This window comes from Pinus tabuliformis, chromosome 4_2, assembly GCF_031772625.1.
Source record: "Pinus tabuliformis cultivar Carrire ecotype Pingquan chromosome 4_2, CPIR1, whole genome shotgun sequence".
NCBI classification, from domain to species: domain Eukaryota; kingdom Viridiplantae; phylum Streptophyta; class Pinopsida; order Pinales; family Pinaceae; genus Pinus; species Pinus tabuliformis.
In genome coordinates, this window is record NC_142304.1 from 28,007,690 (window position 1) to 28,079,778 (window position 72,089).

General features: G+C 37.9%; 2 protein-coding genes and 1 pseudogene across 2 annotated transcripts; all 3 read right to left on the bottom strand.

The window, feature by feature from the left end:
• Positions 1-24,021: 24,021 nt before the first annotated feature.
• LOC149168179 (uncharacterized) lies at positions 24,022-28,043 on the bottom strand. Its single transcript, XM_089428152.1, has 7 exons — positions 27,766-28,043; positions 26,256-26,637; positions 25,727-25,954; positions 25,216-25,570; positions 24,976-25,106; positions 24,674-24,809; positions 24,022-24,561 (listed from the first exon to the last, which is right to left on the bottom strand). Exons 2-7 carry the CDS (start codon positions 26,600-26,602, stop codon positions 24,322-24,324), a joined length of 1,437 nt encoding a protein of 478 aa, XP_089284278.1. The 5' UTR covers positions 26,603-26,637; positions 27,766-28,043; the 3' UTR covers positions 24,022-24,321.
• Positions 28,044-48,621: 20,578 nt separating this feature from the next.
• LOC149168180 (uncharacterized) lies at positions 48,622-49,356 on the bottom strand. Its single transcript, XM_089424845.1, has one exon. The coding sequence runs from the start codon at positions 49,354-49,356 to the stop codon at positions 48,622-48,624; it is 735 nt and encodes a 244-aa protein (XP_089280971.1).
• Positions 49,357-70,076: 20,720 nt separating this feature from the next.
• Positions 70,077-70,522, bottom strand: LOC149168181 (uncharacterized; annotated as a pseudogene).
• Positions 70,523-72,089: the final 1,567 nt, after the last annotated feature.

A 72,089-nucleotide genomic window follows, 5' to 3' on the forward strand; every position in this document is an offset into this window, starting at 1 on the left:
TATGCCTTTCTTTCCTAAAGGCTCAAGCTTGTTCCTCTTATCCTTAGGAACATGGATATAGACAGGACAACCAAAGATTCTAATATGACTAACCTTTGGCTTCCTTCTAGAAAATGCTTCTTCAGGAGTCGTACCTTCCTAAACTTTATGAGGACTTCTATTTTGAATGTACACAGTTGTTCGTGACGCTTCACCCCATAAAAACAATGGCAAGTCTAAATCATGCATCGTGGCCTTGACAAAATCTTCAATGGACTTGTTCTTTTGTTCTGCTACACCATTATGTTGTGGATTATAGGGGAAAATCAGCGCCCTCTTAATCTCAACTTGCTTGCAAAAAGCAACCAATTCCTTCAAGGTGTATTCTCCTCTATTGTGAGATCTCAATATCTTGATTTTCTTACCTGTCATGTTTTCCACTTCAGCTTTGAATTCCTAGAACTTGTCAAAAACTTCATCCTTAGTCTTCAAGAGATATATCCAAGTCTTACGGGAGAAGTCATCAATAAACGTCACATAGTACAACAAACCACCAAGTGATTTTACCAGCATTGGGCCACATACATCAGAATGAATTAAATCCACGATTTTACTTAGATCTATTTTCATTATTTGGAAATAGTTTCTTAATGTTCTTCACAAGAGCACACTCTTTACACACACAATCATTCTTTACCTGTGTTTAGGAACCTGTGATACTATTTGGTTCAATTTAGGCAATGCTCTGTAATGAAGATGTCCATACCTTCTATGCCATAGCTCACTTGGATTGATCTCATCATGCACTAATGCTTGAGCTAGTCGACTCACAAGTCTATACAATCTTCCATCGTGAATCCCAATAACCCTAGCATCATCTATACTAGACACCCTTGGACCAAGCAAGTACTTTTCCATCCACAAAAGCTACTCTATCTCCTTTATCTTACAAACAAGAAATAGAAACAAGATTCTTTTTCAAACCTGGTACATAGAGAACATTGTTGACATGTACATTGTTACTAGATTCCAGCTCTATGGATGCTTTTCCAACTCCTTTTGACTGCATAGCTATGATTGTCTCCAAGCTCTACCCTTTGGGATAGTCTCTTTCCTGTCACGCTTGAAATATTTCCACCTTCTCTGGTCATATGTCTTGATGCTCCACTGTCTTCATCATCTGCAACGGACCCTGTTAGAGCATAGAAATAGAAGAAATCTTTATCTCCTTTGGTCGTCTTTGGTTTTTCATCTTCAACATCTGTTGCAGAAGCATGTTGTTTTCCTTTCTTTTCTTGTTGTTAGCCATCTTAGGACAATCTTTCTTGAAGTGTCTAAATTCCTGACAACCATAACACTGAATTTTAGATAAATCCCTCTTCCTTTGAGAGGAGGAACAAGATCACTTTCCTACTTTCATGTGTTGAGAACCAAACTTCTTCTTTCCCTTCTTCTTGAAATGAGCTACAAAAGCTTGGGCTTCCTCTTCTTGACAATCTCTTGTCATCAACCTTGATTCTTCTTGAGTACAAGATGTCCATAGTTCTTCAAAAGGAGGATCTTCTTTCCAACTACTTATACTTGCTGCAAATGCATCCCATGATCTAGGGAACCCATTGAGTGTTGTGGTCACAAGCTCTTGATCATAAATGGATTCTCCAATTGCTTGGATTTGATCTCTTATTTAGGAGATTTTTACGAAGTAACAAGCCACACTATCGTCATTAGTCATTCTTGTATTTTGAAGTTCATTCTTCAAGCTTATGGATTGACCCACATTCTTGATAGTGTATAGATTTATTAGGGCATCATACATCTTGTCGGAAGTGTCATGTTTTGCAATGTAGGAAATTAGTCGATCTCTAACGGAGTCTACTAATAGACTCATCGCAGTAATGTCATCCTCTTTAAACTTCTACTTTCTTGTTGTGTATGTTGGTTCTGTGACCTTTCCTGTAATGATGTCCAAAGCCTTGTTCTTGGCAAGAATAATATCAATTCTAACTTCCCAGGCTCTAAAGTTTGATGTTCCCTCTAACTTGTTCTAAGATTTCATAGAAGAAGCCATAGATGCCAATCTACAAGGACTTCAATAAAATGCTTCCTAGGATTTCTGCAAGGGTGATCTCAAAGTTCCTTCCTTTCTTCAACAAAGCTCTGATACCATGTTGATTTTTATATGTGCAATAGAAATTAGCACAGTGTTTTTGAAATTCTGATAATTACTTTTGATGTAGATCTTCTTTTAACTTATTCAATATATTATTCAGCAACTATACTTCAAAAATTCAACCATAAAGTACAGTAGAGATCACAATGCACAAAAGAAGACAAGATTTACCGTGGGAAAACCTAGCAACCTTTTTCAATAGAGAAATTCTTCTTGTTCAACGAGAGACACACCTACACCTATGGTCAAACCTGGTCTTCTCCTCCAAGTCAAACCACCCAATCTAATCTAGCAACTCCTGTCTGTCTGACCCAAAATTTCGGCCCTCCTACAATTACTAGTTGCCCTAGAATTTCCGACCCTGCAACAGTTGCCTAGTCACCTAGGAATTTCAGCCCCCTGCAACAAAATGCCCAAAAAAATGCAAACCACAAAGAGATGAACCAATCCACACGTGCAAGTTGCAACAGAGAGAGAAGAGAGAGATTTTGTCCTCCTTTTCGTCCTATTTCGTCCTTCTTGTCCTTCGCTAGCTTCCTAGAAATTGTTTTGTGTAAGTGAGATCGAATGCCCAAGTGGAGGAGGTCAAATTGCTTTTATATAGTGATTTATCTAGGCTGAATGGGTGTGTCCTTAGCCAGAGCCGACTTGACTTGGAGGGAGGCCGACTTCACAACTTTTGGAGCCAAAAATTACATTTCAAAAATTCAAATTTTCATCTTTAAAAAGTTGCAATGTGAATTTGACTCAATAAATTTTCCTTTGACTATAAATTTATAAATATGTTTTACAATGATAAATACAAATACATCAAGTGACCAAATATACATTATGAAGACCGACCATAGTTACAAATTCAACATTTTATAGGTAGAAATTATGGTTTTTTAAATCATTTTATGATTTTTTGGGGGAAATGTCATGACATTGGCTCCAAAACAGTAAGAATATTAGACTTTGAAAACCCAGCAATGAATTTAATAAAATTTTTGAAAATGAAAGAGCTGAAACTGAACTTCAAAATTCATTCATCAAATATACCAAGTTTCCTAACTAAACTATTAGCAACAGAAAAACAAATTGAAGACACAAGCACATTCACAAATTTAACACCAAAAATTTTTACCCAAGAAACCCCAACTGGGGAAAACCTGCAAACTTGTGTGTTCTTATTATGCTGAACAAAATCTTCAGAAATTGATTACAAGTATGAGGGAAAACTTCCCTTCACTCTGCTAACCCACAACACAACTAGATTGCACACTTCTCTCCTACTCAACCTCCCTGCGTGCGCACTATACGGACACATATAGGCCTATACAGCTCTTCTACATAGTTAAATGCATCCCTGACTGAAGTGTGCGTTGGCTGGAAAATACTTTGAGCTTGTTCGGCATCTCTTTCTACCCTAGTGCACTGATCTAAAAAACCTAGGCACTGAACTGAACACCCTTCACTTTGTTGAGCTGAACACACAAGTTGTTTAGTGCATAATGAGACAAGTTTGTGCCCTTTTCCCTCCTTTGAAGTCAACCTGGGCCTACCATCTCCACGAATAACTGAGATTAAATCTTAAAGGATGGTTGAGATTATTTCACTTTTTTACTATAGGAAAGTTTAAAAAAAAAATCCTGTGTCAAAATAAAGAAAAAAAGCAAATTTGCACATTTGGCCCACCAGTGGTTCCCTCTGCCAAATTTAGTGCACCTACTAAATTTAGTTGACCCCTTCCTCTTCTAACTCCATTTAACACTCCCTCTTAGAAAGGAAGGTGTTATGTACTACACCCAGTTTATCTTTGAAATAGACAAATCCTTCCCTTGCCAATGCCTTGGTCAAAATATCAACTATCTGCTCGTTTGTTGGCACATTCTGGAGTCTGACTTTACCCCTTTGAACACAATCTTTGATGTGGTGGTACCAGATCTCGATGTGCTTGGCACGGTCATCAAAAATTGGAGTTTCAAAGAGCTTGATGCAGCTCTAATTATCACAGTGAATGATTGTGGGCTCCAACTTCTGACTGAACAACCCAACAAGTAGCTTCCTCAACCATATGGCCTCGCAAGCTACCAAGTTGGCAACCATGTACTTGGCCTCCGCTGAGCTCAACACCACTGATCTCTACTTCCTATTAAACCAGGAAATAGTTGTTGATCCAACAATGAAGGTACAACCTAAAGTGCTCTTCCTATCCCTTGAACCCCTTGCCCAATCTACATTTATGAAGCCCTGAAGCCTCACACCATCAACTCGCTTATACAACATCCCATAATTTGTTGTGCCCTTATGATACTTCAACCAAGGCTACTTGGGAGCAGGAGCGCAAGTGACATTTTCAAAAGCTCCCGAGTCAAGAGCAATTTTGGGAGCATTTTATATAATATATATTTTTATATATTTTGATGCATATGTCAACAAAAGCACGTAGACTAATGAATTAGTGATAAAAAAAAACATAAAAACGTAGATTAAACCATGTAACATCATTCATCTAGTAGTTAATAAGTTATACTTCATCAACCACAGGTCCACAAGTTGCATCATCTCATCTCTCATCAACCTTAAAGTTTCAAAGTTTCAAAATTCAATATATAACATTAGTCAGCACTAAAGTTGTACTTGTAACCATTACCAAAACCAAACTATAACAAAGAATATCAAAGTTTCAAACATGAAATGAAACATTTCATGAAGAATCAAATTCATAATTCATTACCAATGAGTTATAATGCCAACTTCAAACTTCAAACTTAAATTGTCATATATTGTTTACAAAAAATACCATAATAAATATGAAAGAGTCAATAGTTATAAAAAGTACTACAAAGTACAAACTAGAAAAGACATGTAAATCTATACTCTAAAATTTCTTCTTTCTAGTTCCAAAAGAAACTTCTATTTTCTTTGAGGATCCATGAGCAATGGGAGTCTCCTCCCACACAATGGGACGACCACATCCAGAACAAGAAGGCACATGACCTCCACGGAAATGCTATAGATGGGGGCAACGGCAACCGTGCAACTTGAGCACTGCTAGTGGATGATGGGGGTGCCATGGTTGTTGTTGTTGTTGTTGTTTCATCATCATCTTTCAAAAGCTCTATTTCCAATTCTTCTAAATGTATAGCTCCATCCTCCAAATTATCCTCGTCTGGGTTGTTGTCCCAAGTCATATATGATATATCAACATGAGCCCACTCACAATAATGTGCCAACAACCTCAAATTGTAGTGCACAAAAACCAAGCTTTCTACCAGGTTTTCATTGAGGAAATTTCTTCTCACATTATGGATGAAGCTATAGGTGCTCCAACACCTCTTTGCAGAAGAAGTACTAATGAACTGTGAAAGCACTTTTATTGCCAATTTTGCTGAAGGTCCCCTACAGCCATACATGTTCCACAATTCAACATGTTTCATTTTGTCCCTATCTTCGATTGCATGCAAAGAACCAAACAATCCAGTTTGACGGAAGTAATTGCTTAATTCTCCACACAATCTGGCGCACTCCTCCCTGTCAGGGACAAGCTTGTCATTTGCTGCCATATACCCAACTTGTACCTCTGGATTTGTATGGCATTTGATCCTAACCCCATCTAGGTGCAGGTTTTCCCAACCAAGATGGAGAGTAGTATTTTAGCATAAGGATATACGCCAAGGCATGTAGTGGAACATTAAGTTTATCTCACCGTGCACACACATATTTCTAAATATGATTATACAAGATGGGATCTTTCGACTGAACAATATCTTTTATTTGCCCCAACTTGTTATCCATCTGCTCATACACCTCCCCAATCATCAGTGCATTTGTATCCGCAAAACGAATCATGTTATAAATGGGCTTGGTGTATTGCAAAACATCCCTCACACTTTCCCAAAACTGACCATCAAGAGCAGTTTCCCACACCTCTTCAAAATCTTCCCTGTTAGTTGCAGTTGCAACCTTGTCCTTAAATACCTACCAACGTGGACTTGATACCATGCTAGCCAATGGCTCTCTTACCTTCAAAAGGCGCTTGAAGGTGAGGTAATAGCTAGCAAATCTAGTCTTCGCAAGCTTCAATAGCTCCAACCTTGAGTGACTAATGCGAAAAAATCCATAAGTATTGCTATGATTGGTAATAAATTTTACCATTTTCTTGCCTCCATTATACAATTCACCAATCCATCTATATTGAGTTTCCTTCATCTTTATAATGTCATGCATCAAAAGGTTCATTGTGTGAACCAAACACCCAAACCAAAATATGTTGGGGTATTTATCCTCAATGATTGCTCACGCTACCTTACAAGTAGAAGCATTATCAGTGATGACTTGGATGACATTATATGGCCCAATACTTTCAATTGTTTGAATTAATGGTTGTGCAATGTTAACAACAGCATTGAACTTTTTTGAGTAATCATGTGATGAAAGGAAGACTGCACCAGTAGCAGACACACCAAGAATATTTATCAATGGCTTGCCTTTTCCATTTGTCTAGCCATTAAATACAATGGCATAATTTTTAAAACCGGCCTAGCTAACCGATTACCAGTCTAATCAGCCGGTCAGCAGGGCCACCGGTTGAAAAACTCAGTTAAGAGGCGCTATGGTGAGAAATTGGCCCTAACTGTTCCTAACCGGCCGGTTTAGGACGAAACCGGCCAGTTTTTAGCAAACCGGCCAATTCCGTCCTAAACCAGTCGGTTACCTGCCATGCCCACCGAGGACCCATAGTGCGGCTTTTCCAAGGTAGTTTAAGGGTTTTGGAGGGAAATTAAGTGTGCTTTCCCTCCAAAAACACCCTCTCCAAGCCTTTAAGAGGCGCCTCTCCCTCTCATTTGTCTGACACATCTGATTTGGAGTGTTTATGAGTGTTTGTGAGTTTGCTTGGGAGCTTGGAGAGTGTTGAGTTTTTGCTAGAGTAGTCATCTTGGAGTTGGAGTTGGAGCTATTTTGGAGATAGTTTGTAGCTGTCAGTGGAGTTGGCATCTTCAAGAGGAGGCTAAGGAAGCTAGTTTGCATTTCCAGGTAAGGATTTTCACTTGAAAATTCCTCATTTGACTGATGTCCATGAATTAAATTTTTTTGCGTTATAAATTTATAAACTTCTCACTTCTATCATCTATCCTATCAAATCTCTAGCTCTATCCTATCAAATTTCGTAGCCTACATGTTCATTTGTTTCCTAAATTTAGCTTTGGTTTTCCATGTTGGTTAGCTGCAATTTTTTTTTAAATGGTAGATTTCTTTGCAAATTGTAATTATTTCAAGCAAACATGGCTCCAAAAGGAAAGAACAATGCATGGGCTCATTGTGATGTAATTGATGGAAAAATGGTATGCAAATTATGCCATAAATCTATTGGAGGTGGGGGTATTCTTAGATTGAAACAACACTTGGCTGGGATAAGAGGCCAAGTAATGCCATGTGGTGCACCAAATGCAATGTTAGGTCCTATTAGGGCAGAATACATTTCCAAGCTTGAAAAGTTTTATGAGGATAGGGCTAGGGAGAAGGCCATCCAAGATGGCATTGCAAGGAAGAGGGAATTATTAGAAGCCATGAAAGAGAGTGTGTATGATGATTATGAGATTCAAGACTCAACTTCTATCCCTTCCACCAATGACCCCTTTCACTATGTTCATCCTTCTTGTCGTCAACCATCAAAAGGAACAAAGGGAACAAACATCCAAAGGTTTTTCTCATCTTCTGCCAACATTGCCTCTTCTAATCCCACTTCCTCCCAGCCAAATCGTCAACCCACTTTGGATCAACATTGGAAAAAACAATGCAAAGAAACTTCTCATCAATACATCGTTAGATGGTGGTATGATTCAGATATCCCATTTAATGTTGCTCGCTCACCTTATTACCAAGCTATGTGGGACTCTGTTATAGCTGCAGGAAAGGGCTTCAAAGGCCTTAGTATGCATGACTTGAGGGGAGATCTTTTGCAAAAAGAGATATCTTCCATTGATGAGTATTTGGTTGAATTTAAAGATTCATTGCTCAAAACAGGTTGTTCCATCATGTCAGATGGATGGACTAATGGAAAGAACCGCACTATCATTAATTTCCTTGTTTCTTGCCCTCAAGCAACCATGTTTTTGAGATCATTTGATGCATCTGATAAGGTGAAGGATGCAGCGCTTCTATTCGAGCTTTTGGATGACATTATTCAGGAAGTTGGGGAGCAGAATGTTGTGCAGGTCATCACCGATAATGCCTCAAACTATGTTCTTGCTGGAAAGATGCTTGAGTCCAAATATAAGACCATATTTTGGACTCCATGTGCTGCACATTGCATAGACCTCATGCCTGAGGACATAGGCAAAGTGGAGTGGGAAAAAAACATTGTAGAGCATGCCAAGTGCATTACAAAATACATTTACAACCACTCATGGATATTGCGCCTAATGAGGAAAAACACTAGGGGCGAAGAGCTTGTTAGGCCTGCAATTAGGAGATTTGCAACTCACTTCTTCACATTGCAATGTCTCAATGGTCAACATAAAAACTTGCAGAAAATGTTTTCTTCTGAAGAATGGTCTGAATCTCGGTGGACTCGTAGACAAGATGTTAAAGACACCAAAAAGAAAGTGTTTGACAATTATTTTTGGAAAAGGTTTGTAGAGCTTGTGAAAATTACCGAGCCCCTTGTTAAGGTGCTAAGGATGGTGGATGGGGAAAAATTGACCATGGGCTACATTTATGAGGCTATGGATCAGGCAAAGGAGCAGATACGAGCAGCTTACAAGGAAAGGTTAGCTAAATATGGCCAAATATGGGAGATCATTGATAACAGATGGAACAATCAACTCCATCGTCCTATACATGCAGCTGGTTATTTTTTGAACCCAAAGTATCATTATAAAAATCGGCTAGGAGATCTGCATGATGGGGAGATCAGAGCTGGAATGATTGATTACTTGGACTGCATGGTCCCTATCCATGTTGTTAAATTTAGGTATGTTCTATGCTTAGAGCAATTTATTTCAATTTTCATAGTTAGCTCAATATCTTTTCCAGATTAGCAATCACATCATCATTAAAGTAAACTGCAGATAGAACATAAACATAAATCGCAGAAGACAAGAGGACACAAGATGTGGCACTAGCCAGGGACAAACCCCAATGTGGGGAAACCCTTGATCAATTCATCTTATATGTTCTTCAATAGTTCAGCACAGAGAGAAAGAGATAGTGTTTACAACAAAAGTCAACACTTTGACTTATCTAGATAAGAGCAAAGATCATCTCTAAGAAGATGATACATGAGATCAGTGGAATACTTGTTGCTTCAACTGATTCTCCAAGGTGACTCCTTCACCTATCGTTGTGCTACATTCTGTCATCATGCTGCACCTCACCGCGTTGCACCATGTTGCACCCATCATCACTATGCTGCATCTCATCACGCTTCATTAATCATGACTGTACCCATCACTGTACTGCATTATGTACCATTGCTACACCATGTTACCGTACTGACCTATGCTCTAGCTACACCTTGCTTGCTTGTTGTCCCTATCATGCTTGTTGTCCTTAGCATGCTTGTCGTTGCATGCTAGTTGTCCCTTGCATGCTATCTGTTGCATGCTAGCTGTCCCTTGCATGCTAGCTGTAACATTGCATGCTTGGTGTATTTGTTTCTAAGTACCATACAACAATCCCAATGTTAGTTACTTGTCCCTTGCATGCTGCTCTCCTTCGGAGACAGATGCTCTGGTTGTTTCAGCAATTTCGGCTGTTCCCGGCAGTTCCGGCAATTCCAGCTATTCCTGGCAGTTCCAGCTTTTCTGGGCAGTTCCGACTTTTGCCCTCTATGTCAGCGTTCCCCGCTGTTCCCGCAGTTCCGGCTATTCCCGGCAGTTCCAACTATTCCCGGCAGTTCCGACAATTCCAGCTATTCCCGATAGTTCCGGCAATTCCGAAAGTTCCGGCTATTCTCGACAGTTCCGGCTATTCCCAGCAGTTCCGGCAATTCCGACTATTCCGACTATTCCCGACAATTCCAGCGATTCCCGACAGTCCCGGTAGTTCCCAGCAGTTCCGGCTTTTCCCGGCAGTTCCGGTTTTTCCCGACAGTTCCAGCAATTCCCAGTAGTTCCGACTTCTGCCCTCTATGTCAGCTTTCTCGGTTGTTCCGACAGTTCCCGGCAGTTCCCAGCAATTCCGGCTATTCCCTACAGTTCCAGCTTCTGCCTTCTGGATTAGGGCAGCATTATCCCTTAGGATCTCTCCTCCTAATAAAACCCAAAGACAAGTAGAGAGGAAGAGATCCCAAGTGTGTTGAAAATGACTTGAAGTCCACCTCTATTTATACTAAAACATTGAGCACAAGTGGGGTTTATTTGGTTGCTGGCTGACCTTAACGAATTGTCCCATAACACAAATAAATTCATATCTCCATGAATACTTATCGGAATCGGATGATCTTTAGATCAATCCTACACCTCTCGATGAGAGGGAACCAAGAAAAATATCAGCTTCCATTAATAAGATGACCCACATGGATTTTGGCCCTAGTTGCCAGTTTTAACACTCCCTCTCAACTAGGGAGAACTCCACCCGCTAATCCATATGTCTGACTATACTATCTCTGCCATCAGTGCCCTGCACTGCTCTACTCTGCTTTGCTCTGCTCGACTGAACCATGAAGAAGAAGAATTGATTGAGAATGTCTCATACCATTCTCTACTGACCCGAACTCAGTTTTATTGATCCCAAATCAATATCACAAGAGAGTGTCTCAAACCACCCATACTGATCCCAGAGCAATGGAGGTCATCCTAGCATAGGGAGTACAGTAGATACAACGATGCGTCCATCGATAGTACTACTATGGTCCCTAACCCCATTTCCCTGCTCATTGATCAGATGAGAGGTACTTCCCATGAGTCCCAGACTGCATGGGTAAGATGCTTCGACAGGAGAACTAATCATCCCGTCTACAGGAGAACGAACCATCCTGTCCCACAGTTGCCACGGGAGAACTAATCATCCTGTTCCATAGTTGCCACAGGAGAACTAATCATCCCGGCTCACAGGAGAACTAATCATCCTGTTCAACAGTCGCCACGAGAGAACTAATCATCCCGACCCACAGGAGAACTAATCATCCTGTTCAACAGTCGCCACGGAGAACTAATCATCCTGGCCCACAAGACAACTAATAATCATGTTGTTCATAACGCACCACGAGGGGAGGGTGAGTCGCCCTGTGGTCGTATGTCGCTCCAATAAGTACCCCAAGCCCCCCAGAGCTCCCAAAGCTCAATGCATGCAACATGCAGGACCCTTATACGAAGTTCTCTCGAAGACTTCAAGTCGTTCGAGAAAATCACAAATTTGACCTTTCCCCGGGGCTTCGACAAAATGTCTGCGACCTGTACATCAATCTCAATTGATGGAGCCTCCTTGCTCATTGGAGCCTCCTGGTAGTATCTGATATCTATATGTTGGAGCAATCATCGAATACGGGATTCTTCAATAATCGAATCCCCCCTGGTTGTTACAAAGAATCACCGTGGTATTCATCATGTGGACAAACAGTTCACTGATGAGTTTCCACAACCAGGCAGCTTCACACGAGATCATACTCGTAGCTATGTTTTTGGTCTCGGCGGTGCTTATAGCAACCGACTTCTACTTCCTGTTCATCCATGATATCGAAGCAAAATCCAAAGAGAACCAACACTGGGAAGTGCTCTAGTGATCCTCCACACTGCCTGCCCAGTCAACATTCGAATAATCATGCAATTTCATATTTCCGACAGTTTATCTCAATCCATGAGAGATTGTGTCCCGAAGATATCTCAAAAGATTCTTGGCGCCAATCCAGTGAGGCTCAACCAAATATGAGCTCACCATGCTAACTGCAAAACATATGTCCAGACAGAAGTTCACCAAGAACATCAATGCAAATGAGTTTATGAAACTCAGAGGCATTTCCTAAATTAGTCCGACATCACCACCATATAACTTCTGAAGGTTAAGATCCTCGACGTAGTCACGGGCTTACAGTTTACCATTCCACATTCGGAATCTCCCTCTTACTTCTGCAAGTGAGAGGGTCTGCACCTATCAGAAATAGGTCGTCCTCAGAAGGTGCCGGTATGAGAGGTCTATCATCCACAACCTTTGAGAAATGGTTTGGATCGATTTCACTGCTAGTGAATCTCAGTTTCATCAGACAGCTATCAATCCTCTCATACTATGCCCCAGGTGTTTGCTTCAAGCCATAGAGGGCTTTCTTCTACCTGCACATATGAGATTCCCTATCATGAATCTCAAACCTTCTGGGTTGTTCCAAACCTGTGAACCTGTTACATGAGGGGGAATGGTCCCCTTGTAAGATTTTCCTTCGGTGCATCTTAGACATGTACCTTCATGCTCCTTTTGAATTCAGGCATCCGAGTCACCATCTGACTCACATCGGTTAGGGCCCCATAAGTAGACCTCCGGTGCTATAGATGAGATGTGTCAACTGATATGGTCCCCAATGGACCATCCTGCAACTTGATACAAATTGCCAACCGTGAACCCACAAGTAAAAGCATCTTAGAAAATTCTATTTTCAAACACATACCTTTTCATCGATGAATGCCACCCTAAAACCTTTGACTTCCATTGCCGAAATGGACACCAGGTCCTTCTTGCGATCAAGTACATAAAAGAGATTCTATAAGTGAATCGAGTTACTCTCATTCAATTGAGGGGTAACATTCCCTACACCCTTTCCAAAATAGATGGTATCGGCTCCATGTATAATCCCACGATTGTTTCCATCTCTACCAAATTAGAGAGTGCACCCTTCTATCCGATAAAGTGCCTTGAAGCACTACGATCAATAAGTCAGATTTCCAAAGAATCTGAAGGAGAGGGCCAATACAAGATAACGCTTTTTTATCTTATCAGAAACAACATTTGATTCTTCATACCTGGGGTTCCTTGCTTTCTTTTTTTTAAAGCATCGGCCATTTCCTTGATGACCTACATTACCTATCATTCCTTTGATCATTGAAGATGTCCCTGGAATGATTGTTATCTTCATCAAGAGATGTGTCTTTGCCATTCGGACACTCCTTTGCATAATGGCCAAACTTATTGCAACCAAGGCATCTGCCTTTCCTTCCACCCTTAGATCCCAAAAACTTCTGCTACGCCATTCTGATACTATTCTCTGCTTCGACTTCACCCTTGGCGAATTTGAAGACAGATGAGGAATCCATTGATCCTTTTTTTTCTTTCCCAACTGTCTTTGGTGATTGCTCTTTCACTCTTGCTGGGGCACTATCTTCACCTCAGCTCTGATACCATGTTAAATTTAGGTATGTTCTATGCTTAGAGCAATTTATTTCAATTTTCATAGTTAAATCAATATCTTTTCCAGATTAGCAATCACATCATCATTAAAGTAAACTGCAGATAGAACATAAACATAAATCACAGAAGACAAGCCAAGACAAGAAGACACAAGATGTGGCACTAGCCAGGGACAAACCCCAATGTGGGGAAACCCTTGATCAATTCTTCTTATATATTCTTCAATAGTTCAGCACAGAGAGACAGATAGTACGTTTACAACAAAAGTCAACACTTTGACTTATCTAGATACGAGCAAAGATCATCTCTAAGAAGATGATACATGAGATCAGTTGAAGACATGTTGCTTCAATTGATTCTCCAAGGTGACTCCTTCACCTATCGTTGTGCTACATTTCGTCATCATGCTGCACCTCACCGCGCTGCACCATGTTGCACCCATCATCACTATGTTGCATCTCATCACGCTTCATTAATCATGATTGTACCCATCATTGTACTGCATTATGTGCCATTGCTACACCATGTTACCGTACTGACCTATGCTCTGGCTGCACCTTGCTTGCTTGTTGTCCCTAGCATGATTGTTGTCCTTAGCATGCTTGTTGTCCTTAGCATGCTTGTTGTTGCATGCTAGTTGTCCCTTGCATGTTAGCTGTTGCATGCTAGCCGTCCCTTGCATGTTAGTTGTAACATTGCATGCTTGGTGTATTTGCTGCTAAGTACCATACGACTGTTCCAATGTTAGTTAGTTGTCCCTTGCATGCCGCTCTCCTTCGGAGACAGATGCTCTGGTTGTTCCGGCAGTTTCGGCAATTTCGATTGTTCTCGGTAGTTCCGGCAATTTCGGCTATTCCCGGCAATTCCGGCGTTTCCCGGCAGTTCCGGATTCTGCCCTCTACGTCAGCTTTCCCGGCTGTTTTGGCATTTCCGATTGTTTCCGGTTGTTCCGGTTATTCCCGGCAATTCCGACAATTCCGGCTATTCCCGACAGTTCCGGCTATTCCCGGCAGTTCCAGCTATTCCCGACAGTTCCGGGAATTCCAACTATTCCCGATAGTCCCAGCAGTTCCGACATTTCCTGACAATTCCCGGCAGTTCCGGCTTCTACCCTCTGTGTTAGCTTTCCCGGTTGTTCCGGCAACTCCAGCTATTCCCGGCAGCTCCGGCTTTTGCCTTCTAGATTAGGGCAGCATTATCCCTTAGGATCTCTCCTCCTACTAAAACCCAAAGACAAGTAGAGAGGAAGAGATCCCAAGTGTGTTGAAAATGACTTGAAGTCCACCTCTATTTATACCAAAACGTTGAGCACAAGTGGGGTTTATTTGGTTGCTGGCCGACCTTGACGAATTGTCCCATAACACAAATAAATTCATATCTCCATGAATACTTATCGGAATCGGATGATCTTTAGATCAATCCTACACCTATTGATGAGAGGGAACCAAGAAAAATATCAGATTCCATTAATAAGATGACCCACATGGAGTTTGGCCCTAATTGCCAATTTTAACACATGCAGAACAGTTGGAAATACATAGACAACTTACTGTTTTCACTATGGCAGGTGGTACCTTTGGCAAAAATTTGGCAAAGATGGCAAGAGATGTGGATCAACCAGGAAAGCAATTCCAATTTCCAATTTGTTTTTCTTTTCAAGTTTAAATTGTTTATGTTCTTTACAATTCAAATTATAAACTAAGTTACTAATTAATGTCTTTTTCTTTGCAGCACATTGGTGGGAGTCATTTGGTGGCCAGTGTCCTCAAATTGCAAAGGTTTGCAATTAGAGTCCTCAGTCAAACTTGCAGTGCTTAAGGTTGTGAGCACATTTGGTCTGTTTTTGAGCGCATACACACGAAGAAGAGAAACAGTTTGGAACAAAAACGGTTAAATGATCTTGTTTTCGTGCAATACAACCTTTGACTGAGGAGGAAGCAAATGATGAACAAAGCACCTGATCTAGATCCCATTGTGTTGGACGATATTGATCCAACATCAGAATGGGTGGAGAAGACTGAAGATCCTGTGTTTGAGGCTGATTTTGATATCGACATTGCTTTAGCGGGGGATGAAGCAGATTTTATGGCGGCATTAGAACCAAGATCAATAGCGGCATCAAGGAAAAGCAAAGAACCAATGGAAGGTACTAGTCGTGCAAGTCGACAAACTCGTGCTTCCATTAGGTCCACTTCTATTGTTATTGGTGGCATTGCTACTGAGGTTGCAGATCAGGCTGAGGCATCCTCAGACTCTGAACTAGATGATGTCTATGTAGCTCCTGATGATGATCTTGTGGCTGTGGTGATGAACTTGATGATTGATTATGTGTACATTGTAGACTTCTAGTAGGCCAATCGCCTCATAACTTGCAGCATTGTTTTTGGACTTTATAGGCCATTTAGAGCCTCGTTGCTTATGTATTTTGCTATTTTGTCGATGATATGTATTGCACTCGGTGCCATTTTGATATATTCACCTTTAGGCTTTAAATGCTATATAAATGAGCAAACTTTGCATATTTTGTCTCTATTGGCTTGGAATCATGGTTTTAAATCTTAAAAATAGTTTTGTTTCATTAAAAATTAATTATTTAATGTATTTTTCTAAAACCGGTTCATTTAGACCAAACCAGTCCCGGTTACACCAGTTCCAGTCGGTAAACCGGTTCATTAGGTGGACCGGTTCGGTCACCGGTTCCGGTTTTAAAAACATTGTACAATGGATACCCCATATTCATTCCATGCAATTGTGAATTTACCCAAAGCATTTCTTATTTTGGCTTTTTCACAATCAAGTCCCACGGTTCTAGCTTTGCCATACCCAGGGCTCTAGTATCCTTTAGGGGCATCATTGATAGCAGAAACCATTTCATGCCAATAAGGTGAGCGAAGAACATTGAATGGTATCCCACAAGTAGAGAGAAATCGAAAAAAATTTGCATCCACGTCATTCCTACACCCTTGATCAAGGAATTTTGATATTGTTCTACGCCTTAAAGAGATGTTTGTGCCTGTGGCTCCATATCCACTACCATGGGTGGATGTTGATGCAGTTCTTGCTCTATGTGGTATAGTGGTGTGATGTTCAACTTCACCCTTTGATCTTTAAGATTCGTATTGGAATTCCTCCTCCTCCCTTATGTATTTGGGTCTTTATTGTGTTGACACACTCACACAGGTTTTGATTCCTTTTTTCTTAGTTCCATCTTGTGTCATTTTCCCATAGAGATGTTTTTTGGCACAGGTATATGAACCTGCGTAAGTGACTTTGCAATGGGGGCATGTAAATTTAGTGGTTCCACCCCCTTTCCCTCCTGAAAGCCCAGTAACATATTTCCACAAGGGGTTTTGGTCTACCTAGGTTTTCTTTCCATCATCATCTCCACTCTCATTATCCTCCTCCTCCTCTTCTTCCTATTGGTACTCCTCTTCTCCAGCGTGCCCTAATCCACCACTACTAACTTCTTCATCTTCATCTTCATCTTCATCACTTCTTCTTCTTTTGCTCCCCACCACCATCATAACAAAAAAAAGGAACCAACAAGAGAAGGCTAAGCCATATACCCATCATGTTTGGTGAAGTTTGAGTTTCTTTCCTGCAATAAAATGTAGGAGGAATGGGAATTGGGCAAGAGTAGGAGAAGAGACACAAATGCTACATGGAAAAAAAAATGGGATTAGACCCTACCTCTTGAGCTCTCCAATGGTGGTGCCTTCAATCTCCCAAGCTCTCTCAAATGGCCTTCAATCTCCCTTGCAAGTTCCTCAAGCTCAAACCATCACAATCTTCCTTTCTCTCAAGCTCCTCAGGCCCTCTCAATCTCCCAATCTCCAAAAAAGTCATGTTCCTTTTGTTTTCCACAAAAGTGCGCTTTTTCACATGGGAGCAATCACTCCTGTATCGTTCCCCAAACTTAAAAGTCACTCCCCGAGGGAAGGGGAGCTATACAGGAGCGATCGTCCTTCTATTGCATCCAACATGGTAGGGAGAGCAAATTTTTTTAGGGAGCGCGCTCCCTAGGTTGCTCTGGATCAGAGCGCGCTTTGAGAATTGATTCGAGAAGGAGAGGGGGACGCAGGGGGGCGCTCCCCCGCAGCTTTGACCTCAACATGTGCTTGGCAACAACCCAATGCACTCTAGTCAACTCAACCATGAACTGGCTCAACTGGTTCACTGCAGAGCAAATGTTTGGTTGTGTGTTCACCAAATACATCAACAACCATATGAGTTGCCAATAAAGTGTGGGGCCAACTCTCTTTGCTCTGGCAGCATCCACCTTCCTTCAATTTGTGACTAGAGGCGCGGTTATGGTTCTGCACTCTTGCATGTGGAACCCTCTTGAGAATCTCCTATGTGTACCTTCCTTGTCCCAAGAAGATCTCCCCATCACCCTACCATACATCAAGCCCAAGGAAATAGTGCATCAGCCCTATATCCTTCATCTCAAACTCCTCTGCAATATCCTTCTTGCAATCTCTAATGAACTTCTCATCCACTGTTAGTATCAAGTCATCAACATACAACATGAGAATGAGAGGTTGCCCCCAACGACAATATAATATAAGTTAGGGTCAACTTCACTCTTGTTGAAGCCCAAGCCTAGAAGGTAGTTGTCTATCTGGGCACACCATGCCCTCGATGCCTGCATGAGCCCATAAAGAGCTCTCTTCAGCCTGCAAAGATGTGTCTCTACTGAAATTCTCGAACCCCTTAGGCTGCTTAACATATATCTCTTCCTCAACAACTCCATTAAGGAAGGCAATATGCATGTCCATTTGGTGGACCTTCCACCCCATCTACACTATTACAACCAGTATGATCCTAATGGATGAATATCGAGCCACTGGTGCGAACGTCTCATCATAGTTTATCCCTTCGACTTGACGGAAACCTTTGCCCACAAATCTAGCCTTACATTTCTCCACACCCCCATCATCTACATGCTTAATCTTGTACACCCAACCTGAACCAACCAATGATATGCCAACTGATCTTGGCACATCTTTGAGATGTCATTCTGCATGATAGAGGAATACTCCACCATGGCATCTCGCCATGCCTGCTGAGAAGTTGCCTCCTTATAGCAAGAAGGCTCTGAGTCTATCACCTCAATCATAAGTGCCATGTACCCTGTATATCTCTATGGTTGTTTACTATGTCTGATGTGGAGTTGGCGGCTCCAACTTTCTCCTGAGCCTCCCCAATCAACTAGTCTGCCCACCTCACTCGTCCTCTCCCTGCACTGGGAGTCACTGGCTGAGTGGGCCCCTCTAACTCTACTCTCTCCTCTTGTTCCTGCGCTTTCTCCTCACCTACGCGCTACTCAGCCTACCCAATAACTGGTTGTGATGAAGTTTGAGGGGTTCGCTAAGCCTCTTGCTTAGGAGTCTATTGCTTCTCCTCCTATGCTACACCCTGCTCACGCTGCAAGGACTACCTAAGAACCCTTTCCTCCTCAAACCTCACATCACACTTGATCATTGTTTTCCTAAGTGTTGGAATATACACCCTGTATGCCTTAGATGTCTCATTGTAGCCCACAAAAATGCTCTTCTCTATTGTGGGCTCTAGCTTCTTTCAATTATCAAAAGACATGTGGCAGCAAACAAGGTTGCCAAAGATCCAAAAGTGAGACACGTCAGACTTCTTGCCCGTGAAAGCCTCCTCTAGTGTGACTCTGCCCAGCACCTTGTGTGGGCTCCTATTCTGCAAAAAGACTGCAGTGTTGCATGCCTCTGCCCAAAGAAACATTAGTAGCCCCTGGTCATGCAACATGGCCCTAGCCGCTCCAACAATGCTCTGGTTCTTGTGCTCAACCACCCCATTCTGTTGAGGGTTATGAGGTGTGGTGAGCTCTCTCCTGATGCCCTCCTTGGCACACAAGTCCCTGAAGGCATTGGAGATGTACTCCCCACCATTATCTGACCTCAGTGCCTTGATCTTCCTACTAGTCTGGTTTTCCACCAAGGTTTTGACCTCCACGAACTTCAAGAAGACTTGATCTTTCTTCTTCATGAAGAAGATCCACGTCTTTCTCAAGTGGTCATCAATGAAGGTGACATAGTATCTGTATCCCATAAGGGATGGAGATGACAATGGTCCATAGACATCAGAATGTACTAGCTCCAAAATACTCTTGGCCCTACTATCTTTGCTAGGGAAGGATGTCTTGGCATACTTGCCAATTGTGCAGCCCTTTCACACATCATGTTGATCTACGCTGCATTATGGCAACCCTGTGGCAATCTCTCTCAATATATTCAATGCTCCATGGTGTAAGTGACACATACGCTTATGCCAAAGCTCCCATGGGTCATGGCTCTAGTCACTAACTCCTCTACTGCTCAAGGCCGCAGCTATCTTGAAATATAGCCTATAGAAGTTCTTCACCCTAACTCCAATCTGCTTAGCTGCTCTAGAGTTGAAGGGCTTGATAAAGGCCTTTCCTCTATCGAAGATAACCTCATAACCCTTGTTCTCCAAGGTTGAGACTAAAACAAGATTTTTTTCAACCTTGGGACGTAGATGACATCTTTAAGGTAGAGGATTCCCGAACTCCCTCTCAAACTTGATGATACCTACGTCCTTGGCTAGGTACTTGCCATCATCTCCCATCTCTATGTGAAACTGCATATCCTTCTCTGTCAATTAGCTGCAATATTCCTTGTTCTCAGTCATATGACAAGATGCTCCACTATCAATATACCATACGTTATTGGCCACTGAGCTTGCGATACAAGCTATGAGCAAGAACTCCCTCTCAAACTAAGAAGTGAACTCCTCCAGCTCTATTGATGTTTTCATGTGGTCCTTCTTGGACATCTTCTTCCCATTTGGACACTTCGGTGAGTAGTGCCCAAATTGATGACAAGAGAAGCACTTAATCTTGTTGAGATTTTTCTTCTTCTTGCCTCATAAATTGGACTCAGCCCCTCTTGCATTTTTCTTGGCCTTAGCGTTGTCCCCTTTGCTAGCTATGGCAAAGTTTTCCTCTTCCTCAGTCTTTGCATGAGTCCCAGATTTGACCTGCTTTTGGACTGGCTGAAATATCCCTTGTTCCCAATCATATGACAAGATGCTCCATTGTCAATATACCATACGCTATTGGCCATTGAGCTTGCGATACAAGCTATGAACGAGAACTCCCTCTCAAACTGAAAAGTGAACTCCTCCACCTCTACTGATGTTGTCATGTGGTCCTTCTTGGAAACCTTCTTCCTATTTGAACACTTGGGGGAGTAGTGCCCAAATTGATGACAAGAGAAGCACTTAATTTTGTTGAGATTTTTCTTCTTCTTGCCTCATAAATTGGACTCAGTCCCTCCTACATTTTTCTTGCCCTTGGCCTTGCCCCCTTTGCTAGCTATGGCAAAGTTTTCCTCTTCCTCAGTCTTTGCATGAGTCCCAGATTTGACCTGCTTTTGGACCTTCTCTTGCACACAGTCCCTCCATAGTCGCTCCCAATCTGGAAGCTTCTCTCTGCCACTCGCTGCATCAATGAAGTTTTCCCATGACTTGAGAAAACCCAATAGTGCAAAGCTAACAAGGTCTCTGTCCAAGACTGTCTCCCCAACTCCAGCTAACATGTCCCTGACTTGTGTGAATCTGGTGAGATATGAGACCACGGACTCGAGACTTTTCCATTTTGATATTTCTGAGTTTAACTCTGAGTACCAGCTTCCTGGCCTCACTCAAATCCTAGTACAACCCTACGATAGATGTCCACATAGCATGAGTTGTCTTCTTTCTGGACAAGTGAGGTATGATGTGATCCTTAACTCCTTCAGGTTAATTCTTCTGGCCTCTGTTTCCTTATTGTGTTGGGCCAACTGCTAAGGGTCTTGTGGTTGGGCTGGTGGACTGTCCTCAAACTCCCAAACTCCTTGCTCTTCCAACACTACACCAATCCTCTCCTTCCAAGAGCAGAAATTTGATGCCCCTTCAAGGAGGTCCTCAAATCTCAGCCTCAAATATGCCATTTTGTTGCTCGTGTTGCTCAAAAACCCTAGCGCAGAGCCTGCTAGGAGAAAACCTTTGCGCAGAGCTGGTTCTCGTAAACCCTAGCACAGGACCCTCTGATAAACTTCGCCCTTTTTCTTTCTTTAAGCTGCTCCTAAGGAAATAAATGTGCTTTCTGGTCTTCAATCAAACACTGGCTCTGATACCATGTTAGACTTTTAAAACCCAGAAACTAATTTAATGAAAGAGCTGAAACTGAACTTTCAAGATTAATTCATCAAATATACTGAGTTTTCTAACTGTGGAAAAACAAATTGAAGACATAAGCACATTCATATTTTTTTAACACCAGAAATTTTTACCAAAGAAACCCCAACTGGGGAAAACCTGCAAACTCGTATGTTCTTCTTATTATGCTCAGAAAAATCTTTAGAATTGCTTACAAGTACGAAGGAAAACTTCCCTTCACTCATTAACCCACAACACAACTAGACTGTGCACTTCTCTCCTACTTGACCTCCCTACGTGCACACTGTACGAACTTGTACAGGCCTATACGGCCCTTCTACACAGCTGAATGTGGCCCCAGCTGAAGTGTACATTGGCTGGAAAATACTCTGAAGCTGTTTGGCCTCTTTTTCTGCCCTACTGCGCTGATCTGAAAAACCTAGGCGCTGAACTGAACACCCTTCACTTTGTTGAGCTGAGCACACAAGCTGTGAAGTGCATAATGAGCCAAGTCTGCAGCCTTTTCCCTCCTTTGAAGTCAACCTGGGCCTACCACGAGCTTTACTGATAGAAGTTGTCATCAAATGTGGGGGCCTTAACTGCTACTGGATCAGCTACTGCTGATGCTATATATATATACTGCTCTCCACGAATGGCTGAGATTAAATCTCAATGGATGGCTGAGATCGTTTCACTTTTTGACTATAGGAAAATTAAAATTTTCCCCAAGTCAAAATAAAGAGAAAAAACAAATCTGCACCTTTGGCCCACCTGTAGGTCCCTCTGCTAAATTTAGTGCACCCGCTAAATTTAGTTGAACCCTTCCTCCTCTAACTCCATTTAACAAAGAAAACATGCTAAGGATGCACCAATTTGGGATCCACAAGCTTGTGGGAACCTTCTGTCAGACAGGGAGCTTCTACAAGAACCTTATATCAGAAATTCCATTTAGAGTGTCCCTAAGCTCCTGTTGCCTTGATGTTCAAGATCCCCAAAAGCTCCCAAGTTCCTGGAACAGTTCCCAACCAATTGGGGATGTTCCATACCTAGTTTCAAGCTCCCAGAAATGTCAGAAGGGAGGGAACAAGTTTTGGAGATGCAGGGAGCAGTTGCTGTGCAACTAGACTTATTTCCAAGACTCCATTGTTTCAACACATATCCACAAAATAATGGGCCCACTTCCATTCCAAAGTTTCCTTGGTCAGTTACAAATTCATTTTAATCAACTTCATGTAAAAACAGACCATAATATTTCTAAAAACTGACAGATTCGTAGAAACCTTGGCAAATCATACTAATTCCTAAAATGTCAAACTGAATAATGTTTGGCAATATTTTTGGAAAAATATTCAAATTTCTAGAAAAATTATATAGGTTCTAGAAAATTTTGGCAATTTCCCAAGTAAAAGAATTTTATTGTTTATAGTTTGGGGAAAATCCTTTTTAACAAAAATGGAGATTTATGAATTTTTTTTACCAAAAAAATGGAAAAATAGCTCAATGGTAACATTTACCCCCTAAGACTTTGCCCATGATTCTAGAATATTACTCATCTAATAACAAGTGTTATATCTAGAAAATTTACCCAAAAAATTTTCAAACAAGGGCCATCAACCATCAAACTAAATCTGCAAGAAACATTTCTGGGGTTCCTGGCATATGGCCAGATGAGTCTATAAGTGCCACTGGATTTTGACAAATCAGTGTCACAAAATTGTATTCTTTTAGTTCTGGATCAATTCTATGTAGAATGGCACCATACAAAAACCAACAGATCTGTTGGCTGTAACATATGCAAAGGGTGACAGGTTTATATCTAGAATATCATGCAAATAGTGAAAAGGAATCACATATCTAGAATATTATGCAAATGGTGATAGGGGTCATATCTACAATATCACCCAAGATCTTGTTAAACAATGGATATCAACTCTCAAACTAAACACGCATGGGACATTTCTGTGGTTCCTGGCATATGGCCAGATAAGTCTGCCAAATGCTCCTGAAATTTTGACAAATCAGTACCACGATATAATACGATTTAGTTCTTGTTCAATTTTATGTATAAGGGCACCATCCAACAAGATATGCCAAGCAAGGCACACTGAAAGGGCTGTCAATTTCCCATTTATTCTGTTTAATTTCTGCATACTGATTCCTACTGATACCGTTCCAACTGCTTGAAACAATAACATTTTCAAAAGGTCTCTTTCACTCTCATTTCAATTAGAACAGTACCACTTTCTCTACTACATTCATGCACATATGCTTACATTTCCAATTCTGCAGATTGGTCTTCATGAAATTAACCAATACTTGTTTTGCATCTAACGAATTCACATAACTAAACAAAGCACTGAAAATATCACCAAAACTGAGTGGCCTCTCTAGTATTACAAGAAGATTTATTCAAAAGAAACAAGAAGTTATTTTAAACTACCCTAGACATCTCATTGTCAGTACAGCATGCAGGACTTTTTCTGCCTGCCAGTTTTTGACTTCCGTGAAGTCTTACATTGAAGATCTAATCAAAAGATTGCTGCAAAACTTTAAAGGGGTGTAAAACCCCCAGCATTCAAATGCTTTGATGGCCAGAGCATGAGCCCAACTCAAAGTTTAATCTGAGATGTAATCTCTACAAATATAAAATGCAAACAAATGCACTAAAAACCAAAGAAACCTAGTTCACTGGCCCTTTCCTTCTCAAATGTCTCAAAGTACTGGTAAATAATAGTCACTGCAAGAAGGATTCCTGTACCAGAACCAATAGCCCCCATAAAATCAGCCATGACAGTAAGAGCACCAATGCACATGCCACCAAAAGCTGCAGCTGTTGGTATGTAACGATTTAGCTCTTTCTGAAGATTAGATTCTCTGTGGCCTGGCATAACCATTTGTTGCTCCTGCATTTTAAAGGAATAAAATTTTTATTTCGATATCAAAGAATAAGTAATCAGCAAATGATGAAAAAGTAGAAATCTATAAAACTAGATACTCCTCCTTTCTAATTCATACCTTTAGTTGTTTTGCCACATCTCTGGCAGAGGAACCAGATACTTCAATCCATGTCTTTGAAAACAGTGCACATGCTGTCAGCATAAAAGTCAAATAGAAAAGAGCATGGAAAGGATTTGCTGCCATCTCTGCCAAGCTGCATACCACCGATAATTTATTACTCACAATTGCTGTGTAAAACAGAGACTCTTTGGATATATACGGTAATATCCATGCATAAAGCAAATCCCCCCTATTATGGTTCCCACCAATATCAAACTAATTTTACTGACCAAAACAGAAAATATTGTGTAGGCATTTACCTGGAAGGTGGAGTAATGTAATAAACAAGACCACCTACAGGAACTGACTGACCACTTGCTGAGTATTCAGACTCCTTCCACTTTCCCAACATATTAACAAGGAAGTTTCCACTGTACTTTCTATAAAGCAGCTGCAAAACAATAGAAATACACATGCCAAATAAATGAAACTATCTGGATCCAGATTGCAAATAAATGCATCTGCAGATTTCGTAAATAAAAGACTAAAAGAAAACATACCTGGGAAATAAAATACAAATTTGAAACAAGAGCTGACTGCAGAATAATTGGCATGTTTGAGGTATAGAATAACTTGATAGGATATGACCCCTGCTGCCCACGTGCATTCTTTGACCTCACAGGTAAAACAACACGAAAACCTTGGAAGTATATTACAACGAGAAAAACCAAAACTGTGGCAAGCAGGTTGGTGACATTTGGTAGATTCTGCCTATAAAAAGCTTCTCGCAGAGCCCGGACCTTGTCAGTTCTGGTTATCAACAAATGGAACAATGCAATGACAGCTCCCTCAAACTCTGCACCTCGTCCACTATTAATTGTTGTAGGACTAAATGCCTTCCATATTATGCTCTCACTGCAATTGCACAAGAGAAAAATCAAATTATGAAGATTTACACAGAAGCCAAACCAGACGGTTACTGAACTTTTACAGATACCACCACCTACAAGTTCTTTAGAAAGAGAGAACAAAATAAAAGCCAACACCACGAACGTAGATAAAGGTACCTACCATATATTAGTAGCAATGAACAACGAAATGCCAGACCCCAATCCATACCCTTTCTGGAGTAACTCATCCAAACATATCACAATTATACCAGCAAAAAAGAGCTGGACAATAATAAGGATGGCATTGCCAGCTCCAAGGTCTGCGATGTCACCATACATTCCAGACAGCACATATGCAACTGCCTCACCTATTGTGATGAGAACTCCAAGTAACTTCTGAGCACCATTGCTACAACAAAACCACCAGACACTATGAGCGTAAGGAAAGAAATATTTTGTATTTGATAACAGCAGTTTATGAGCTGGCAACAGGGTACAACATTGACTACAATGTGATGTGATAAAAAAAGGCTCGGAATATTCAAAGACCCAGTTGCAATTCTGAAAGAATGGGTTGGGGTTTCCAAATGAACTCACAGATGACTCACAACTGCTCTATCTGGAGACTTAAGAAGAAATCACAAAACTAGTGGATCATCATAAAACTCAAAATCAATGTCATGAAATTAAAAAATAGCAACAATACTTACAGCAGTGCCCGATCTTCACGAACACTATTATCCACCTCGATTATCTTGGATCCTGCCAAAAGTTGCATTACTAGGCCCGAGGTAACAATTGGGGTGATACCAAGTTCCATAACAGTTCCCCGATTAGAAGCCAGAATTACACGCATCCAATAGAATGGATCCGCACCGGTTGCTGAATGTATTCCATATAGAGGCAACTGACTGCATACGAGAAAGATGAAAAGGGAGATTACAGTGTAAAGAACCTTCTCCCTAAAGGGTACTTTTCTTTCAGCTGTCTGGACTTCTGGTAAGATTGAAAGAAATGGTCTCACAAGATGCAGCACACGAAACCCACCGCTTGGCATTTTTCCTTCTCCAAAGAACCGTCCAAATTAACACACTGCTGTCATGTAATAACATAGTTACCATGCGATGCCAGATCCCTCTCAAAAAAAATACCCAAGAAGATTACATTCTATAACCATTGCAGTATTTACTATTAATAAAAGCAACTTATGATTAACTGAAATAGACAAAATGCTCTGAAACTATAACGCTAATGTTGTCTCAGACTCGTAGTAAAGTTTAAACCATTTAATTTAATAATCATGTCATAGTAATCTTCCAGAGTGGCAATGTAGAGAATTTTATGAACAGTGACAGCCCCCATGGTATTTAGCACTTTCAAACAGATTACAGATTCGTTATCCTCCAAATAAGATTAGATCGTTTTATTATTTTTTGTCAAACAAACGACTAAAAGAAAGGTCAATGGAACTAGAGGGAACAATCAGTGATCCCAATCTGTAGGGGTGCCATCATCCATGTCCTTAGCTGCTCTGGAAGCATAAAGCAAAACCTGATATAATGAAAAAAGATGAAGAGAGAGTGCAAGAGAGTATCTAGAAGTCTATTAGACATGATGAAGAGCAAAAAGGCGAGGAAGAGGAAGTGTCCAACACGGAGTCAAATATGGAGAATGATCCAATGCGCTGTCTAATGATGTCACCAAAAGAGGGCCAAGAGACTAAAACAAGAATTACAAAATAGCAAACAGTAATTGGCATGGCCTCTAGTTATAAATCAGGAAATAAATTTCAGCCATGAGTAGACCTTGGAAAGGACAGTGGCAAAAGTAAGAGCTTCAACAAAGAGTCTAAAATCTATCACGATTACAGTGTCCAGAGAAGAAAAACATAGAATACCACGCGAGATCTCACGTATGGCAAAGATAGGCCAAAAAAAATACAAAAATATAAACCCCGGTTGATCTATGCTAAAAACAGCTGTCATACCCAAAACAAAAGCTGGACTACTGCGACACCCAGAAACAAAATATCCGGTGATCTCTACCAAACCCAGAGCAAAACCTCGGCCATCTCAGAGAGGCACTTTCGAGCAAACGGAAAACGCTCGAGAAAACAAAACTTTCATTACCGGCGCGAAAATCGCCATCGAAATCCTCTCTCGGGCATTAGCAATTAATGCAACTGCAAGGGGGGTAAGAGTAAAATAATACGATACATACCTTACAAATTTGAGCCTGGAAAACTACTGATCCGCTGCAGGGGATTAACGATCTGCAATAGATGCGCCTCTGCCTTCGAAATACCAGCTACCTAACCTAGCACCTCCATGTCCTCTAATGAATTAAGGCTGCTTACTAACCCTTAGTCGATGACAAACTCGCCTTTGAAGCACTGCCTGGCTCTGCTTATTCACAGCAAATGGTTTTACTGGCCATTCATGTCATGCTCTCTCTACAAATTTTTTGATTGTATTTATATCTTTATCAATATTTTTTTGGCATTTGGTTCATTTGTGAGATACATTAAAGATGTTTGAATCAATCAATTTCTTTGTCAATTAAAATAAAGGGTCAATGGCGGCGTGGAGAGTGGGTCAGAGAAGAAATTGTCAAAGCTATTTGTTAGACTTATATTATCGGGTTTCTTCTTCTTCCTTTTTCACTATGATCGCTAATGATATCAATTAAACTTTTAGTAACTATGTCCAATATTTTAATTCCCCAAATTTGATAATGAGTAAGTACTCATTCTTGGAAAGTTTTTGTTTTGTTTTTTGGTAATGAATTATTGAAATCAAAAGTTTAATAAGTGAATTTTTACAATTAAAATGCTATAAAAAATTTAGAGGGTCTTGAATTTATATATGCAATCAAAAAATCAATTTAAACAACATGAATTAAGATTTAGCAAAAAATCGTACTTGAAATTTACACCTGTCCCAGTAGGTAGAGATATTGTAATGTCTTGTCCTATCTTATTTCACATTTTCACTTAGTCAAATTAGATAAACATAAAAATAAAATAAATAAACTAAACTAAACTAATAAAACATTTTCACTAGTCAAATTACATAAAATTAAAATTAAAATTAAATAAACTAAACTAATAATTAAAGTAACTTAATTTAACTTGTCATTTTTTTACTCTAGATTTTGAATATAGTATTTTTAATTTAAAATGTAATATAATATTTTTTTAATAAAATTACTCATTTTTTATGGAGCTGAGAGGTGTTATTTCAGCCAGTAGATGTGTAATGTAACATAATGTAATATAACATAAATATTTTACCTCCATCAAATTAAAATTAAAATTAAAATATGGTAGAGGTGTATAACTTCAATGTACCATAATGTAATGTAAACATTTTAACTTGATGAAAATGAACTAAAATTAACAAAATAAAAATAAAAACCTATAAAAAATAAATAATAACAAAAATAAAAATGAGCATGAACCCATGGTATTCATGTGGAATATAACCTATTTAACGGGGAAGTTAAACTAGCCTAGATCCATCTTAGTTTGATGTTATATTTAGATAGATAATTAGTGGTAGAAAATAACGATGTGTCTTGTTAAGGTAAAAAGTTTTGATGGATATGTTCCTATTGGGCATTTGTATGGATTAGGTGACCCTCTGTCTTTTTGTAACTTTTGTTTCTATTGGATGAATACATAATGTGTGTATATAGGTAGAAGCTTCAGAGGTTCCGTTTAAGGTGATTGTGGGGGTCGTAATAAATATCACTTAAAATATAATATTATAATATTATTATTTATCCAAGATTTCCCCTCAACATATCCATTTTTTATTAAAAAAATCAATTAATTATAATTAATAATTAAATCAACCTAAATCCATCTTAACTCTCGATCTACCAAGCATCAAGAGGGATCAAATCTCTTTTCAGTTTAAAGAGGTTTGTGTCTCAAGAAATTTGATCTCTTTGAGTGTTTGGTAGATCCGGATTTAAGATAGATCTAGGCTCGTTTTGTTTTATGAAAAAAAACAAACAAACAAACAAACTTCATTTGATTGGATGACATGGGAATACCTCATCCTTTGATCTTTAAGCCTTATATTGGGTGGCAGGATGACGATAGAAGCGTCTTAAACTTACTTAGGTGGGTATTATTAGATGATAGAAGTGTATTATACTTACCGATGTGGGTATTATTATTGTCAATAAAGTCCAAGGATGGGAGCGCACATACCATCTTTAAATGTTCCCGTTAGCATCATGTCTAGTACTCCCATTGTGGCAGTGGTGATATCAGTAGTGGCAATCACAGTTGCATGTGTGGTTAACCTCAATAGAAGAAGGGTCAGAGGTAGAGCCATGGAGGGCTTAGATGAGGAGAAATACGTTGTTTCTCAAATGAATCTCAATCAAGCTCAATATGTGGAATGTAATGCATTTTGGTTGAGTATTCATAATCCTTCTTGTGTGTTTATTATCATTATTACAATGATATCATAACATTAGTTGCCTAAACTATAACTCGTAATACTGCGAGGTGATTGTACCAATGGCAGACACTATGAGTGTTATTCTCGATTATTTGTGTAGGCACCAATTTGCAAATGTTGAAGTAGTTTTTGTAATGCCCTACTCCCACATTTACCCAAGCTACCCGGTCCACCAAGGTAAACATGTGACGAAGAGTTACTATGATATGATTCAACTCCCCAAGTACAATTAAGGAAGTGGAACCGACAATACAAGACCAATCTAACCTTCCTCAAGAGCTACAAAACCTTCAGGAGACAACCAACCCTTCCAGGTGCCCAACCCTTGAGACAACTTGATGTTTTGTTGATCTAGACCCCCAAGCATTCCCATGACAAGCCATGCATGTGACTGAGACCCTCCAGTCGCTCCCAAAGCAAGGCATGCATGTGACTGTGCCATTTTTTAGGCAGTTCTATGCCAGCGACCCCGATTTCTATGCCACTTTTTTAGGATCAGGACTCAGGCCACTACCCAGAACTTCATGAAACTTCCATAAAAGATAATTAACACTGAGATAAGGTTACTAATGCAAACACTTGACCAAGGACTTGATTTGACCCCTACTAGCCATGATAGGCATTTCGTTAAACATATCGTAAACATGAAATCTACAAGTAATAACAACATATATGAACATAGGGATTTCATACTTATCTGAGAATCATCAAGAAGGATTGATATTTCCTCCCAATAGCTGCGTTGTTATCTATTAGGTCATTCATTCATTATTATTTCAACTACTAACCAAAATATGATGAAAGCCACACATCAAAATTATCATAAAACATGTTCATAACCAACAAATAACCAAAGATATATCAATGATGAAACAACAATTAAAGCCACATAATAACAAGCACATTTGCTCATAAAAATACCAAAGGAAAAGGATCTCTTATTAGCATGTACAAATCCAACCAAGTCAACGACTTCCACGTACCACCCAACCATAGATTGGGCTGAACCAAATATGTCTTTCAACCAATCACCCTTGCACCATATTCCAAGCATGAATGTGGGATCTCGCAAAACAAATCAACCAAAACCAAATCAGGGCTTCCAAAGTTTAAACCACCTCGACCCTCAACCAATGATTCCACCTCACAGTCGGACATCACTAACCATCACCTGATCAATCTCTACCCAATTTGTTCAGGCCTCAAGAGCGTTTGTTCCAACCAAGGCTTCCAAGACTAGTAACTCAACCCACAGTTGTTGGCGGACTCTAAAGTGTTTGTCCAACCAGGGCTTCCAGGACTAGTAACTCAACGCACCATGGGCTCCAAAGCGTTTGTCCAACCAAGGGTTCCAGGACTAGTAACTCAAACCAAGTTGTTACAAGGCTTCCAAGCGTTTGTCCAACCAAGGCTCTAGGAACTAGTAACTCAAACCAAATTGTTATAGGGCTTCCAGAGCATTTGTCCAACCAAGGCTCCAAGAACTAGTAAATCAACCCACAACCATAAGGAACATGAGAACCATCCAGAAAACAAAAGGAAATAAACCCACAACACCATGGTTATCCACGAAATGACAAGGCTAGGTAAAACCATTGTTAATCCAGGAAAACCTCCATGTCAATGACATATCATGACCAAGAAACCACATGCATGTGTCATGCATGCCAAAACAAGCAAGGAAATCATACATGCAACTCGATATGTACAAGCAAAACTCGTTGTTGTTGTTGATCCTAATGTCCTCTTGTGCCTTCCTACTCTTCTTTTGCCTTCTTGCTCCAAATCGCAAGTATTCCACACTCCTCCAAGAGTGCTCTAAGAAAACTTTAAGTGTCCAAGAGCATGAGAGAGAGAGAATAGAAGAGAGACCTCCAAGCTTTAAAAAAAAAATGTATTGATCCTCAAAGGCCTTTTTATTAATGAGGCCTCTATTTTCTTCATTTTCCATTATTTTCCTTCAATTTCCTCCTCACATGCAACCTGTGACCTTTCACCTTCCTTTTCTCATATTTTCCATTATTTTTGTAAATAAAATGCCAATAAATTCCTCATGCCTTTACAAAGCCTTTGTCATTGTCTTTGCCAACTTCCATAGCCATTAATTAATCACAAGTGATCCCCATCACTTTGTTTTTTTTCCCAACATTCAACTTGGAATACATGTCTCATGTCCTTAGTTATTATTTTGCCTTTATTAACTTTGTTACATAGATTTGACCAAGGTTGTCACAACTTTGTGAGGGGACTTAGTTAAGCGTGAAGACTCCAATGGTTATCCATCCCTGATGCTCTTGGATGACTTCACTTCTCTATCTACAAAAGGGAATGGAGACGAGAGCACCAACAAGGACAAGTGAGGGCATCGAAACCTAAGGGCGTGAACTGGATATGCTCAAAATGAGGATGAAATAATGAGACATCTCACTGAAGATATTGCCTTTGAGGAAGACAAGTTACTACTTTCCGAGGATGAACTCTTTCCTCAAATTGGAAGAATGAATAATTAGTCATTGTTTCAAAGAAGTTTGTTAGAGAATGCATCAGATACAATGTTGATAGTCAAGGAGTGAATTATAATACCATTAAACATGGACTTGCACGGGAGCACTTGAATGCAAGAAACAATCTAGTAACTCAAATAAGACAGAGAAACTTGTTTATTCACAATTTTTTTTTTTTTTAGTTCTTTATGAGAATATGATATGGGATCTTCTCCTTAACCAAAAATTCGAAAAGGATCAATCTTGTTGCAAACCATCACGAACCCACTTGTTGGTAGGTATATCGTTGGCAATTAACACAATCTCAGGGTTTATAATTTGTAACATTTTATCTTGCCATCCACAATTTATCCTAAAAATGAACTTTCCCTCTGAATTGCACTCAACATCTCTATCTTGTGACAATGTCAAAAGAAAGCTCGATGTTAGAAGTACTTCATGGCTAGGCAGAGCAAACTTATGAAGAAGAGGAATTTCAACATAGAAAGGTATGAAAAGCTTCAGATTTTATTTAGGCCTAGCTTGAAACCCTCTTATAATTGCAAGGGTGTTTACAACTACTAGGAGCAACAATCTATGTCCCCAGTGTCTGCCTTTAGTATTTTCATGCAAAACCTAGGGACATTTGTTGCATGAAACTCTTGTATTTTTTTTTTCCGAAGGTGGCAAAACCTATCAAACTCAGGTGTCAAACCAACAGTGAGGACAGCCATCTCTGGCTGCTATCCATGAATGTCGGTTTGACTCATCACCGTTATCAAGGAAAACCACGCCACCTGTAATAACCCGCTGGTGGTCCGTAAGGGAGCAGGCTTTCACTCCTGCCAGATGCCTCTGGGTCTTGGGCCGTTAACCTGTTTCCTTACGTCCGAGGAAGACGAGCTCTTAGCCAAGCAGAAGCAGTTTTACGGCATACTCCAGGCCGAAACATGAAACTCTTGTTATTATTGTAAAGGAATGGTTCAAAAAAAAAAAATCAAGTGTAAATTTTTTTTATAGTAATCCATTTTTAATATGGTAAATTATTTTAAAAAACTTGTGTTATGTTTAAAAGGTTATAGGATAAAATCCATAGAGATGGAGTATGAATATTTTTCTTAAATTTTTTTTATAGTAATCCATTTTTAATATGGTAAATTATTTTAAAAACTTGTGTTATGTTTAAAAGGTTATAGGATAAAATCCATAGAGATGGAGTATGAATATTTTTCTTAAATTTCGGTACTCAAATTATTACAGGAAAGTAAAGTTTTTGCCTCGCACCAAAAAATCTCATAAATTAATATGGTGTCTAGCTTAATTATGGCCTTAAAATTAGATGACGGTGATTATTGTTATTAATGAGTGCATAATGCAAATTAATTTATTATAATTATTAAACTAACACAACCATATTAAAAGTGGTTGATATACATATTGTATATAAATTTTTACAAAATATACAATCTCTAATTTAAATATCTCATATACTTCCATGTAGTATTATTGTTAAAAATTACTTCAATATTTATTGTTTCAATCTTTAAATTATCGATTCATAAAAATTATAATAATTTTTTTTCCTAATCTAGGTTTTGCTTAGGTCGAGGCCAACTCCAATATTGAATGGAGAAACAATCTGCCCAAGTACAAGATGTTATCAGCAAGATTGTTCAAGACTCGGTCTAGCTTAGATGTCCCATGGGAATTTTTTTATCCCTTACAAATGTCTCTCAACCTCAACTCCTTGGCTTGAGATTTGAACTTTAGACGTAATGGGGACTAAACATCACAAGAACGAACTCATTTATGATTAAATATTTATTAATATAAACTATTTTTTCTTATAGATAAATTTCTCAAATGCGGGTGTCGTTTGAAAGTAGTTGTCTTAGCGGCATTTATTGCCTTCATGCAATCGCACCAAAAGTGGCACTTTGTAGCCTTTAATATTCCTCTTTGGCTCACATATCCACTGAACCCAATGCAACTCAATTCATTGTTTTATATCCTTGATGTGATCTCCACATACATGGAACTCATGCTTCAATTAATTTGCACCCCCTTCCCCAACGATGGCGAATCTTCTGGAAATATGACTCCCTCCTGCTCAGTTTTTTTTTTTTTTTTTATGACAGGCCTTTGCTTCTCCCATAGCTATCCACCCCCTACATATCTGGAGAATCATTGTCATTCCCTCTTTATCTTTGCACTCTCACTCCTCATTCTTCAACCTGCTACCATTGCTCGTGAGAACGGATGTGTCGTGGGCGACCCCCTCATGTTGTTGATTATGATGAGGATTCTACTCTTTTCGACCTAAAAATTCCAATGAGCATACATCGTAGTGTTTCTTCACTAGAGGCTAATGAATGCATGCACATTGGTGATAGTAATTAGGCTCTCAAGAATCTGCTTTCCAAGCACCTCTAGAAGTAGCAACAAGCCAAAGATGTCACCTCACGAAAAGTAGTCAAGGAAGTGCTCAAATAAGTTTCCTCCGCCGATATTTGCCCTAGCTATCTCACTTCTTCGACATATCCTTCCCTCTTGTCCCGCTCTCCCCCTCATTTTCCAGTTTCCAAGGCGGCAATGACTCCCTTCCCATCTCGCCTACTTCTCTCTCCCCCTCTGTTCGGATTAAAGAAGCATTGTGGCATGGCCAACCAAACAAGGACTATGCGGCTCAACAAGCTCAACAACATGATCAAGCTTTGACTTTGCCACACGGCCAAGCTCTGGCTCAACAAGTTTCCAGTTCTTATGGATGTCTCATTGTTGAGGAACCTCTAGATGACACTACAGTTCATGGACAGACCAACCACATGTCAAATGACTCAACGACTTCCAGAGGTAAGCTAACTATTTAATTTGTCATCATAAATGGCTCCTATGCTCAACCCTCATGCAAATCTTCACAAGGATTTTTGGGTTTTGACTAATAGCTTTGTTCGCCACCTTCTCTAGCTTTATCTAAGTCCGCTATCTTGGTCAACTATTATTAGCTACTAAGCTTTTTTGGACTCATGATTCCACTCAAGGAGCTTTTGGTTACTCCATGTATGGCAATTGGTCCTAAACAAACTCTCACCAACATCACTATGTAAATCTTGTACATCATTTTTGCTAATATAACGTTTTTTACTTGCTTACAAAAAAAAATTATAGCTAAATTCAATAGTATTTAAGAATTCCATCCATGGTGCATTATGAACCCTTCGATGGACTTATGTGATATCCCTATGAACCCTTCGATGGACTTATGTGATGGGATATCAAGTGGAGGTGCCTAGTTTCTCACCAGAAAGCCATGTCTTTGCAATTTGGCCCTTATACACTTCCAAAAACAACTCACTCATCCAACCCGTTTGTGCTTAATTCAATTTTATGAAACAAGCATGGTCAACAACTACCCATGGCAAGGGCTCCTGGCTCATAGCCATTCTCGTCGAGGCTAAGAATGAGCACACATTCTATTAATTTGTGTATTGAAGCAATTGTGTCTTGTAAGAGTGAGCGAGAAGAGGCACAGATAGAGAATGGAGAAAAAGAAAAGGGATATTGGAAACCAAAATGGAAACTACCTAGACACTTTACCACAATTAATAATATTTAAAATTATAAAGAAAAAATTAAGACAATAAAGGAAATAATGGTTAAGATTATGTTTTGAATTTTGGGATGTCAAGTGTGGTCGGGGTGCTAATGTGCCCCAATGGATAAGTTGAACTATCATTTTCATGGAGTCTTAGGTAGCCCACCAACAACCAAGCAGAGGCTTATGCTCTATTTAAAGGGTTACTCCAATCCATCTTGCTCAATCTTCATAATCTGGTCATAATAAGGGACTCTAAGATTATAATTCAGCACCCTCATCTTGGTTCCTCTCCAATAGATTTCAAACTCATCAACCTATTTAGAAGTATCTAATCCCATTTGAAATTTTTGAATGAATTCACAATGACCCATGTTTTGCAGCATAACAACTTTATAGAGGACCAATTAATAAATAAGGTAACATCATTAGAAATTGGAACATATCTTGTAGACGAGATGGTGATTCACCTGCGAATTCTGTAATATCATGACATGTGGAGGTGAGTGTTGGAGTTGGTAGGTTGTCGGGGAAATGACATTTGGGTACGTGTGGACAACTCCTCCAATGGAGCCAGTGAATCTCTAAGTGGAAGAATACCAAAACATTGAGACTTATCACTATATAAAAGTTAAATTTTGTTTAATATCAACATTGTATTGGAGAATTTACACTACTAGGATTTAGAGTGTTGAAATCTTGTTGTTAAAATCATGCTATGGTATTAGGTTTTTTTGAACAACTAGAAGTTGATAACTTGAATTTTTACATTTTGTATCTTTTATGTAATGTTATGCTCCTGGGCATAATTTTCTTAACATAATATTTTCAATCATGATTAATTAAGAAATTATATTTTGCATTTAATGTCATTTCTTTATTTTTAATGAAGATAAACAAAATTTGTTAAATCCTAACCATCTGTGTATTATTATAGCCATCATACATCCGTTTTAACTCTGGATCTAAGTGTTAAGAGGGATCAAATCTCTTAAGGCGCAAACCTATTTTTGAGTGCAAAACTTGAGGAAAGGTTTGCACCTTAAGAGATTTGATCCCTCTTGGTGCTTGAAAGATATAGAGTTAAGATACATCTGGGCTGATTTAATATTTCTATATTAAAAATAAGTTATTATACTTGTTGCGGACATGGTATTACGCATTCAATTTTGCTTTGATTGCATATTAGTTTATCTTTAACCAAAAAAATTGCGGATTATCCATAGTTTAACATTGAGATTTTTATTTTTTATTTTTTTATTATTATTATTTATTTGTAAGGTGATTGGTTGAGGTGCTATTTAGTAACTTCCATTTCTATTCATTAATAATTTGTTGGTTTTTTGTTTTAATTCCTTTCTATTTAACTTTATAATTTTTATTTTTTTCTATTTTCTATTATTTCCATTCTCATCACTTTAAGTTTTTTCTTCATATTTTCAATTTAAGATGACTTATTACTATATTAAAAACTTATTTTAATAAATGTAATTATAAAAATATATATTAATAAAAAATAAAATACACATATATATAAACAATATTAGTTAATCATATTTCTTAATTTTTGGTGATGGCATAAAACAATATAATATTTTATTAGTTGTTTTATTTTTGTGATGAAATCTTTATATTTTTATTGTTTTTTAGTTTAATTAAACTATATTTAAGCTAAGTGACAGGTACTAGCTACTATGTAGCCCTTGTTTAATTATAGATTTATATTTATAAGTTTTTTTCCTTATTAAAATATAATAATATAAATATGTTGAATATAATTTGAATTAGTTTAATAATTAAAACTATTACTATGTAACCCTTGTTTAAGTATAGATTTATATTTACAAGATTTTTTCCTATTAAAATATAATAATATAAATATGTTTTATATAATTTAAATTAATTTAATAATTTAAATTATATATAATTATATCGGGGAAAAAAATATAAATGTCATATTGTGAATTACGTAAAATTTGAAAATTGTAATTTTATAAAATCATTATGCACTCATTTAAATAAATTACAATAAAATATAAATGGTTAAAAATTAAAGTCTCAAAACTACTAATATTTACCTACCTGACAACATCTTTTTTATACTAAATTAAATGCAACTTTGACTCTAGGGAATTGCATACCACTTTTAATTCAAGTAAAGTAAACAAAGCCTTTGACGATATATTATTTTGATCTTGATCTTCTTTTAAAAAAATTTTAAGAGAGAAGATATGTTATTGATATTGTTTATTGTATTTCCGAACGAAAGCCTACAAGGAAAGTCTTCTCCCTAGACTAAGTACAAATTTACGTGGACTAATTCTGCAAGGAAAGTCTTCTTCGTAGATAACGTAACCTAATTTAATTTAAAATTAGGTAAAAAAAGCTAAATCATTAGATATAAAGCGTATAGTTTTTATGTTAACGATTAATTTAATTATTTGAATTTATTTATTATTAAAATTGTAAGGAGAGTGAGAATGGACTTGAAGATGTTTTAGGGTTTTTTTTACTCAGTGTTGTTTTTCTTTTTATGTTGATAATTTTGTTGTAGATATGGGGTTTAATTTGTGGCTGAATGTAGATTTTTCTAGTCTTTATGATAGATCTAGAGTTTTTGCTATTGAATCAAGGTTTGTTTTGGTTTTTAGTCAGCTCAGTTTGCTCTCAATTAGGATGTTCTTTCTCTGTTCCATGCATTCGTAGCTCATTGGGGTTTTTCCTGCTACCAGATTATAAATTGGTGGTGTTTCTCTTGTTCTTCAGTGGTTGAGATCTTTACTTGTTCAATGGGTCTCTCAAAAAAAATGTTAAAAAGGTAGAGCCAATTCTCTCTCTTGATTTGGGGTTTTTCTCCTCTGTGAAGAAGAATGTGACTACATTGAAGGAAAGAGGGTTGATTGGTAAGTTCATTGGCGTATGGCCTAGCTATAATTCTATTTTAGAATGGACCTTTGTTTATTGGGTAAATCATGAACTCGTTGGTATTTTCTATTGTGGAAATGGTTATTATGATTTATCTATTTTTTTTTAACAAGTAGGTTAGGGTCAAATCTACAGATCTAGATCTTATTTCATGGGCATGAGAGGAATGTTTCTAACCCACTAGTCTTTGAATTGAATACCATGATGGAAATTTTTTATGCGCCAACGTAGATCAGATTGCGATATATTCCCCTTCTTTGCTAGGGTGAAGGTATTTCCAAGGCTATAGGAGATAAGTTGGGCTAATTTATTTTTAATGATATGGACAAGGAGAATAACTTCTCGTGTGCCAAAATTTGCGTTGAAATGGATTTTTCAAAGGTTTTTCTTAGGCAATTCAGTTTAACTTGGACAATTGATCCCATCGTCAAGCCTTGGATTATGAACAGGTTCCCTTTAAATTTGATTTTTGTCATGAGTATGGAAACTTTGCAAAAAGTTGTCTTAAGGCTCAAGCTTTTTAGCTTTCTTCTAATCCCCTGCCCTCTTCTCATAGTAATGATGGTCAAGGAGCATTCAACCCAGTTAAAAGGAAACACAAGAAGCATTTGACTAAGAGGTTGCATGTTGAGAAATGTAACTAGTTTCGATCTTCATAATTATTGTACGCATTTCAATATGTATCCTATGTAACAAATAAGAAAAAGAAAAGAAAAATCAATATTATTAGAGCATGGGTTTCATGCTCATTATTGACGGTCTTTTAGTTAAAAACATGTTCTTCGTGCTTCTAGGGTTTGTTAGGTCTTAATATTTATTATCATGAGTCAAATGAGACAACATCATGTTTATAAGACCCTTCCAGGCAATTTGTAATTGTAAAAAGAATTATTTTCGAGTCTAGAAAGTTCGAGAATCTTCAAGAGTACAAGTCGCCCCTAGGATCCTCAAGTCATCCTAAAGGAGGGAATTCAGCCCCTTGAGAAGGCTATATAAAGAGCAATTCGGCTTCATTAGGAGATACACTCACTCACAAGTTCGATCTACAAGAAAGAGTTTGATCTATAGCTGGGTAGTTGCAAGAAGGAGAGTGAAGGTCAAGAAGAAGGAAGAAGGACACAATTTCTTGGTTTTTGGGCTTTATCTTTCTCACACATGAGAAATTCTATGGTTTCTAGGTTGCTGGAAGAGGTTGAAGTTGCAGGGCCAAGTTGCATAGGATGAAGTGCATAAATTTGTAGTTGGAAGGAAGGAAAATTTTTCTAGATCTCATTGACCTTAGGAAGAGCTATCTTTCTCTTGGAAGGTTTCAGAAGGAGGTCAAATTAGGGTTTCCTCAAGAGTTGTAGGGCCGAAGTTGCAAGTTCAGTAGCAGTGTTGTAGTAGGCAGATCGAAGTTGCAATGTGTAGCAATTTGGTGCAGATTCAAGAAGGACTTGAGGGGGGGGTTGACTTGGTACTGGGAGAAGGACTTGGTCTAAGGATTGGGTCTTTGTATCTCATTTGAAGCAGATTCTAAGAAGAGGAGTTTTCGGGTTTTCCCCTAGCTGAGAGCCTATATATGTGTCCACTTTTGTTGTTATTGCTTCTTGTTATTTTTTTATGAATAAATCTAACTAAAAGAACATAAAGAATATATCTAAGATTCACAAGCAAGTATCAAGGTCAAAGAAAATAAGTTTAATAAGTTGCCACTTCACATTTTCTAACATGGTATTAGAGCCAAGGTGAGCAAGGAAGGCGACCATAAGGACACGAGAAAGAATTGTTGATCAAGGGATAAGAAGCTCTCAAGGCAAAAAAGAAGAAGATTGTCTCTTGAAGGAATCTAGTTAAAAGCTCATTGGTAGAATACCCTTCTAATATAGGGTTTCTATATTGAAGAAGATCAAAAACTTCATCTAGGGTATTGATCTCACAAAAACGAAAGTCTATTTGAAGGCATCAATCTTGGTAGTTATTAGTGGAGGAATCCCAGGGAACATCTTTCAAGGGCATCATAAAAAACTCTTTGAAGGTCTTGAAGACATCAAGAAGGTTCGAGATGTTATTCTAGTTATAAGTATCAAACTATCTCATAATGGTTGGATCTTCAAGTCTAGGTTCTTTTTGCAAGGAGAGAAATAAGCTCATTGGGGCTTCAAACTAACTAGCATGAAAGAAAAGGATTGACTTGATATCACATAACAAGATGTAATGGGATATGTTACTCGAGAAGTTACTAAATCTGAGAAAGATAAGACACAAGAACTAACAAAGTAAAAGAAAGGGGAAGTAATAGCTCAAAGGATCATAATTGAATCAATCAAGGATTCTCTTGTTCCATTTGTGGCAAACCTAAATACTTCCAAGGCAATGTATGACAAGTTAGTGAATTTGTACTTTGTACGTACAACAAGTCAAAAGATGTCATTGTGGAACTAACTATATAAAATGAAGAGATCAAAGGATGGGGATATGGCATCCTTCCTCGCGAGGGTCTCTGATTTAAGAGACCATTTGCAAGGACTCGAGGAACCAACCATTGATTTTGAGATGACCATGCATTTTCTATATTGGGGTGTCCGTACGTGGGGATTTATTGGAGATGGTGTCCCAACATCTTCTTCACAATGGATGAGCCTCCAGATGATAGAGGTAATAATAATGTTTTCTTTAAATTAATCTAATTTCATTTTCTTATTTGAATGAATTAGAATAAAATTTATTCTAATACATTATTTAACTTGTTTTATTAAATTGTTTAATGAAATTGTCTAATTATTTTTTTGTACTATATATTTTGTATACATCAGCACATTCGATGCGGACATGCCTCCTCCCCCACCGGATGTCAGAGGAGATGAGGAGATGGGTGAGGCCCAAGAGGGTGAGGGTGAGGCACATCCTCAGGGGGGAGTGGGCGTCCAGGGGCGGACGCCTGTTATGCAATGCTGGGTGGACTACTATGATAGATTGGTCAGAGTTTTGGTTCGACAGGGAGTCCGTCTTATGGGGCCTCGAGATATCAACGTGAATCTGATGTTCCTGGATCTCTATAGGACCTGTTCGTGGGATTTGATGTCCCTTATGTAGCATGTGATCGAAGCTAGTAGGGCACTAACAACGATGAGGATTGCAGGGCATCATGCAACAACACATCCATTAGATGATGAGAATGGTCATGATGATGAGGGTGATGATCATGATCATGATGATGAGGATGGAGAGGATGATGCTTCTAGCGATTGTAGCACCCCATCGGATCATGGCTGTCAGGGTGGCGGTGATCCTTCTGCTAGTATAGTTGCTCGTTAGTCACTTGATGATGTCGAGATTCTAGAGCTAGAGGATGTGTCATATGTTTCTCCTGACAGAGCAGACCGATCACCTTCTCCTGTAGACCAACCACTCCCTTCTACTGCAAACCAACCACCTCTTAGTTGAACTTCACCTCAGCTAAGTTCGACAGACGTACTTGATAAGGCAGTAGTTAACCATCCATTGCCTTCTACTGAAAACCAGGCGGCATGCACTAATACGTCTGTTGTATCATATATTTGATTGCACTTATTTGACTTCATGATGTAGTTATTTGACTTATATATATATATATATATATATATATATATATATATATATATATATCATGTTTATGTACTTAATTTATATGTTGGTGCTGATGTGTATATTGTTAGGTCATGTTAGATATGTTCATTTAATGTGCTTGCACATAGATGTGTACGTGATAGCAATTATTTGACATGAGATTTATATTAATTTTACGATGTGTGCGGTGATGATGTTAGATTACAATCTTTATGTTTTGTTAGATGTGATTGCGATGATGATGTCCTATTAGATTATTAGATTTTTCTGCTAGTTAATGACGTTTATATGTGCTACTAAAAGTGTATATAAATAGATGATGGTAGTGAATTCGAATGTGTATCTTTGATGATGTTTATGTTTGTTAGATGATTATTGTCATGATGTTTATTTTTATGAAATAAAGTTTATTATACATAATATATTGGTGAATTTATATCAAACTTTTAGATAAGAAATTGCATGTAAAACAACTTACTTTAAAAAAATGCAAAGATATTTTTATAAGTTTAGTATGTTTGAAACTATGACTGTAAAATTACGATAAATATTTTTCTATTGCTTAGATAGTTCATTGATATTAAATCTAACTTAATTAATAAAATATTTCAATACTCACAACGATAAAATAATTAAAGGTAAAATAATTTAGTTAGTTCTTAAAAAGACGAAAATGTGTAACTATTTCAATTTTTAATATAAAATATTATTAATAATAAATTATTCAAAAATACAATTTAACTAATTCAATATTGGTTTATAAAATTCAATTTATTGTTAAATTTAAAAAACTTAAGTCAACATTTTTTTACAACCTGCAACCTAGATCCATCTTAACTCTAGATCTACCAAGCGCCGAGAAGGATCAAATCTCTTGAGATGCAAACATCTTTTTGAGTGAAAAGAGATTTGATCCCCCTAAGCGCTTGGTGCATCTAGGAAGCTGGTATATTCATATATATGTAGTTGACATTGAAATATTTTATTTATAATTCACCTTCTCTGTATTAAAATGTTAAAATATGCCCCTTCATATTGTTTCTTGTATATGTACATTTAATTATTTTTATTATTAATATTTTCTAAATTAATATTACATATCAAATCCATAAGAAACATTGAAAATTTTACAAATATCCCTTATACATTGAATTAGAAAGCAACTATTAATGGAATAAGAATTCTCTCAATCTTTCTCACTCAAGTGAAAGTATAACAAAATTTTCAATTTAAATTACTTTATTTTTCTCTATATAAAATATCTATAAAATTATGCTATTTAATATAAACATTGAAATATTTTACTTATAGTTGTGAGTAAAATAGTTTTTGTTATAAATATAATTTTGTTTTAAATATCAAATGTAAATGGAACATAGAATGAATTACACATAATGTAATATCAATAATGCTATTTCTTGTCATGTGAAAAAATTACATTTTTTCCTTGTAGTAAAAAGTAAACTAGCAATTGCACCAAGAGGTGCAAAGGAACGGGGATAGGAGGAGTGGGGAATGTGAAAGGAAGTAATCAAGCGAAATGTATGGACAATGAAATACAATCTAAATTTGAGTTTCTATATATCTTCTAAAGAATGTAGCAGGAGGTTAAATTTAAGAAGAAAGTTACACTAGGCCTAAATAGCTTAGAATAATGACAATTCTTGCAAAGACAAGGTACATAGCAGAGGAGTTCAATTTCGTTGGGGTTTTTTAAAAAGACATGAATTAAATTATGAAAATAAAACATAACAAAGTAGCCCCACCTACTAGCTAGGTATTTCGCGTAAGGGTTTCTTAGGGAAAATCTTTGTTTCTATTGTGGATTGTTTTTTTTTGTTTATTTCTCTTAATTAATCAAGTGAAAAATCAACTAACTAAAGAATCTGGAATCTAAGGAAAAATTAACAGTGAATATTTTAATGATTTTTTTCAAACTTGTTGTGAAAAACTATTCCAATGGAATATCTATGGTAATTTATAGATCACATTCAACATTGTTCATGCAAAGGCTCAAACACAAAGGTTGAGTTCTTAGCTTTATGGACCTTTCTTCATTTTGCAAGCAAGTGGGGAGTATCCAAATTAGAGGTCATGGATGACTCTAAATTGGTGATAGATTGGACATGTAAAAATATTGTGTTGGATAATGTATGTCTTTCCCCCCTTCTTTAGGAAATCCAAAATATTATTCTATCCTTTTCAATGGTACTCTTTCAAGCATAACTACAAAGGTTGAATCAAAAGGTAGATGAATTATTAAAGGAAGCTTTGGAATTATAGCCTAGCCTTTTTGGTTTCTATGAGTATTGGGATAGCTAGGAGATGGAAATTGTGGAGTTCCATTTCTAATTATGATTATTTGTAGCTCATCATTTTCAATATCTCTTTGATGTGCAAATGTTTTTGAGATGTTTCTTGAAACAAGTTGTTAAGCATCAAATTTTGTTATCATTATGAAAATGTTTTTCTTTTGTCAATAAAAATGGTGAATAATTATAGTGGTTATTTGGACTTTTAGAGAAGTGGCTCTTTAGATGTTGAATTTTGATGAGTCCTTCTAATAGTAACATGTATATTATCCATATTTATATAAATATAAACTTTTTAGTTTGGAATGTATGTGTGCACATGTTCTTTCTTTGTATTCAACATTCAAAATGAGAAAGATTAATTTTTACATTATCATCTTCCCAAATTAAATTTTGCCACCACTCTAAATCTCCAATATTAAACACTATATATTGATATATGGAATTCTTATATTTAATGCAAATATAAAATAATAAAATATGATATTATTAATATATTTCAAAATTAAAAATAAATATCAAATTATAAAAATTATAAAGTTTTTAATTTAATAAAATTATAAATAACTTATAATTTATCAAAAAAAATAAAAAAATAAATAAATGACTTTTATATAAACATTTTTTTTTGTGTGTGTGCATAATATAAAAATAATATTCAAATATTACACAACAAAAGGAAAATATATTTTTAAAATGTAATATGCATCGTTGCTATTTGTTACCCGCCTCTTACTCAAAAAAAAGTAAGAAGCTATTATAACTAAAATAAAACGAATACTATAATATTTCAAAAAAGATTTAGGCTATAAATAGGAAAAATTAATATTATTATTTTTTAAACTTATTGGTCTCATAAAGATATTGGATGCCTCGAGGAAACATTAAAATTGTTTGTATTTTGTTGATTACTTGTAGTTTAAGGGTTGTCTTAGTTGCCAATTTTGCTAGTTCACACATACAATATTGTTTAATAAGATTAAATTTGATTGATGAGATTTTTAAAAAGGTAAAATAATTGTTTGATTTGCTTTAAATTTGATTTATATATTTGATTTTTTTGTTAATAAATCTAATCATAAATCATTCTGATTTTTTATGAGCTTAAAGGTTTAGAAGTTAGTATTGTAACCAATGTTTTTAAATTATGATTTAATATGAGCGTATATGAGATATCTATAATAATAAATAAATAAAGAGACAAAATTTATTTATTATTATAGATAAACCTGGTCGTGATGATGAACCACACTTGTTGGTTGCGTCGGCCAAAAAATTCTCTCATATGATTTCTACCGAAAGACTTTGTTTAATTTTAATATTATTTTAAATAATTATTTTTTATAAGACTAATTTTTTATATGTTTTAATTTTTGTATATAAAATTTAAAATGAAAAATATTAACCTTTAATTACTTAGAAAAAAGAAAAACACATTTACATACTTATATATTTTTTAAAGTAAATATATATAAATTTAACCAAATGCATAAGTTTAAGTAAAAAGGTAAAATGAAAAAATTAATATTGAGTAGCTTAGAAATTAAAATAAAATAACTTCGATTGAATTGTTAACTTTTATATATACTCAATAATCCATGTGTAAACTTAGAAATTAAAATCCTTTCACAAACTTATAAAAGTATTTAGCCTCATCTCCTTTTCAAAAAAATTGTGTTGGTATATAATATAAATAAATTATATACATAGTACCTAGAAATCAAAATCCTTTGACAACCTTATAAAGATATTTCGCTTCAAAAGTGTGTGTTGGTGTATTATACAAATAAAATAAAATAAATTACACCATCATGCATAATATTAATAAAATATATATACTAAAGAAATATATGCATGCATCATATGGTCTTTTGTTGAGTGATAAAGCTTGGAAGTTGAGTGATAAGGCATTTATATTGGTTCCCGTGATGCTTGGGATGAAGCATGTGTAAAATTAAAATATTATTTGGGAATTCAACCATTTCAATTGGTCAAGTCAAGTAATTTTGTGTAAATTTAATATTTTTTTCGATTTCTCCTTCACAAAGATCAAAAGTTAATTCAACAAACGCGTTAGTGAAACTAGTAGATTAGTCTCTTGTCTACAAATCAATGCATGATGGATCAAAGTTAAAATGGATTTACATTAATTCTTATTATGTGAGTCTATACATGCGCAAGTGCATGTGCACACGTGACTTCTTGTTAACATGATAAAAATTACACCTCACCCATACTAAACAACACACCAATAATATATATATATATATGTCATGTTCTAATTCTATATTAAACATTTAAAAAATGATATATTTCCATAGTATTAAGATATAAAAACAATTTTGAATGAAATTTAAATTAAAAATAGTTGTTTTCAATTACTTTCTAATTTAAATTTCATTCAAAATTGTTTTATATCTTAATACTATGGAAATATATCATTTTTTAAATGTTTAATATAGAATTAGAACATGACATTTAAAAATATTTTCACAAGTGGGAAAACCTATCATTAGCTGTTATCCACGAATGCAGGTTGACTCATCACTGTTATTCAAGGAAAACCACGCCACCTGGAATAACCCGTTGCAGGCTTTCGCTCCTGTAGCTATGGGTCATTACTTTATTTATATTATTTAGATAAAGTTGATTTTAATATATATATATATATATATATATATATATATATATATATATATATATATTATTTTTTTTTCCCATGGAAAAAGTCGTAATATCTATTAATATATAAGAAATTACATTTTGTAGATGCCAAGGCTTATGCATATGGAGGCAAGGTTGCCTATCAAGATACATGAAATTGTCCAGATAAAGATATAAAAACTTAACTGCTAATCGCTATTACTCCACACAAGGAGTCTGCTATCAACCATATTGTATCAAAACTTCCCTCAACAGGAGGAGAGAAAAAAGTCCAAAATTGTATCGTCTCTGTGCAGAGAAAGATATACCATGTACCAAAACCAATACTGTTGTATGTACAACCGTTAAAATAGATATATGAAAAACATAATTTATACAATGAGTTCAGAAAAATATTGGGCTTATAGCCCAATTTGTCCATGTTCTACAAAAGGTCTGTGGTAGTATTAATGGTAGGTGCCATCGATTTCCTCCTGTATCAGCCAGTCATTGCCCTGTAAATGCGCTGCCTCTTTTGAAAGTTGATCAGCCTCCGAGTTTTGTTCCCTGTAAATATGTCGACAGACAAAGGAGTCAAATGTGGCTATCAATGTTTGAGCTTCTCCTAGAATATGCCTCAAAGTATATGCATTACAATGTGATGCATTGTTGAGCCAGTTACACACAATTTTAGATTCACCAAACAATTGAAGATGATTGCAATGATGTTCTAAGGCGAAGTATATGAGATGTTTTGTTGTGCAGAGTTCAGCAAAATTGTTAGTACCCCTGCCCAGGTTAATTTGGATTCTGAACCTGTGTGAATCATTCAGGAAAAGTATGGCTCCTCCACCACATCCTGCATCCTGAGCAGAACCATCGAAATATGCCCATGGTTTAGATTTATCTATGATTTCAGGTATGATGGTGCGAGGAGGGGCTATGTTGTCATCCTCAGGAAGGAGATCATAATCAGCAATGGTATGAAGCAGAATGGAAGGCCAGTGAGGGTCCTTGAGGTTGAAAATGGAGTGATTTCTAGCAATCCAAATAGCCTAGCAGGCTAGAAGAGGCATGTTCTTGGCTTTTCCCTTGTGGACTTGGCACCAGGAATTCCAGGCATCTTGAATGTTGTTACCATGCCAGGGGTTTAGGGAAGGGTAGTGTGCAGAAATACAGTTCCAAAACTCTTTAGAGGATGGGCAATTCAGGAAAAGGTGTTCGGTATTCTCTTCATCAAGCCGACAAAGATGACACCGAAATGGGCCGTGAAAGGTTCTTTTCATCAAATTGGCACCTGTAGGGATCTTGTCAAAGAGAATGTTCCACAGTAATAGGTGGGTACGAGGGGCTGCCTTGAGTTTCCAAAGAGATCTCCAGTTCGGGTCAATGGACTGAGGTTTATGGGGGTCCATGAGTGTGATGTATCCTTCTTTAGGGGAGTATGTTCCGTTCTTTGCGAATGCCCAAATAACCTCATCCGGTTCCTTTGACAGGCGGATATGTGCCTGAGTGAGAGCTTCAATGTATTGTAGCCAGTCAAGTCGCCATTGCTTGGGGATGTCCAAGTCGTGTGCCGATTTCCAAGCCTGTTGAAGAAAGGTGGAATTATTTCGATCTCCAATGTGCTTAATGTAGATGATGCCCCTGCTATTTAGGAACCTTATCAAATCAGCTGGCAATCTCTGTGCATTCCCACATCCCACCCATGGATCCGTGCCAATATGAACTACATTTCCTTCATTAATTCTCCATGTGATACCTTGTCGCAATAGAGGAAGCGCATTCATCATCGCCTTCCAAATATTGGAGATGTTGTTGTTCGTGTGGTGGGTCTACCTAAACCAATCCATCAAGTTCATGGGCCATATGTATTTTGCTTGAGCAACCCAGGTCCAGAGACTGTTGGTGGTGATGAGTTGCCAACCAAGTTTAGCAGCCAAGGCTTTCGAGAACAGATCAAGCCTTTTTATACCCCATCCTCCCCATCGTTTGGGTAATGCAATTCTATCCCATTTGACCCAAGCAAAAATTTTCCCGGGTTGGTTACCCTTCCATAAAAATCTGCAACATATACTTTGGAGTCTGTTTAGAATGCCTTTCGGTATCCATGCTAGAGTCATCCAGAACACAGGTGTGGCCTCGATAACCGCCTTTAAGAGAATTAATCTACTGGCACGGGAAAGGTATTTGTGGTACCAGATCTGTAAGCGTTTTTCCACTTTCGCAATAAGCCACGTCCAGTCTGCAATCCTATATCTAAGAGGCTTTAGCCGGAAGCCCAGGTATTTAAGCCCATCTTTCAAATTGAGAGTTGAGAAGGGAAAGCGCTGGGTAGTATAAATGGTCTCATGCTGAGAGCATCTGAAGATGGTAATTGTAGATTTACCATCATTAACTATCATCCCGGTTGCCTGTTGAAAGAGTTTGAAAATATTATGTGGAACTGTGGAGTCTCCAATGTTGCCATTTAAGAAAATCAGGACGTCATCAACAAACAAAAGATGGGTCAGATAAAAGTTCTCCGAAATCTTGATACCAACCAACTGATTTCTGTTGCGGGCAGCAATGATGGATCTGCTTAAACCTTCCATTATTAGTAAAAAAAGGAGAGGGGAGAGAGGGCATCCCTGTCTGAGTCCTCTCTTAGATAGGAAGAAAGGTGTAGCTTCCCCATTAAGTAAGACACTGTAAGATACATCTTTAATGCAGCTCATGATCCATTTGATGTATGCGAAGGGGAACCCCAAATGAGTCAATAATAATCTGATATAGAGCCAATTAGCTCTATCAAAAGCCTTCGAGAGGTCCACCTTCAAGATCATGCCCTTTTGCTTCTTCATCTGCAGAGTGTGAAGGAGTTCTTGAGCAGTGGAAATCGCCTCATGTATCTGTCGATGCTGTAGAAAATCAAATTGCTCAGGAGATATATGCCTAGACAGAATGGGATTCAGGCGATTTTCGATAATCTTAGCAATGATTTTATACAAACAGTTACAAAGGGAGATGGATCTGAAATCATTTAAGGAGGAAGGGGAATCAGATTTCGGAATGAGGGCAATAAAGGTGGATTTGATGGCGGAGGGAATGTTGTCACTTCTTCTACAGTCCTCCACAATCCTGAGTAAATCATCCCCCAGGATATCAAATAAAGCAATATAGAATTCGATGGTCCACCCATCAGGTCCAGGGCTCTTATCTTTCTTAAACCATTTAATGGTGGCTTGAAGCTCTTCCTTCGCCACTTCCATCATCAGATTCTCTGAGTCCTCCTGTTGTACAAACCTAGGGAAGAGTTCTGCAACCCGCATTATCTCCAAGATATTCACCTCTCTAGGCGCCTTGTAGATGGACTTGAAGTGCTCATTGGCTAGTCTAGCCAAATCTTGCTGAGCTGATACCACTTGGCCCTGTTCATTTTGAAGCTCCCAGATAGTATTAATGGCTTTCCTACCATTAGCAAATTTATGATAGAACTTAGTATTGTTGTCGCCTTTAGCCAGCCAAATTGCCCTGCTTCTGAGACGCCAGCTCTCCTCTCTTTCCTTCAGGATCTGGGAGCGTTTTGAGACAAGGGAGGTGTATAGGTCCTTGTTTGGTTGTGATAGAAAGGTACCATTAGATGAATCCTCATAAATGGCTATGGCTCGTTCTGCTTCCTTCAACATGTTATCATCATTTATCCGTTTCTGGTGTGCCCAGTTTCTGGAGATCCTCTTAAGTTCAGACAGTTTCCTTATAAAACCAGCAGTGTGATCCTCCCGGTCCAATATGGGATTGGATCTCCAATATTCAGATACCATATGTAGATAGGAGGGATCCTTGAGCCAGGAGGCATTGAATTTGAAAGGGATTTTAATCTTCGGAATGTTATCTGACAGTTCCAAAAATATGGGCCAATGGTCAGATATGCCTCCAGTACCTACCCACTGCCTAATGCGAGGATGAAGGGTTAGGAAGGCTTCTTTGATAAGAAATTTGTCAAGCCTTCTTGCAAGACTGTGATCTCCGCTTCTGTTATTAGTCCAAGTATACTGGATTATGACAGGAGGAATGTCTACCCACTGATGCTCTTCAAGTAAGGCAGAGATCGTGTCGGAAAGGCTATCAACCTGGGCCGAGTGACCCCAGGATTCACAGTATCCCAACGAGAAGTTCAAATCCCCTCCCAGGATGATATTATCTGCCCGTAATAGTTCAGAGTCGAGTAGGGTCCTCCAATATGTTTCCCTATCCACACAAGGGCCATATATATTAATGATACGGATCTCAGTTCCAAGAGAGTAGGCGAATAAGTCTATACCAATAAAACCTCTACCTCCCCAAGAGTTCCCGAGCTCCATAGACTTGTTACAGAAGCCAATAACAGTACCGCCCAATCTCCCGGATGCGTCCATAGCATGGAAGGTCCAATTCGGCAGCCAAGAGTTGAGAGTAGGAATGAGGGAGGCAGCCGAGCAGAGGGTTTCTTGTAAGAAAATGACATCCAATTCGGTCGAAGTGAGCAGTCTTCTTAGGACTAGTTTTTTGGGGGGGCTAGCAACCCCTCGGCAATTGAAAGATAAGAGTTTCATGGAGGGTGAGGCAGAGAGCCGTCCCTTGCTCTAAGGGCCCTATCAATGGTTTGCTGTCACCCAAGGGCAACTTCTTCACCCGTAGTGTGTCTGGCTTTAGTGAGCTGAGAGGGGCATCCCCTAGAAGATTTATGGGAAGCCGGGGGACAAACAGGGTCTAGACCAATCGCATCTACACCTTTATCCTTAGTTCTGGAGCGGAGAGGGTACCGGGGGGTAATAGGGGGAGAGAGGGGGGGGATAGAAGGGGAGGAGGAGGAGATCAGGGATGGGATGCAGGGGGATGGAAAGGGGGAGGGAAGGGGAAGGGAGCATAGGAGGGAGGAGGGAGGGATAAAGCCCAGGGATCCCGGGAGAGCCGAAGTGTCCGAGGAAGGAAAAATAGGGGGGAAGTACCCATGCAAGAAAGAGATGCAATAACATTAGCTAATCCAGTGACAGAAGGAGAGGCAGGGAATAACATACCCGCAGTCGAGGTGATCTCCTTTGTTGTATCAGAGCTTGATGGAGGAGGAGGCGAGGAAGGGATGGAGTCCGCTGGTCACTTGTCCGATGCTGCTTTGTCAGGGGTTCTCCGAGTATCCCCTGCATTTTCTGGTACAAATTCTTCCTTGTACTGAGAAGGGCTCCCTCCCGTCTGCTCAGTCTCATGTCTCTGCTCAATGCCCCTATTCTTTTGCAAGAGTGGGCAGTCCTTGTACAAGTGCCCTACTTTGTGGCATCTGCGGCAACGATACGGGATGCCTTCGTAGTCGATAAGCTACGTCCGAGATGTGTCCCTCCACTGGATTGTGATGAATTCCTGAAGCCCTCCTCTTGTGTCAAGATTGATTAGGATGCGGGCATATGCCATCATACTCGTGTGAAGGTAGGACTTGTCGTACTCCATGAAGGTGCCAATAGCGTTGTCGATCCGTTTGAAGATGTCTTCAGACCAGTATTGTAAAGGGAGACCCGAAAGCCGAATCCACACTAGCCCTATACCAATCTGTTCAGTCTTAGGATCAAAGAGAGGCGTCCAATGTTTTAGCAGAATCGGGGCATGCTCGAAGTGCCAGTAGGAGGATAATACCCAATTAGTGTGGTCGGCACGAGCGAATCTCAAAGCGAACCATCCCCTCACAAACGTCTGCACGAATGGGATGTCAACCAGATGGTGATCCCAAACCTCTGTTTCCCAGGCCTTCAGTCGGGCGGCCGAGTAGTTCCTTCCCCTAATGCGACCGACCAAGACTCTGTCAGCGAAATCCATAGCTTCTCCCCACTGAATGTCCTCTTCTAGACGCAGGAAAATGTCGTCTGCCTTAGATTTGAAACACTTGTACTTTTTCTTGGTCCCTTGAGGGGGAGGCGGATGCGGCGCCCTGCTAGGAGGAGGGTCCAAAGACTCAAGTGGAGGGTAAGGGTTTGACGAGGAGGGGGGGGAAGACCATCAACCGAAAAATGTAAGGTACCGGCAAGAGGCGGGACGCGGAAAAACAGCCAGAGGGGGGAGCAAAGGAGGTCTGAAAGTTCGAAACGGCAGGTGCCCCGGACACCGGTGGAAGAACCCGGGAATGAGAGCCTGTGGTAGGGGTGTCTAAACCGGGGTTAGAGTTTAGGCAGGCGGAAACGAAACCGAGGGATGACGGGGAGGCCAGAGGGGTAGATAATGATGGCTAGGTAGGAGGGTCGTCCGGCAGGACCACAGGAAGAGGCCGGGAGGGTTCAGCCAAAGAGTAGCCAGAGCTGAATAGGCCAGCCGACGTGGGATATGAGGAACGCCAGATGGAAACCCCCTCCAGCGGGTCTTCAGAATAATCCATGGCATCTAAATCTTCCATGACAACAACTGCACCTTGGAACGGAGGACACCTCATAACTGTAGGAAAAACGGAGAAAATACCAAAAAAACCCCCGAATCGGTCAGCCAGGTAACAAGTGCAGACCGTGAGAAGAGACGGTTGGTAACGGAACAGCGAATATCCCCCAAGAAACACGATCAGGTCTATAACCTCCGGTGGAGCAAAACTGCAGCAGGTAGAGAGCCAAATGGTGATACAAGCGAAAGCGACAGAGCAGGTTCAGCGGCCGCCCGTGAATTAGCCGCAGTAAAACGAAACCCTCGATTTTAAAATATTTTATTTAAGATAGATATTAAAATAATTTATTTTAATATTATATGTAAACTCTATGTGAATATAAGAGTTACACATCTCTTTCATATTGACTTGTAAAAAATACATTTTGACAAAAAAAATAAAATTCATTTTAACTATAAAATAGTTTAATGGTAAAGTGTCAAATCAAATATTCACAACTCGTGAGATTTGATTGAAATTTGGTCATAAATATTGACACTGATATGCCTACTATGATGACACTTGGTGGTATGTATGTATATATATATATATATATATATTCTTTCTTTTTTTTTCCTGACAAATGCTATTTATAACCCCATAAAATTAGTCACTTCATCTATATGAACTAATAAAAAAATAGAAATTTAAATTAAAAAATTACAAAATCTATTCTTAATTTTCAAATTATTACGTTTAATATTTATTTTTTTCAAAATTTTAATAGATTTTATAAAATCTATTTAAAAATTTCAAAACTAATTGAAAGTCAATTGTTTTTGAATAAAAACAAAAACATTATAACTTGCCATAGGTAGGTATATAAATAATATTACAAGTTATCTGATATATAAAAAGAACATTCATATCCTCGATGGGAGTGAGTACCGAGAATAACATGGCCATCGGGCCTCATGAAGAGTGACAAATGGGCCGCTGGGGAGGATCGTACTTCCTGGTCACCTCTCCATATACAACAGAGGGAATGACATATAGGGACATTCAATTTGGGGCATGTGAGTAATCAAGGTGCCTCGGGAAGGGGAAGCGTTGATGAATTGATAGGCAGGATGAGGGAGGAGACGAGAATTCGTTTCAGTGCTCAGGTCTAGTGGTGGAGCTACACTTGGTTTCTTGTTCGATGACAGAAGTGGCGTCGGAGGTGTGAAAAAATTGGTGGTTTATGGATTTTCTTCGGGGAATTGTGGTTTGTTGCATATAACGGAGTCCAACTCCTGGTTTTTCTCGGGCCTTGTAGGGTAGGACTGGGTTGTCAAGTGTTGGGGGAAGGTAAATGTTATTTCTGGTTTATTTGGGGCAAGGAACATCTTTGCAAAAGATGGCATTGCCATAGTGAGGGAAGTGATCGGGGGGCGCCAAGCTTCTGGAGAACTGTCGTCCTCCTAGTAGTTGGCTTTGTATAGTGGAGTGACTGGTGTGGCGGGGATAGTGAAGGTGGTGTTAACGACGACGATTGAGCTGACTCCCTAGGCTTCAAGCACACAACCCTATCTCTCGGGCGAACTGACGAGCGCAGTGAAGACACTTCCGATGAGCGTTGGAGTAGGTGGGGCTCTGGGAGGCTAGTCTGGTGGACAGGAGGGCAACAATTCAGGTCAGCGGATGAGGTCGCACTCTCGGTTGTTGTGGGAGCACTTGGTCGGTAGCAGATGCACCCCATTCCTCAACACAGGCGGTCTATCGTCCTGGCGGAGCCAGAGAAGGGGAGGGAGGAGGCCTTCGCATTGGCAACAATTGTGGATGGAAGCGGGAGTAATCCGGTGGGAAGAGCTTGGAGGGAAAGGTAGTGGAATTTACGGAGGCCAGCGTCTAACTGCTCGAGGAGGAGGCAAAGGTTGGGGACGAGTGAATTAGCGTGATGGCACAAAGACATCATGCACCGTCAGCAGCTCTCGGACGCTTTGCTCTCGGAAGGGTGGTGGGCATAGGAGAGGTCAAGCTGCTCAAAGTGATAATCGTGATGAAGCCCCTGACCCATAGGGATTGAAGCATTGCTGCTTGGAAATTTTTCGTGGCCTAATTTAATCCTTGATGGACCAGATAGATGTGGCAGAGCGAATTCATCAGGAAAAGCAGGAGGAGCAGATGGAAACTCTGGACCGCATGTGTTACTTCCAGTGCCAGGTTAGGGAGCGAGTGGTGGTAGTCTTGCGGGGACAAAACCATTTAGTGGAGAAAGTGGAAAATATGGAGACCTGGATGGCACACTTCGAAGGGCGTGTTAAGTGCAACTTTCGTCCTCTGCCTCCTCTAGGAAATGCTCCGGATAACCTAGCTTTTGTTACCTCAGATGATTAGTATGTCCTATGGTTTTCTTTATGTTTTATATGTCTACTGGAGCCTATGGCCCTCTCGTTTGTGGACACCGTTACTAGTATCTTTTTTGTATTTTTGCCATCTTTTGCAGAATTTGGTCAACAAACCTGGTCGGGGTGAGACATCAAAAGATTTGATTCATCTCAACTCTCGATAGATCTAAAGTTAAGATGAATCTATGCTAGTTTTGAGCAATACATTATAAAATGCTTTAATGACTTTTTAATTTCCACTTGCTTTTATATAATATATATAATTATTTTTGTTATTGATATTTATAAAATGTTATCTTTGTCTCTCTCTCTCTCTCTCTCACACACACACACATGTATGTATGTATATCTATATATATATATATATATATATATATATATATATTACTCAACGTGCATATTGAAATATCTGATTTATAACCTGATTTTTTTTTTCTTCGTTATTAATAATGTTTAAATATTATATATAAACTCCATATTAAAAATGGAATAGACTAGCAATTTCACCCAACGTTTCAAAGGAAATGACACAAGGCGATAACATATAGCACTAATTAATGTTTCTTTGACAACTGTTGAAAGATAGGAAAATATCAACAAAAGGCAAGGACCATGCTACAATGAAATCTTATTGTTGCTTCCTTGAGCCTTACAAATCATGAGGCCTATGTTCAAGTTAAACACCTTGTCTAATTATGCCAACATGAATGCCTCATAAATAAAGAAATAGATCGTGATTTTCTACCTTCAAAATCAGAGTTTGTTTTGGTACAATTCCTCCATATTTCTTCTTGAAATGGGTGATTGTGCTCTAGATTTCCTTGTTGTGAGTTGGCTAGGATAAAAAAATAAAGCAAAATTTTTTATCAATTACTTAATTTATAACAAATTTTAACATATTTCGCAATAAAAAATTCCCTGGAAACATGTTTTTTTATGGAAAATGATTATATCACCTTTTTACATTTAAAATATACATGACGTGAGGGCTTCCTTAAATCTTAAATACAAGAAAATTGCTAATTGTTTCAACCATCACTTGAATTTTTCTCATTTCTTATCCATGCGTGAGTTGTTCACCTATCTGGTCATTTTTTTTATTCCATACACTACAACTGGGCATTACATTTGTTGTAGGAGCTTCATTGGCCCCATGGTATGTAGATGCATGATTCACAACCTTAAGAGTTGTTGCATCTCTTGTGCGATCTTTAAATATAACTAATGCATTATTATCAGTCATCCACACTAGCTCACATTTACCTCCAAACCTCAATATCAATGAATTCATGTTTGCATTGCATGGTAAATCAAATAGGCAAATGACAAGCATCAGATCCATATCTACAAATGATTTAAAAGGTAGAGGTCACACCTGCCCTATTGTAGGAATTGGACCCTTGGAATTTATGCTACAACGCAGAGGGGCTTTTGAGCTTTGTGTAACTTGTACAATCAAAACACATCTTCGATCCCCTCCTGCAAAATATATAGAGAGGTTACATCTTTCTACAAAAAGATTTAATGGATCCCTTTTCTCCTTGGGTATTGCACAGAAAACATGCAAACAGATGCCTTTTGTTTTATACAAAACCAAGAATCTAAACCTTTCCTCAATATGTGAGACCCGTTCTAGCTCTTTGGTTATCAAATATGAAATCTGTGAATTCACCCCTAATAGATCAACTTATGTTGTGCAAAGGCCAAAGGCATACTTCTTTAACTTGGCACACTCATCATTATAAACAAGTTGTCTTTTCCCAATAGGAACTCTGCTAGAATGTGACTACAATGGTTGAAGAGGAGCAGGAAATTTGTGTAGAAAGGCTTCAAAACTAATCAGTTTTCATATTGTTTCCTCCAGCATCACATTGCACCTATGTTGTTAATCTACCACCAGAACATGTTATTTGTACTGGATATTTGCATCTTGTATCAAGATATGGAGTAGATGTGTGACATGGAACTATGCAAGTGTGTTTACAATCTCTCCTTGGAGCTCCAATTTTTTTTTAACGTGACATTCTAATAGATGATGATGAGATTGAGTCACAGGGAGGTAAATGGCGGGTCCTAGTATAGGCATGGATTCCACATTGCCTTGTTTTACCACAAGGCCTGTTGCACAAAATATCCTGAGAACCACATGGGAAATCCTTCACGATATGATTTCCCACACACATATGAATTTTGCACTCTCATTCTTCTTTGTGGTTATCCAGTAAGGGATTGTTTGAGATGATGACCCACATCGACATCTTTGATTAACAAAAACATAACAAGGAGCCGATTTTCAATGGTGAAAAGTATTTTTACACAATTTTTTCCATAAGGAAGAGCCTTTTCACATATCTCAGAGCAGGTTGGCATAGGATCCATGCAACTCTTCCTCTGGTTATTTTGATTTTGGGTTTTACTACAGGGACAAATCTTAATCTTCTCAGGTAACATTTCACATTCTCCACACTCTCCATGATTGCATCTTTGGCTACACTTGTGATTTTTACATGAAAGCATCTTCATACACACATTCTCACATTGAAGCACACCATTCTTCCAATCTAATTCACCTGAGATTTCCATATCTCCACAAATTATCTTCTCTTGTTTTTTCCCACAAAAGCATGAAACATCATTTATCAAAATCTTCAAAGGATCACAAGGAACTTCATGGCAGGTATTCTCATAATAATGGCATCCACGTTTGAGAGGCTTCTTGTACTTCTTTCCACATAATGATTCAGTAAAATTGTGATCATTGCATCTCCTTGTCATCATTGTTTTAGTAGGTTGGCAGAGCCGAGGGAGGGTCATTCCTGTGCAATTTTGGTATGGACCTAGATGGAATTGAAGAGTACATGTATGTGGGAAAGGAGCCTCTGATGTCTTGTTCCCTTTGTTAAGTGGCTTCCTGCATGGTCCTCCACATGAATGTGGAGAGATATTCCTGGTCATTATGAGAAGGACTGTAGAAATGAAGTATGAATTTTCTCATGCAAAGGGTAAAGGGAATTCAAGTAATTCTTATCAAAAGAATCCCAGTAAAAAACAAAACTCTACATGTGCATTTTTGTTCCTTCTCTACTTCAAGCAAATAATTTTCAATTTTCTGCTTCATAATGTTTAATCTAGGATCTTTGGAAAAGTTATGAGCTTGTACCATGTTGCATACGGGCAACAAATTAAAAGGAACAAAAAGAAAATAAGTGAATATACATGGAACCTTCGTTTTGCAACATTATATAAGTTAGAAATTTGAACCCTGAACACTTTCAAGACCGCAGTTGGCCATCCAATACCGATCAGGTAGCCTCTCCTTCAAACCCCAATAGTGTTAATCAAAAGAGTCTCAATCTGATAGGAAATGGAGAGAATCGAAGTCTCATCTCATTACAGAGCAACGACTTTCTAAATTGTCTATTATCCTTTGACACCACTTCTAATATCTAGGAAAATGATATATACACTGGTTTCCAACTAGCCCAACATGCTTACATTGGCCTTATCCAATTACCTTTTCCTACTTAACAACCCTTGTAAAACAAAAGAATTCAGACATTTAAAAGAAAATATAAACAAAGTACCTGAAGTCATAATTAGGATATATGTGGTTCATATTAAGAATGAGATGAATCAATGTCCTCTAATTGAGGCAGAAAAATTGGTTATGTCAGTTTTTAGATATTCGAGCTTGTAAACCAATTTTTGTAATGAAAATGAAATTTAACTTAGAAAAATTATCATAAAATACATTGTTGTACTACATAAAGGCCCCATTGGAGAGGATGAATGATCCCCAAGAGATTGTGCAAGGTACTTTTGGGTCCTAGCAAACCAAAATTTACATTTCTTTCTAAAACACTATTGCCAAAAGTTTTTTCAGTGTTGTTGGGTCCCTATAATACTAGTGATTACCCCATTACTAATGTAGTTATACCCCTTATTTATATTGTTGTGCCCCTATTACCCCCATCTTGTTATTTCTGTGCCCCATAGAATCCCTCTATTGTTATTTTTGTGGCTTTATATTATTATTGTTAGGTCGGCTGGATTATATTGTGACTCCTTAAACTCCTATATATAGAAATGAGGTTTTGTCATTTGTATCATCCAAGAATTGTTCATTTATGTAATGTAAAGGAGGTTTCCCCCTCGAAGAGGCTGAATTCTAAGGCGTTGATCTATCTTTTCTATCTTTTCTTGAGTTGGTTTCATAACATTTGGTATCAGAGCTTTGGATTCTAGGGTTTCGCTGCTCCAAACAGGTCATCGTGGAATTTTCGCTATAACTTTTTTTCTGTGACGTTTCAGAAGTCGCAAAAAAAACCCATTTGAGAAGAAATCGCGCTGAACCTTGGGTCCAAATTTCAGAGCTTTTCGTGTGATATTTGCGGAGATATGATCTGAGGAAGTTGGTCTTTTTGCAGACTCCTGAATTACATTCAAAACAGGTAACCTGGGAAAAATCGTCATAACTTTCTCTCTGGGGATTAGATTGAAATTTCGTAAGAAGGTACAGAAAGAGGACGGACTTTAGTTTCTTGTATGTGTGTTTCAGATCCAAAGGTTTAAATAGTGACTCGTGGCACGTCGTACAAGTTCGCTCTACTGAACTAGTCTAAAAGCAAGTCACTGTGGGAGATTTCACATAACTCTTCCTTGGAGAATCCAATTTGGGTCAGAATTGTGGCATTGGAAAGAGGACGCAGAAGGCTACTACAGGTCACAATTTCAGAATTGGATGATCTGAAATTACAGAGATACATCAGATTCAATATCAGGCTTCTATAAAGTGAAAAAAGATGTGTAGTTTTTTTTAAATTTTTGTGTAAGCTTGGTTTAACGGAATTCAAAGGGCATAGTAAAGCATTATTATCGGTAACTGATGCCCCGAGGAAAGAAAATGCAAACACCTAGTAAGGAACCTGAAAGCTCTAGCATGACTCATGAAGAAGAGGAAGAAATGCTACATGATATATCAAAATTACAAGAACAAGTGCAACAAATGTCACGCTCACAAAAGCTAACAGAAGCTAAGATAAATGGCGTGGAATCTAAGATAAATGGCGTGGAAGCTAAGATGGACGATTTGAAGATAGATTTGAAGACAGATTTGAAGAGAGACATGGCAAATTTGAAGACAGATTTGAAGACAGACATGGCAGATTTGAAGACAGATTTGACAAATTTTCTACAAGAAATACTTACTAATGGTGAAAAGGTTGTAAAGGAAACTCATGATGTGAACAAAAGTAATGTTAATCATGATTCCATAGACTCTAATGTTGGATCGAAGACCCACCATATTCCAAAAATCGATATGAGGAAGTTTGATGGCAAGGATCCCGCCACATGGATATTATAGATGGAGCAGTTCTTAGATCTCAATAATGTGCAAAACACACAAAAGGTACGTATGGCAACTGTATATTTGGAACCAAATCAGTTTGTATGGTATCAATGGCTTTGCTCTCGTAAACAATTTATCACTTGGGCAATTTTTACGGAAGAATTGATAGCACATTATGAAGATACAAAAAGCAACACTTTTTTTAGCCAATTGATAAGTCTCAAACAAAAGGGTTCAGTAATGGAGCACATTGAGGAGTTCCAAAAATTGAACATAAGGGTAAAAGATATTCCAGAGGAGCATAGGATTGATGTGTTCATAGGGTCTTTAAAGGATAATATCCAACATGAAGTTCGCCTTTGGGAACCTGATTCATTAGAGAAGGCATTCAGGTTAGCAAGAAAAATGGAAAGCAAAATTATGGCAACCAGGAAGCATACCACTCACAACTATAAAGACGGAAGTGTTGTTGCCCCTGGTCTTCCACAACCTATAAGGTTGACACCACAAAAATTGGAAGAAAAAAGAGCAAAAGGGCTTTGTTACAGTTGTGATAGCAAATACACTAAAGGTCATAAGTGTGCTGAGAAGAAATTATTCTACATAGATTGTGAAGAGGAAGAAGAAAAGGAGCAAGAAAGGTCAAAAGAAGAAGATATACTCCAGGAACAAAGCCTAGATGAAGACCAAATAAATCCGACGATATCTTGTAATGCATTGGCAGGAATTACCACTCCTCAAACCATCAAGATAGAAGGACAAATCAAGAAGAAAAAGGTAATAGTGTTGATTGATTTAGGAAGCACCCACAATTTTATTCATTGTAGGGTAGCAAAAGAATTGAATTCCTTCCTATATCCAGCACCAGAGTGTCAAGTGATGATTGCAAATGGAGGAACAATAAATTGCTCTGGAAGGTGCCATAATATCAAGCTATCCATGGGAGAATATGTATTGACTAGCCCAATGCTTTCCATTCCAATGGGAGGTGCTGATGTTGTACTAGGAGTCCAATGGCTACAATACTTGGGTACAATAGCTTTTAATTTTCAAGAACTTTTCATCAAATTTTCTACGGAAGGAAAGGAAGTTGAATTAAGGGGTATTGCAGGGAAACCAGGAAAGATAATCAGCTCTAATGGTATGACAAAGCTTCTAAAAAAGGAGCAAAGAGGTGTAATTGCACAATTATGTTCGATAGATGTTTCCACATCGGAATCATATATTTCTCCAGATCTCCAAAAAGTCTTGGACAATCATTCCAAGGTATTTGAGACTCCCAAAGGTCTCCCACCTATGCGTGATCATGATCATGCTATTCATCTGATTCCAGGAAGTGTTCCTCCAAACATCAGGCCCTACAGATATCCCTATGTCCAAAAAAGTGAAATTGAACGTATGGTTGCAGAAATGCTAGAGGCTGGTATAATTCAACCAAGTCAAAGTTCTTTCTCTGCTCCAGTAGTATTGGTGCACAAGAAGGATGGATCATGGCGCATGTGTCCGGATTATAGGGAGCTCAACAAGCTCACTATTAAAGATAAGTTCCCCATTCCTGTCATCGATGAATTACTGGATGAATTGCATGGATCAATTTACTTCACCAAGTTGGATCTTCGTTCAGGATATCATCAAATCAGAATGAAGATTGAAGACATTCCGAAAACGACATTTAGAACTCATGAGGGTCATTATGAATTTTTGGTCATGCCTTTTGGCCTTACTAATGCACCTTCAACATTTCAAGGTTTGATGAATTCAATTTTCAAACCATTCCTTAGAAAATTTGTTTTAGTATTTTTTGATGATATACTAATCTACAACAAGTCTTGGAAGGATCATGTTGAACATGTTGACAGGGTGCTACAACTATTGGAGGAGAAACAATTATATGCAAAAAGATCCAAATGTTTCTTTGGAGTCCAGGAGGTGGAATATTTGGGTCATATTGTATCTCATGAAGGAGTTAAGGTAGACCCTAGCAAAATTAAAGCCATTAAGGAATGGAAAATTCCCACATCCATAAAGCATCTGCGAGGATTTCTTGGGTTGACAGGGTATTATCGCAAGTTTGTTAAGAATTATGGGAGAATAACAGCACCTCTAACAACATTATTGAAGAAAGATGCATTTTCATGGACTCCGGAAGCAACAAAGGCCTTTGAACATCTTAAAGAGGCAATGTGCCAAGCACCGGTCTTAGCTACACCGGACTTCACAAAAACATTTATTGTGGAAGGTGATGCTTCAGGAAATGGAATTGGTGCTGTTCTAGTGCAAGATGAAAGACCCATTGCTTTTGAAAGTCGTCCAATCAAGGGAAAGTTTTTAAGCAAAGCTATTTATGAGAAGGAAATGTTGGCAATACTCCATGCACTTAAGAAATGGCGACCCTACCTAATGGGAAGACACTTCAAGGTAAAAACGGACCATGATAGCCTTAAATACTTTTTACAACAAAGATTATCCTTTGAAGAGCAACAAAAGTGGGTCACAAAGATGTTGGGTTATGACTTCGAAATCATCTACAAAAAAGGGAAGCAAAATGTGGTGGCAGATGCACTCTCAAGAAAGGATGAGGATGTGGAAGCATTGTTGTGCGCCATTTCTATTATCCAACCAGATTGGATAAACGAAGCAAGGGAGGAATGGAAGAGTGATGAAGAAGTGTGGGCACTTATTCGAAAGCTACAACAAGATTCCAGTACGTCTGATACATTTAGCTGGCAAAATGATTCATTATGGTACAAAGATCGCTTATACCTCTGTAAGAATTCCCAGCTAAAACAAAAGATTCTTATGGAATTGCACACTTCTCCCTTAGGAGGGCACTCAGGATTTTTAAAAACTTACCACAGGGTTAAGAAGGAATTTTTCTGGGATGGTCTTAAATCAGATATTCAAAAGTTTGTGGCGGAATGTTTGGTTTGCCAACAAAATAAAGTTGAAACAATTAAGACACCAGGTCTATTACAACCTTTATCCATTCCAAGCCAACGTTGGGAGGAGGTTTCAATGGATTTTATCACAGGTTTACCCAAGTCTGAGGGAAAGAGTGTCATCATGGTGGTAGTTGACAGACTTACCAAGTATGCACACTTTTGTGCATTATCACATCCATTTAAAGCCAGTACAGTTTCTACTGCATTTATGGAAATAATTCAAAAGCTACATGGAAACCCAAAGATTAGTGTAAGTGACAGAGATCCCATTTTCACTGGAAATTTTTGGACAGAATTATTTTCTTGTCTTGGTACTCAGTTAGCTCATAGCTCATCTTATCATCCTCAATCTGATGAGCAAACTGAGATAGTAAACAAATGTTTGGAAGGATATCTTTGTTGCTTTGTATCTGATAAATAGACACAATGGGTCAAATGGTTACCTCTGGCTGAATGGTGGTATAACACTTCCTTCCATACAGCAACAAAAATGACCCCATTTATGGCACTTTATGGGTATCAACCACCATCCATCACATCATATTTAAGAGAAAATTCTAAGGTTCAGGCAGTGGAACATCACATCGAACATCAACAACAAGTCCTCCAACTCTTAAATGATAACCTCGTGTTGGCACAAAATAGAATGAAACAACAGGCAGATCAACATCGTAGTGAAAGAAGTTTTGATGTAGGTGATTGGGTATTCCTACGGCTACAACCATATAAGAAAATGTCCCTAAAGCAAGCTAAGAAGGATAATAAATTATCACCAAAGTATTATGGTCCGTACAAGGTGTTGCAAAATATTGGTACTATGGCATACAAATTGGAGCTGCCTGCAGCTTCTCGATTGCACCCAGTTTTCCATGTTTCATGTTTAAAGAAGGTTATAGGCGACAAGCTCCCAGTTCAAACAATATTGCCAGAACTTGACGAGGAAGGAAAAATTATATTGGAACCGGAAGCAGTCACAGAAACAAGAACTCGACAGCTACGAAATCGATCAATTTCAGAGTATCTTATCAAGTGGAAGAACTTATCCGCTGAAGATTCCACATGGGAGGATGAGAATTTTATGCAGAAGTATCCAGAACTACTCAAGCGTTGAGGACAACACTTTCTTGAAGGAGAGGGGCATGTTGGGTCCCTATAATACTAGTGATTACCCCATTACTATTGTAGTTATACCCATTATTTATATTGTTGTGCCCCTATTACCCCCATGTTGTTATTTCTGTGCCCCATAGAATCCCTCTATTGTTATTTTTGTGGCTTTATATTATTATTGTTAGGTCGGCTGGATTATATTGTGACTCCTTAGACTCCTATATATAGAAAGGAGGTTTTGTCATTTGTATCATCCAAGAATTGTTCATTTATGTAATGTAAAGGAGGTTGCCCCCTCTAAGAGGCTGAATTCTAAGGCGTTGATCTATCTTTTCTATCTTTTCTTGAGCTGGTTTCATAACAAGTGTTATAAAAGTCAAATTACCCCAAAAGACTAGTCTAACATCTCTAGTATTAATACGATCGCTATCTATAACCTATCATATTTCTTGGCAAAGATACCCTTGCTTTGATAAGTCTGTAATCTAGGATAATGGATAACACTGGATAAAATAATGAACACAAATAGGTTCATGATAACATGAAGTTACAAAACTCGATCAAATTATAGTCCATAATAATGAACTGATACCAAATCACAAAGAACAACAAACAACTTGTCACTCCAAGCTATGAGAGAGCTTCTTGTCTACCCCAACAAAATTTCATATAAAATAATTAGGCAAGTACAATTTTCATACACAAAAATAAAATTCCATGAGATATATATTAAAGTGTGAGAGAAATATCTTATCAAAAGAAGCCTAGTAAAAAACAAAACTCTACATGTGTATTTTTGTACCTTCTCTACTTCAAGCAAATAATTTTCAATTTTCTGCTTCACATTGTTCAATCCACATTCTTTGGAAAATTTATGAGCTTGTACCATGCTACATGGTGGCAACAAATTAAAAGGAACAAAGAAAAAAAATGAATATACATGGAACTTTTGTTTTGCAACAGTATAAAAGTTAGAAATTTGAACCCTGAACACTTTCACGACCACAGTTGGCCATCCAAAACCAATCAGGTAGCCTCTCTTTCAAATCCCAATAGTGTTAATCAAAAGAGTCTTAATATAATAGGAAATGGAGAGACTAGAACTCTCGGCTCCTTCAAGAGCAATGTTTTTCTAAATCGTTTATCAACCTTTGACACCACTTCCAATCTCCAAGAAAAGGATATATACACAAGTTGTTAGCTAGCCCAACAAGCTTACATTGACATTATCCAATTATCCTTTCCTCCTTTCTAAAATGTAAGAATTTATACATTTAAAAGAAAATATAAATGAAGTACTTGGAGTCATAATCAAGATATGTGGTTCATAGTAAGAATGAGATGAATCAATATCCTAAGGCTGAGGCAAAAAAGTTGTTTATGTCAATAATTATAACTTTGAGCTTGTAAACCAAGTTTTGTAACCAAAAAGAAATCTAATTTAGTAAAATTATCATAAAATACATTGTTGTACTACATAAAGGCCACATTGGAGAGGATGAACGATCATCATGAGATTGTGTAAGGTACTCTAACACCTAGCAGACCAAAATTTACATTTCTTAGTAAAACACTGTGGCCAAAGACATTTTCAGAGTGTTATAAAAGTCAAATTACTCCAAAAGACAACTCTAACATCTCTAATATTAATAGGATATTTATCTATAACCTATCACATTGCTTGCTAAAGCTACCCTTTCTTTGATAAGTCTGTAAGCTAGGATAATAGATAACACTAGATATCATAATGAACACAAATAGGTTCATGATAACATGAACTTATAAAATTTGGTAAAACTATAGTGCATAATAATGAATTGATACCAAATCACAACAAGAATAACGAACAAATTACTTGTCACTCCAAGCTACGAGAGAGCTTCCTATCTACCCCAGCAAGCTTTCTTATAAAAAAATTAGGCAAGTACAATGCTCATACACCAAAACACAGAGATGGAAAATAAAATTCCATGATATATATATTAAATTTTAATAGAATATTAACTGCAAACCCTATTGGATAAGGTAATAAAGAAAAACAGAAAAATAAGTTATGTGATGTTGTTTTGCTCAATCAAAAGCAGTTTGGAGAATTAATAAAAAATGCATACAAAGTCTTGAAGGGGTGTTTTTAGAGAACCTTGTTAATTTTCACAAATGGAAGACCCATCACTTCATTAGAAAATACCCTTTTATCAAATGCACAAATCGTAATTAGACGATCAAATCCCGGTAAAATTTCAAAAGAATTTTTCATGTCTTTGATATAAAAGGTCATTCAAACAAATCAAATGCAAGGGCACGAGACCATTAATTAGCATGTAGGTACAAAGTTGACAAGTAACGAAAGTAGCATTCTGCCTCTTGCCATTAAACCAATGGATTCACAAAAAACTCTAAAGCTGCTAGCCTCGTAATGACTATATCATCTACAACCTTCATATGCAAGAGTGATTTGCTTCTAGTGTTCTGCATGGGTGGACTGGGTTCAGACTTGAATAGAAAGTGGACATGGCAAGGCAAGGGTGATTTTTTTTTAATATGTACAATGTAGATCAATTTTCCTTTGTACAACAGGTCGTTAGGTACATGTGTACCTCATTTACAACATTCCATATGTTATGTAGAAAGTTATCACCCTCATTTTCCTCAAATCAACCTGTAATTCAAGCAATAAAAACAAATAACATTAAGTTACTCAATGTTTGATACATGGAAAAAAAATAAAACTTTAGATGTGAATTTTTGTACCTTCCTTGCTTCAAACAAATAATTTTCAATTTCCTCCTTCACATTGTTCAATCCACATTTTTTTTTTAAAGTTATGAACTTGTACCATGTTGCATGGGGGCAACAAATTAAAAGGAACAAAGAAAAGAAGTGAATATACATGGAACCTCTATTTTGCAACACTATACAAGTTAGAAATTTGAACCCTGAGAACTTTTAGGGCCACAATTAGCCATCCAAGACCAATCAAGCGGCCTATCTTTCAAATCCCAACAATGTTAATCAAAAGAGTCTTAATCTGATAAGAAATGGAGAGACTTAAACTCTTGGCTCCTTAAAGAGCAACGATTTTCTAAATCATGTGACAACCTTTGACACCACTTCCAATCTCCATGAAAAGGATGTATACACGAGTTGCCACCTAGCCCAACATGCCTACATTGACATTACCCAATTATCGTTTCCTGCTTAACAACCTTGTAAAATGCAAGAATCAAGACATTTAAAATGAAATTATAAATAAGGTAACTGAATTCATAATCAGGATATATGTGGTTCATGGTAAGAATGAGATGAATCAATGTCCTTTGAATGAGGCAAAAAAATTGGTTACATCAGTTGTTAGAACTTCGAGCTTGTAAACCAAGTTTTGTAACCAAAATGAAATTTAACTTAGAAACATTATCATAAAATACCTTGTTGTACTACATAAAGGCCCCATTGGAGAGGATGAATGATCATGAGATTGTGAAAGCAGACCAAAATTTACATTTCTGGTAAAACACCATGACCAAAGACTTTTTTCAGAGTGTTATAAAAGTCAAATTACTCCAAAAAAATGGTCTAACATCCCTAATATTAATAAGATCTTTTCTATAACCTATCATATTGCTTGCTAAAGCTACCGTTGCTTTGATAAGTCCGTAACTTAGGATAATGGATAACATTGGATATCATAATGGACAAAAATAAGTTCATGATAACATGAACTTATAAAAACTACAGTGCATAATAATGAATTGATACCAAATCACAATAAAATTAACAAACAACTTACTTATTGCTCCAAGCTACGAGAGAGCTTCTTGTCTACCCAACAAGTTTTCCTATAAAACAATTAGGAATGTACAATGCTCATACACCAAAACGCTGTGATGGAAAATAAAATTCCATGAGATATATATTAAATTTTATGAAATGAAGAGAAAGAATTATTATAAAGAACCAAGAGAGGAGGGCCATCAATTACACAATCAAATTAAATATATTAATTAATAGATCAAAATTATTTGGCAGTATAATTGAATATTAAAACATTATGATAAATCTATGATTACATATCATGTTGATAAAATTATACATAAAAATTCAAAATATTTAATATTTTGTAATTGAGTGTTAAACCAAATAATGAAACATCGCCATCATACATTTATAATCACTATAAGTTATGATAAATTTATTGTGTATGTGTAGGTAATATGATAGCCCAATAATACTATATAACGAGTAACCTGAGTCTAGCACAACACTTTAACTTTTACTTATCAATAGAAATAATGGTGTTCAATTTCGTTTTTCTCCTACCAATCTTTAATAAAATCCAACAACGACGTAAAAGAATCTCTCAGATCTAATATAAAAGGGCGGTGTTTAATGTAAGAAGGAAAATATGTCCAATGACTCTTTGATCCTTTTGGAAATTGAAACAATGGACGCTAGGGTTATGCAGGGTGAGCGTTATGGTTATGGGCAACCGCACGAGAAACAACGCCTTCTTACACATAACCGCCAGTGGCAAGGCTCCTCTGCCAGATTTTAAAAGTTCAGAGTTCTCAAGCTTCCCTTTCGTGGGTTTTTCACTCTATATTTCTTCATAGTTGCCCTTGAATCTTTGCCAAGAACCTGCTTGGAGTGACTATGCATGCCGATTTTGGCAAGCAGAGACTCTACATCCACGTTATTTTCTATGGCATAGTAAAGGCCCACTATAGAGATCGTAGAGACGGACATATCGACCCCCAAGGCAACCTTCCTGTATTTGGAAAACAACTATCGGAGTCTACCCCTCGTCACCATTGCATAGCCAAAAAAACTAATGAAATTGGAATTTGAAGACCTGCCTTCAAGGGATGGACGTTACACCTTTTTTCGTTCAATCATTGAGTTCAGAAACTACTTCCACTCTGCATTACTTTTGGAGTGTTAATATTTAGTTGATAAAACCCTGAAACGAAGGGTTTTGAGACAGTGGTTAAAGCTTTGACAGTTGATAATCATCTAACAAATGATATCTCTCTGAATATATTCAAGGTGGAAATTGTTTTTAAATGAAAATATCAACCTTTTGACAAAGTATTTCAAAAGTAAAAAGGTTACGAGCATGGAACCATCTCTCTTCCTATTATTGCAATTACCATGTGCAAAAATCATTTTTGATACTCAAAAACAATTTTTATAGTGTAAAAATGTAAGTATTTTTAGATTCATGAAATATATGAATATTTATACTTATAAAATAATTCCTTAACCTTCCCAAACCAAGCAATCCCCCGCCGACGTACCACAACATTAAATTCGCCCAGCCGCTCCACCACTATGGATTCTTAGCAGATCACGAACAACCTCCACACAGAGAACGAAGTGAAGGTGGCCTTGAAGGAAACCAAAGTAATGCAATATGACGGGACGAGAGTGCTTCACCCTACCGGTGTTGGTGCCACGCTATGTTTGGTTACCAAGGGAGATACAATGTAAGATAAGCGTTAGGAGAGGCCTTGGTGAAGCAGTGGCCAAGAGAGTGTTAATTTTTTCAACTAGGGTCAAATTCCACATTGAACAGATTAGATTTCCTAGATGATGCTTGCATTAAATTCCTCTTTTCAAGAGGACCAAAATCGATGTAAAGATCATCCAATTTGGTTAAGCGGAAGTTAAGTTTTGAATTATTTTATTCATACACACATTATGGAATGGGTCGGCCCTAACCACATGGGTAACTGCTTGGGTCAATCTTAACCCCAAGTGAACCCTCAAGAAATCCTATAAATAGAAGTGACCTCAAGTTCATTTCATCACATTGATCAAGTCATTTTTCTATTGTTCTCTTTTGTCTTGGTTCACAGAGGTTCGATGGAAGGAGTTCGCACAAGGATCTGAAACCACCGGCGAAAGGTTCGCTCTGAATTAGGGTTTCCTTGGTTCTGGACGCTGGCACATAACATGTCATTTTATTCCTTGGACGCTAACATAGAGTGGACAAAACAATGTCCAGAGAGCCCTAGACGCTAGCAGACATGCTTATGAGAGCATCCATGGGTTCGGAGTCAGATCGAGTTGCATTGGTCCCCTGACGCTCATGTTGGCTTAGGTTGCACTGGCCCAGGTTCGACTTTTACTGCACACCAACAAAACCCTCAATCACTGGCCCTTTTGACAATGACCTGCAAGCAAGTCGTAGTCTCATCCGAAGTGACTATGGGAGGTTGTAGAACCAGGTTTTTGCTGCCTTGAGGCATATTGTGATGTGGCAATTCTATATTTTCTTATGCTTCATCACTTATAACTACTTTGCATTACTTTGCCGCATTATAAGCATCACTGTGCTGTGAATACATGTAACTGCAATAAAATGCTATGCCACGAT

Excerpts from the sequence above, each read along its gene's own strand:
- LOC149168179 (XM_089428152.1), bottom strand. The coding sequence starts at position 26,602 with ATGCCAAGCGGTGGGTTTCGTGTGCTGCATCTTGTGAGACCATTTCTT. Across the intron at positions 25,955-26,255 it reads CGTGAAGATCGGGCACTGCT|CAATGGTGCTCAGAAGTTAC; the intron begins GTAAGTATTGTT and ends GTTTTGTTGTAG. Across the intron at positions 24,810-24,975 it reads TACATTACTCCACCTTCCAG|CTTGGCAGAGATGGCAGCAA; the intron begins GTAAATGCCTAC and ends GGTGGTATGCAG.
- LOC149168180 (XM_089424845.1), bottom strand. The coding sequence starts at position 49,356 with ATGAATGCGCTTCCTCTATTGCGACAAGGTATCACATGGAGAATTAAT.